Here is a 72,089-nt window from a genome sequence, read left to right as displayed (position 1 = left end):
CCAACTCTTTGCAATCCTACATAAAATAGAAGAAAACATCGGCCAATCTTATACCATCTGCTAGTTTTAAAGCCATTGCTATAGCTACTGAGCCCATTCAACTCATTGAGGGTCTTCTTCATTTCCCTGCCCCTTTATCAAGCATGATGTCCTTTTCCAGAGACTGACCTCTCAAGAACACATCCAATGTACCTGACAGGTAATACCACCATTCTCACGTCCAAGGAGCATGCGGGCTGTATCTGTTCTAAGATAGATTTATTTATTTTCCTGGATGTCCATACTACTTCCAGTATTGTTCACCCACACTGCTATTGAAATCCATCCATTCTTGTACAGTCTTCTTTGTTCAAAAACGATGACATGCTAAGACTGGACAACTTAAGACTAAACCAACGCAAATTCAAGCCTTATAGAAGCTAAGGAGTGAGTCAGTTTACTCTGTTTTAGGGGATTATGTTGAAATAGAATAAATGAAGGCAACAGATTTAATAAGAATTATATTCATAAATCATAATAATCAATTTTGTACAGAAAATTCATTGCTGTCTTATATATAGAAATTATTATATCCTATTTTGTACTCTGATAATTCTTCTAAAGTGTACTGGCAGGAAGTTGTTCTTGTTGTTAGTTGCCTGTGATCATTAAGTTTTTTGTCATCATTTCTGGGCCAGAATTCTCAGTGGTTTGGCAGTTAAGACCTGGACATAAGCCCTTCGTGTGACATAACACAACAAACTCGATTCCATAAAGGGATCTGTGTTGAGTAACCAATCAGCTATAAGAAGATTTGGGTAAAATAGCACCCATTTACTTCCATCACAGCCTGATGAAATTGGAATAAAGTTTGCTAGGGGTATAATCCACTTCCCATAGAAATGGATGCTGTGAAATAACTCTATCTTGCACTGGGTCAATTACCTTTGGTTTTTGGAATTGAGCCAAAGACTCACTATAGGACCTGCCGTCCCAGAAGCCCTCAGAAGCCAACCATCTGACCTGCTATGCAGTCTGCTTCCCCTGAACTCATCCACCTCTGCAGCCGCCACCAGCCTGCGCTCTCCCACACCTATATTGCGTTCATGAGGCTCAAAAGCTACTCAAGTCAGAAACTTCCAGGTAAATTTTAAGCACAACTTTTGTAGTTAGTAGCTGAATGCTTAACTTTCACACTACCAGGGCTCTTATTGACATAATAAATGTGAATTTTCTAGAGGATAATAGGTAGAGAAATAAGTACAACATCCTTAGATTTCATGTCAAACTCCAAAATTGTCTTTGTTTTCCTGTTGAAATTGAGCAAGGAGAACAAGAAATATTTCAGTTGAAGGTATAAAGTAGAATATCTATCAAGACTCTTAGGCACTGTATTCTCAGTAATCTTCCTAGATATAAGCCCAGAGTCACTATTTGATCTACAAAGTTTCATATGTGCTATTTCTGCATTAGCTTTGTGGATATGGTCCTAATGTTTCAAAAAATGTAGCAAAACAATCAATATACTTATTAGATCTTAATTGATATGAATCATACAATTATTGTTTCTGCATTGTTGATTCCTATTTATCTCAAAAGTTTTGTTTCTTTATGTTTCTTTCTTTATTTGTGTTAAGAGCATAGTAGAAATACTGCTTACATATTTTTATTAAACTGATATTTTACCTTTATCATTATTTGTAGACTTGAAAATGATTATTCAAATGTATAATGAAACTTGTCTTTGATAATGTTTTACAATGAAGAAAAAAATGTCAAGTGACAAAGATAGTTTATAATTTTAATCCAAACAATGCTTTTCTAGAATTGCATTCATTTAATTAGGCATTAAGAAATTTATGCAAACATACAGTTGAGAACAATTCCAAAGTTATTGGTTTCTATTTAAATTCAAATTTTTTACTTATAGTTTTTTTCTTTCTTTCTTTAGCAGACAAGGGATTAAAAGCGTGAAATTAATCATTTCTGAATTAAATTTCCTTCTCATTGAGTTTTCTCTAATCTTAATCCTATTAAATCGATGGACTTTTCTTTTGCAGCCATGACTGCTCTCACAATTGTTTGCTTATGTGCATTTTTTAGACTATGAATCAGGCAGATGCAGACTGATTGCTAAAGTTCCATAGAAATGGTTTTATGCTCTGCCTAGAAATCACATTAACATTGATGAGTTTACATGTTATTCAATAGTTTTAATTTGTGAATTCATTTGACCCTAAAGCTGTTTGTTTTCTTACTCATTTGTTTAATTTTCTACACTTTTATTTCTTCATTGTGCTTCTTCATTTGTTCATCATTGGCTTTTCCTTGCTTTTACAAGTCACATACTTATAAAAAGTATTGTTGTTCACAGAACATCTAATGTTAGAGAGATTCATTATGTTGGCATTTTATAGTCTTTCAAATTATACTTTCTTAACTGGCTGTCCTTGAGTATCTTATTTATCTTTGTAAGTACTTTCCTTAACTTTGCAGAAGAATTTCATCAGGAATGCAGTTTTAGGCTTTATTAAAATAAAACGTGTACAATACTTTCAATTTTTAAAGTGTTTTAGTAATGTCTTTATTGCTTATGGCTTATACCATTTAGTACAAATGAGAAAGGGAAAATGGCTTTGTTTAATATCTCTTTGCCAATAAGCTCTACTACTTTAATTTATTATAAATCTATCTTCGACTAGTTATTCCTCTATTTTCATACTCTGATCATGTTCTTTCCGCCTCATATGATTAGTTTGTAAAGATGAAAGTAATCTTTATACTACATGTTATTAAAAAAGACAGATGTTTGTTTATCGCTCTGAAACCAAACAAATACAAACTTATAGTTTTAAGTGAATTCCAACTCAATGACTCTAATGGGAGGATTTCTGAGATTAGGAATCTTTACAGGAACAGACAGCCTGCTCCTTCTCCCACTGAATGGCTGGTTGTTTAAACTGCTGAGTTTCCCATTAGCAAGCGAGAGCCTAACCCACAGCACCACCATGTCGCTCAGGATCTTCAAAAAGTTGTGAAAATAATACACAACAGTAACAAGTTGACCGCTCGATTTCATGCTTTTAAACTGCTAGACATTGAGCAGGAAAGTACCATGACTTGTGTGGTAGTTGTATAATTTCATGTCAATTTGAAGGTACACAGAAGTGTAGGAGAGGAATTTAACCTGTCAATCAGGGAACGGCCTGATGGTGACTCATTGTGGACATGGCCTTTTCATAAGGAGGGTCTTGGGAACCTCTCCCTCTCTCTTGGCCTTTCCTCCTAATGACTGCCCCTGATTGCTTCCAGAGTCACTGCCATTGGACCCACATGACGATGCACCCATCAACCTGTTGATAGTTCTTCATTCCGCATCATTGCTTGTGACTGTGAGTTTTAAAAGGGATGCAGGAACTAGTATCCGGCCTATGGACTAGAGTTCGACCGAGCTGGGACATTTTCAAGATATACATTTACTTCTTGTTATAATGCTATTTCTTATACATACAAGTGTGTACCTGGATGTGTTTCTCTGGTCAACCTGGCCTAACACACTGCTAAAAGCACAGAACAACCTGTATTGGAAGAAGTAAGGCCAGAGTGCTCCTTACAGGCAAAGGGGGCAAGAGTTTGTCTTGTATACGTGGAATTGTCAGAAAGAACCATTCCCTGGAGAAAGACAGGGAAATAAAGACAAGCCTCAGGGACATGGATTGATATAGTGACTGCTACACTGGACTCAAGCCTAAGAACCATTGTGGAGATGGTGCAGGACAGGCAGTGTTTTGATCACGTCTGCATGTGGTCACTTTGGGTCAGAATGAACTGTTTGGGACCTCACAACAACAATATTTTTTCTTAATACACACCTCAAAAACAGGCAGTGTTATCCTCCCAATCCCAGATGTTTCTGTGCAAAACTTTAGTGCAAAATTGCCTTCTTTAAAATCAAACATTTCCTGAATTATCTCTGGTATGATTTCTCCCAATATAAAAAGTAATGGGAAGAGTTCCCTTGGTATATCTAGCTCTTTTCAAGGGTATCAATCAGGCAGCTCACTCCCCAACAAGCAAAACTTTTCTGGACAGTTCCTTCCAACACCTAGCAGCTCTATATGAGAGAGGAGACCTACCCGTAGGGTTACCGAGGCTGAGATAATTACGGAAGCAGAATTGCACATTTCCTCCCTTGGAACAGTTGGTGGGTTAAAGCTGCAGATTTTTTAGTTAGCTGTTGAGTGTGTAACCACTGTGTGACCAGGACCCCTTTTCTTTTCTACTATCCAACCCAAACCAAACTCCTGACTGTCAAATTGATTCCAATTCTTAGTGACCCTATAAGATAGGGTACACCTGCCCCTTTGGGTTTCCAATGTATTAGATCTCAATGAGAGGAGAAAATCTTATCTTTCTCCTACAGAGTAACTGATGGCCTCAAACTGTTGACCTTCTAGTTAGCAGCCTAATCTTCTGGGAAGCATCAGGGTTCGATGGGCGAGAAAACAGATAAAGGACATTATAGCGTGAGACACACTATTCCTCAGCATGGAGGCCAAGCCAAAAAAAAAAAAAACACAACTTCCTTCAAGTCTGGTTGGTTCAGACTTATAATCGACCTTGTAGATTGTAGAAATATCCTACAGAGACCAGGGCTGAAAATCTCAGGAAGCAGATTGCCACATCTTCTTTCCTGGGAAGCAGCTGATGGGTTTGAGTTGTTGGCCATTTGCTTAGCAGCCTAGTGGATTAAACACTCAGCCACCAGACTCTATTGTGATAAATGAAAGGGCACAAAAACTATTCCTTTATGAACACGCCCCAATTGTTATCATCTTTGGAGAAAAGACTTTGGTTTAAGCCTATGGTTGAAAAGATGCATAATTACTCTGCGTAAGAGTGGATATGTTCAGTAGCAGAATAGATCAATATACATATTTGTAACATTAGCTTAAGCCACCTTCTTTAAAAATTTTGAGGTAGTCTAGATAGTCTCAGCTAAAAGTTTCTGAATTGTGGTCAAATTAATTCTAAAATTATTGCTGAATGAACACTAAACTTCTGCTTTCAAATATGCTTGTCCTTCTAAATGATGCCCTGTCCATGATAACATCAAATAAATTCTGCAATAACAATGGATATCAATCATTAGAAATTCTAAAAAGAAGATGTGAGAAATGAATCTAATGATGAAATTCTGGTAAATGCCTGGGCTACATTTAGATATATCAAATACTAGTATCAAATACAAGGGAAAATTAAATTCTAAATAGTAAATCCTCTTAAAAGAAAAATCCTAAATAAGTCCAAAATCGATTGTTCTTGCATCTGTGGTTTACCATTCCAAGAAAATATAAATCTATAATCTTCTCTCTCCTTTTTCATAGTTTTCTCAATCACAGGTCTAACTAGTTTTTATAGAGTTTATTTCAAATCCCGGAAACCTCATATGTCTTAGCATAGAAAGGTACTCCACAGAATTTCAACAGTTAATATTGGAAAGCAGATGACCTAAGACTTGGGTGGACTCCAACGTTAATTATTTGCACTGCCCAATGACTAATGTCTGTGTAGAATTTGGTTTTCTTAGCATCTCCCTTCAGTACTCTCTCTCACACAAAATATTAGGATTACCTATAGTTTCTCAGAAACTTTTTTCTTCTCATGTCCGTCTCCATCCAGCTCACTGTCCGCAGCATCCAAAAAGCTGTTAGGTCAAAAGGAATATTTGCAAACCTGGCTTTATAGTCCTTAGGTCACTGGGTGGTACAAAGTTCTTGCTGAAAGGTTTACAGTTCAAATACTGTATAGATGCAAAGGAGACAAGCATGGGAATCTGCTTTCACAAGGTCCCTGGGTGTGGAAACCCTGTGGAGCAGTTCTACTCTGCTCATAAGGGACTGGCATGAGTTGGAATCCATAAAATAATGACAGCAACAAGATATTATTCCGGACACAGAGCGAGTCACCTGTTACAGAGAATCTAATCTAATTTTCATAGACAGCTATGTTTTGAGAAGCTACCGCTTAACTTAACCTAAAGTTATAGGTGAAATGTGAAACGTGAAGCACACAAAACCTGAATCTCTTGATTTTAACCCACGCAGTGTTCCCTTGTTTTGCACACAACAGCCTTTGATCCATATACAAGTTCCAAATAAGCAAAATGACATGTTCTAGACTTCCCTTTCTTCTCCAGGTTAGCCACAGTTTATTATGTCCCACTCAGTCGAATTCCTTTTCACAGTCAAGGAAACACAAGTAAACATAGTTCTGGATCTTGCTTTGAGTCAACATCCATCTGACACTGTAATGTAATCCATTGTTTCAAGCCTTCTTTTGAATCTAGCCTAAATTTCTGACACGTCCCTGTCAACATGCTGCAGTCTCCATGGTTGGATGATCTTAATCGAAATTGTTCTTGTGTGCAATGTCAATATCGCTCTATAGACTGAGTATTCTCTTGGGTTGCATTTCTTTGGAGTGAGCCCAAATATGGGTTCCTTCCAGTCATTTGATCAGGTAACTCTCTTCCAAAATTTCTGGCACAGATGAGTACTTCCTCTGCTTCTTCAGCTTTCAGAAAATTTTCAATGGGTATTCCATCAATCCCGAAGTCTTCCTACGATTAAGATCATGTTTCAGAGGCTCTTTTGACATTCACTTTGAGAATGTCTTTCTTTCCTGTCTTTTTAATGACCTTCTGCTTTCCTCATGAAGGATGGTTTTGATGCCCTCCCAACGCTTATCGGTTCTCCTGTCATCAGTGTTTAATGTGTCAAATCTGCATTGAGATCTTTTGAAATTCAGATAGGAGAGACTTGTCTGTCAATGTGTCCTACCGTGGTGGCATGGGTGTTGTTTTGATGCCGGAAGCTATGTCACTGGTGTTTCCAACATAAACAGGTCACCCAAAGGGAACAGGTTCAGCCGAGCTTCTAGAGCAAGAAATGACAACAAAGGACTCCACCTCCCACTTCAACGGAAGTAGATGCTGAAACCCTTCTGGGGCGCAGAGAAGTATTGTCAAATACTGAAAAACATGACACATTTCATACCTAATGATTGTATTATCTAGTGAGGAAGATCAACAAGGCAAACACAAATATAATGACATTTGAAAGACAAATTGCATATGTTGCTGCTGGAAAAATAGTGAAAAATTATATGTAAGAACATATTCTGCATTATGTGAGAGAATTTTAATGCATTGTTTGGCTTAAAGAATATTTTGGGTAATTGTATAATTGCCTTTGTAGTATAGAAATAAATACAATATGAATCCAAAATGTGGGAAGAATTGTGGGAATAATTGGCAGGTGATCATAAACAGGCAAATTATCAAAGACTGACAAGAATATACTTATCCAATGAACATTGGAGAATCTAGTAATGCACTTTGCAAAGAAACACAAGTATAATATTGGAAATGAACAATATGAATTTATCTAAGAAATCTGAGATCACCAGTCAACAATACATTCAATTACTAACCTTTAAAAACAGACTACATATTGAGGTCAGAACTCTTCCTTTTCTCATTAGCTTACATATTATAACATATTTTTGGTCTTTTCCTAAGCAACAATACCGTAACAAAACAAAAGGTGCTTCTGTTGATTAATGATGAGTGATAGCAGCACTTTAGGACAGAGTTAAAAGGCCCCATAGACGCCCTAAGATTGTCAGTCTTTATGGAAGGAAACTGTTACAACTTTCTAGCATGGAACAAGTGGTAGATTCAAACTTTCAACCTTTAGGTTATTTATTGAGTGTTTTAACCACTAAAACACCAAGGATTTTACATTACCTTAAAATTAATGCAGGCTATTGGCAACTTGATATATTTTATTAGACAAATATAATCTCAATAAGTTACAAAATTATTATTTTCTCACATATGAAATAAATAAAGATGCAAAATAGCTGAAATAAAGTAAATTCTAGCAAGGGATAATAAATTCATCATAGAAACGAAGAGACTTAAACCAGAGTCTAGATCCTAGACAAAGCTGAAGAGGTAAGTTTCACGTTTTCTGACACAGTGAAGCTAGTCATGCTTTAAACAATTGTAATGGCTATATGTGGTCCAGTTGCATATAAGTTGGTGTGATAGTTTAAAAATCTGAGACACCAGGGTTTCAAGATGAGGCTCTATTTAATGATCTGCTCATTTGCTTGGATTTTTACTGCCGACCTAAATATTGGGCCAAAAACTGAAGTCATGTCCAGAACCTTGACATTTATCTGAGACACTTTGTGTTTCCAGCTACCAAACCCTTATGCAGAGATGGGCAGCTTAGACATGCAGCTCTGTACGACAGATGGTAGAATGGGACAGCCTAGGAAAAGTCTACAGATGACCTGAGGCAGTTGGGGTGTTGACAGAAGCAATATAATACCCTGCAAAGACTAAAGACAGTGAGGCATGTCCCAAGTGTAAGAAAAATGATCTCATAACTGGAAAGGAAAGAAAACTTCCTGAAGTCTTCCAAATAAATACATTATATAAGATAAAATGAAAAGGTCACAATATCATGTATATGTATTTAGAATAAAATATTACATCTTATTTTTTCTCTTTAATTCCTTTTTCCTCCTTTTCTTTCATTTAATTATGAATCATTTCATCATAAGGCAGTAAGTAGGAGAGAAAAAAGTAGGAATTCGAGCTTTGGGAAAGACCATCGGAGCAAGGCAATTAGAGAGGTGAACACATGGAAGGGTTTACCTGGAAAGGATTATCGCAGTGGTGTAAATGGAAAGCCTACCATAGGTGAGGCATATACTTCTCAGGAAATGTTAAAATGCTTTGAAACCTAATTGCCAAAACCAGAAAATCAAGATGTTACTTTTTAAAGGTGCTATATAGCCTGTTTTATCTTTCCTGTTTCTTTGACTCAAGTGTAGTGAACAATATTAGTAATTCCACACAAAGCATATATATATATATATATATAGAGAGAGAGAGAGATGTGATTATCTATCAGTACTTGTGCCAAAGACTTAAAAATGATGTGAATTCCACCCAGGGCAAAGGTCACATCATGAATAAGTTCCATCAAAGATAGTCATAAATGCCTGACAGTTTTCTCTGCATATGACTCCCATTAGGTTGACTTTTTTGTATTAAAAAAACAGAGAGGTCCTTATTTGTAGGGAACTGCATGTCCCTCAGCCCTGAATCAAAAACCATAGACAAGCTTCATGTATTTACTCTTGGTTTTCTATCATATAAATTGTGCCTAATGGTCTTCCTGCCCTTGTTCCTCCTGTGGCCATTAGTTATTTGACCTTTGCTAGGATTGGTGCTCAATTGCTAGCAGTTGTTACGCTCATTGGACAACACACACCTGGCGGCACTTCCACCAGGCACCCGGTATGCCTCATTAGCATGCAGACTAGTTTGAGCACTATTCCCCCCCCCCATGTATTCCTTATTTGGTAGCTGTATGACTATTGGCTACCCCAGCTATACCTTATTTCCATATGAAGTAATGGTGCCCACCCTTCGCTGGCTATTTAAGCCTCTGCTCTCAGTTCAATAAACGAGACTTGATCAGACCTCTGTCTTGTCTCCATTCTCTGCGTCTCTTGCCCATCTTCATTCCCAGTCCCTCTTTCAGGTACCCACACTGTTAATGACCTGTGAGACAGGTCACTTATTTACTCCAGATCACCAGGCCATCATTCTGAAGTATGTATCTGAGTTGGAATTTTTGTCCTCATTGACTTAGAAAATCAGGGTCTGTGTATACAAGCAAGACCTAAGATACTTTTTATGAATTGCATTACATGCTAGTCTAAAACAATTGAATCTCATACATTGGCCACAAAGAATTAATATCTGGTAGAGGCATATGAAAATCAAGCCAAAAAGTTGTTCATGACACAAATTCGGCATGAGGTCTTCGTACCTTAGAATTAAATCCTAAATCTATCATTAAATTGAATCTCTACACATATTAAATATTGTCTCTCTTGAGCTAGCATCTCTCTCCTAACCTGGGAAGCTGGGACGTAGTTCTGGTCACTCAGAGATTGGCAGACTCCACACAGTGTTGAGGTTCAGGGCCTATCACTGCTAACTCCCACTTAGGGTCTGGGGTCACTTCAGTGCCAAGCTAGGCAATACAGAGACAATTCTGCTCCAGGCTAGCAGCAACCAAGTTTGGGGCCCCAACAGCCCAGATTTCTCTTAAAGTCCAGGACTGCATAATGCCATTGCCACCTGAACTCAGTTTGTGGTCGATATCTGGAGTCATGAACAAGATGGCTGCAAAGAGCTCCTGCTTGCTATTGAGGAATGGGTCAATAGAGAGAAAGGGTGCCTCTTTGCCCTTCTCCATGCCCTGTCTCTGGGTTTGCAGTTCAATGAAAGAGACACAGGTTTTGTTTTCAACAATGGATTGTTACCTAAGTCAAGCATTCCTCACCCAGCAACTGCCTTTGTTTGGATGTTTTTTTGTGTTTTTTTCCCCTGATGGGAAACAATTATTACATTATGCCACAAAGTTGTTGAGTTCAAATTTAGAATTAATTAGTTTCTGTTCAATAAAATATGATAATTGTTTCTTTCTCTAGCAGAGGAAGCACCCAGAACAGGGACCTGGTCACCTACACCTGAAAAAGCAGCCAATAAACCTCTTATAGAGCCTAGTTCCATACTAACCCACATGGGGACACAATGAGTTGGAATTCACTCAATTGCAAGTGGTGTTTTGTTTGGTAAACTAAACCTCCAAAGACCTAGAAACCTCACTCAAACATCTCTGCCACTGAAGCAATTCCAGCTCATAGTGACCCTTAGAAAACCAGTTAGAAGCACCTCATGTACTTCTACTCACAGATAGTAAATCTTTAGGGGAATAAAAAGTCTCATCTTTCTTCCTTGAGAGAGTTTGTGGTTTCAAACTGCTAACCTTTGGTCCACTATGCCACTGAGGCTCCCAAGAAGTTTAGGAAACTAAGGGGAAATAGAGAGAAATGAGAGGAGAGAGAGAGAGAGAGAGAGAGAGAGAGAGAGAGAGAGAGAGAGAGAGAGAGAGAGAGAGAGAGAAACTAAAGGAGAAAAAAAAGTAGCACATAAATGTGAACTAGACTTTCAGATCATTGTGATTGACAGAGAGCTTCCATAGAATCTGGTTGTTTCTGGTTGTTGTACAGTTGGCTATATGGTGACTTTATATCTAACAGAAGAAAAGTTGCCCTTTCTCGAGCCCCTTGTTTCAATTATTATGTCAGTCCATCTTATTGAGGGTTTCCTTCCTTTATATTGGTAATCAATCCATCTCACTGAAAATGTTTCCCCTTTGTGGGTCTTCCATTTTGATGGCTTGCTTTAGCCATTTGTCTCTCCTGATGGCAAGCCCAAAGTAAGCCAGGGACTGACTGTCTCTTGGTTCTCACTTCCAAAGAAGATTCATTTCTACTATATGGCCAGATATCTTCTGAGACAAACTTGTTTTTTTGTTTGTTTTTCAGCAAGCTATGTTATATTCATTAGCCTTTGCAACATTGAAATTTGGATGTATAGATTCTTCCTTAGTTCTCATTATTTAATGTCCAGCTGTCATGTACTTATAAGGTGCTTAAAACCCAATGATTTAAGTGAATCAGCCCCAGTTCTCAAGTCATAGCTGCACTTTTAACATATTCAAAAGATGATTTTAATAGATTTCTCAAATCTCCATGGATGTACATTTTGTAGCCAAGTAAAATGAAATGCTAACATTATTTTCTCTTTTTCATGATGTTATCTTTTGGGTGGGCTATGGAGATTTGGGGTTTTTTATTGAGTTGAGGTGTAACACATACTGAAGGAAAACATTTTTTGCTTTGTTCATTTTCCTGAATTTTAATATTATTCAGTATTAAGACTGGAAACACCTCATCTTTACACAATACACTCACAACAACTCAAGGAGTTAGGGGATGATCTCTGGAACATATTATCTTCTTCGAAATAAAAAGCCAATAAAGTGAAAAGCACAAAATATAGACAAATGTAAATTTAGGCAAAGGTAATATAAATGCTCATAGAAAGAGATTTGTAACTTTTTGAAGTTTTTTAATATTAAAAATATAATTAAAATATGACCATCCAGAAAATAGAAATGGATTGCAATTTCCTACTTATAACAGCAATTTAAGAGAAAATTTAATAAGAAATGTTCAGAGTCTATGTAGCAATGGCTAAAAAAGACTTTACTGGGAGAAATAACAGTCTGAAAAAGGAATAGAAAGTATGAAGATACAGTACTAACCACAAAAATATGAAAATAAAAATGGGACTGTATTTTTTTCCCACCAATTTGGAAACTAATTTGAAAAATAATACAAGTATTAAAGGTTTGTGGAGGAACAGGCTCTCTTATACACTACTTACAACATTTTATATTTGGGTTTAATATTCGTTTGATCAATTCTATAAGATGGAATGCTTAATATTAAAATCTTTCAGGTTTTCATATCCTTTGAGTGATTGGAAGTCATTCACTTATTTTCTTGTAAATGTATTCTCTGTTATTTGCTCCCTTTACTGAGGGTAGGTTGAACCAGTGAGAAACTATTATGGGAAATTACAGCTAAGCAAGGAGATTGTTCCAGATCTCAAGATGCCCTGTTTTGTACTTTAACGACAAGTGGGAATACTGGTTTCAAATTGTTGTTAATTTGTGAATTGGTCCAGTCTCTGTCCCATTTACCTTTCAATTGAGTTTTATAATAATAGATTTGCACTGCTTTCTCATTTTAAATACCATCTGTTTAATCATCAAGGTATTGGTAGTTGTTATTGGTCTGGGTTGACTAAAGAAACAAATCCACAGATATGCATATATGTATAAGAAAGAGCTCTATATTAAGAGGTAATTCTATATCAAGAGAATATTCCAGCCAAGTCCAACTCAAGTCCATAAAACCAATACAAGGTTATAAGTCCTTCTGGAGACTCACACAGTCACATACAATGATGCAGAATGTAGGAAAATCACAGGCCGGTGGGTGCTAAGTCTTGTGGATCCAATGGCAGTGGATACATCTCATGGGCTCTGGTACCAAACAGGGTCAGCCAGCAGAAAAGCAGAGTGAGGAGAGAGAAAGGGAAATTCTCAGGGTTCTCCTTATGAGAAGGCCACACCCACAAGGAGCCACCATCGGGGTGTGAACTGATTGACAAGCTAATCTCCACCTCTCTATATATCTTCAAATTGACATGAAATAATGTAAGTGCCACAGGAGTTCAGTAGTAATATTATTCCCCTGTGGGAAGACTTGTTATTATTTTTTTCCCTAGTGGCAATGTTTCTGTGTACAGGAGTCTTGGTGACAGAGTGGTTACTCATTGGGCTGCACTACACAAGGTTCACAGAGTTACAGTCTCAGAAACATACAAGGGTAGTCCTATCCTGTCCTGCAGGGTCATTACGAGTTGACATTGACTTCATGGCAAGCTTTTTTGCCTTGTCAGTGGAGTCTTGTCTCAAAATTACATGTGCAACTAGAACTGAATACAACTGGAATCGGAACCATTTCAGATCGGGAAAGAAGAAAATATATTATGAGCACAATTTGGAATATTTCCTGAAGTTTAGAGATGCTACCAAGCCTCGCTGGGTAGGGACAGGTGAGTGTTTGACTGGGGCTGAATTTTATTCAATAGAATAGGTTTAATTTGAAAACTTAAAGGAAATACAGCTTATGGATAAATATCCACCAAGGAATTATGTAAAATGTATTTGCCCCACTGCTCCAGCTCCGCCAAAGAGAAGGGAATGGCATTCGTGTTGTGAATTCTCCTAAGCCTGTTTCCTGTAACAATGCTATATGTAGTGTGGTATAAATGTGCATCACCGGACCTCTCCTTGCAGCAAAAGAAGTACCTGATGATATTATAAATAGGCCTAGTGCTGAAATGACCTTAATAATAAGTAAAAAAAAATTCATTCTAAAATATGTCTCTAGAGGAACCTTTACCAGCTCTGCGTTTCTTTCTCTTTACTACCAGCATAATTCACAAAGTGATTTTAGAGGAGTCTTGGTGGCATAGTTGGTTAGAAATCCAACTGCTAAACCCGTCAGCACTTGAAATGACCAGTTGCTCCACAGAAGAAAGAAGAGGTTTTCTTCCCTCATAAAGACTTACAGAATCAGAAACCCACAGAGGCAGTTTAACCCGGTTCTAGGGGAAAAGTATGAGTTAAAATCAAACTAATATGGCCGTTAGAGTCATAAATCCTTATAAGATATAATTCTAAGCTCTACACCTGTGGCTATGGTCCCATTTTGTAGGGCATTTTCTACTTATTAAACTAGTGGACAGGATTAGGGTGGCATTAAGACCTGACCTTTTTGTTGTTGTTAGGGGCCATGAAGTCAGTTCTGACCCAGAGAGCCCCTATGCACAACAGAATGAAACAGTGCCCTGTCTTTTTTCCATCCTCACAATTGTTTTTATGCCTGTGCCCATAGTTGCAGCCACTGTGTCCATCCATCTCACTGAGGACCTTCCTCTCTTTTGGTGAGTGCCCCTCCACTTTACCAGGCATGATGTCCTTCTCCATTGGTAACATATAATGGTATATAAGATGAAGTCTCACCATCCCTCCCAATAAGGAGCACTCTAGCCGTACTTCTTCCAAGACAGGTGAGTTTGTCATTTTACATTCCAGGGTACTTTGAAGGTTAAAGCTGAAGAAAATTAAAATAAGTCCATAAGAGCCCACATGCTACCTAAGTCTATTCCACCAGAGCTTATTAGAAGGCGTGAAGACATAGCTTTTGTTTCCTTGGGGACAGCATTGGCCAATCCTTAGCATAAGGTATGACTTCCTTTGTTTCCCTTTCAAAATCAAATTAACTGACATTAAGTTGAGTCCAACTCATAGTAACCTTATAGGACAGAACAGAATTGCCCTTGTGGGTTTCCAAGAATATAACTTCACCGGAACAGAAAGCGTCACCACTCTCCTGCAGAGGGGCTTGTGGCTTTGAATGGCTAATCTTGCACTTAGCAGCCCAACACTTAACCACTGTGCTACCAAGACTCTTTGGAAGTGATATAGGTGCTGTTGTTGGGTGCCATGGAATTGGTTCAGATCCATAGAAATCCTATGTATAACAGAAGGAAACACTGCCCAGTCTGGTGCCATCCTGACAGCCATTCATATGTTACAGCCCATGTTGCAGCCACCATGTCAATCCATCTTGTCAAAGGTCTTCCTCTTTGTCACTGCTCCTTATTTTGCTAAGCATGATGTCAGTCTCCAAGGATCGGTCTTTCTGGAAAACATGTTCAAAGTACTTGAGACAAAATCTCACCATTCTCGCTTCTAAGGAGCCTTCTATCTATACTTCTACGACAGATTTGATGGTCCTTTTAGCGTCCATGGTACTTTCAGTATTCTTCTCCAGCATCACTGTTCAAAGGCATTGATTCTTCCTGTCTTTCTTATTCATTGTGCTACTTTCACACACATATGAGACCATCAGTCCTCAGAGTGCCCTTCCTTTTTCAACATTTTAAAGAGGTCCTTATGCAACAGATTCCCCATTAAAGGAGCCTTTTGATCTCCAAACTGCCCCTTCTGTAAACTTTGCTTGTATGTACATTCAAGCAAGACGAAATCAATGACAACACATCATTTATTTGTTTAGCATGATGCTGTCTACTAGTCTGGGAGGAACTATGAAGCTGGATGTAAATGTACATGGCCAAGTTCTCTGCACTAATAATCATGGGGAGGCTCCTACATTTGGGAGATAATGATGACGCCCAGTACACATTCTCCAGACGGAGAATTGTCTCCACGATAGCCCGTTACAGAGTGCGACTTTCAACATGTCTCCGACCTGCTGCCTGGCTGGGCACTTCCAGAGGCTGTCTGTCTCAAAGACAGATCAGATTCTGTAGTCCATCCCACGCAAGCATTTCTGATACTGATCACAGATTGTTTCCCGGCAGAAAGCTCAGATTGACTATTGACTCACCCTAGTACCTGCCCACCCTCTTTCCTATATCCCTGCTGGATACTTGCAAGCCTCATGATTATATAAACCCTTTGGGAAACACATTTGCCCTCTCATTCGTGACATTGGGAAAGGTGTCTAACTGTTCTGTCTCCTTATTTTCTACAATTACACAAGTTACTCCTCAGGACCTGTTCGGTTGTGAGGCTGGTTCTCACACTAGTCCAGTTGTGAGGATTTGAGTCCCCTTTACATTGATTTGTAATAAAATATAAGGCTGCCCTCTTCAATCTTCATTAGCCAGTGCTTTAAATCCTCACTTTCATCAAACAAAATTGTTTCCTGTGCTTTTTGCAGGTTGTTGATAGTTTCACTCCAGTTCTGATGCTGTATTCTCCTGCACATAATCTAGCTTATTTAGATTTATCTGGATTATTTCCTGGGGTATATATATTGGTAGTTTTGTCTCATATCACCTCACCTGTAAAGCCAGACTCATATTTCTTGTCTTATCTTTTATAGAAACAAGAAGATCTGTTATGACTTTTGGACATTTTTATCTTCTGGCTCTGGACCTTGCCTTTGGCTCGCCTCTGCCTAACCTTCAGGTTTGGGCCTGAGAAGCACCCACCACCATTTTGGATATTTCCTCAAAGTTACATGGATTAATGTGTGTGTTCGTCTGGGTTGACTAGAGAAACAAATCCATAGACACTCATGTGTGTACAAAAGAGCATAATCTCAAGGAGGAATTGTCAATTTAGAAAACATCCCAACCACATCAAATCCATAAGTCTGATATTCGCCCAATTGTTAGATGCCAATCTAAAAATTCCTCTTCAGACGCATGCAACAGTTGAAATGATATAGAATACAGGAAGATCACAGGACAGTGGGTGAAAAGCCTTGTGGATCCAGTGGCAGTAGAAGCATCTCAGCACTGCCCTGGGTCCTCATGTGGTTCCTCCAGCTCTAGGGCTCTGGCTCCATCAGTGTAGCCTCATGTGGCTTGTCAACAGGATTGTCTTCCAGGAAGTGTGTGTGTCCTGTCTCCAGGGAGTAAGACAGGAGTTCCCAGAAACCTCAAGAGAATGAATGCCATGCCCACACAGAGGCCCTCATTTGGTATGACCTGATTGACAAGCTATACTCCATCCCTTTGCTCAAATTAACAATAGGTTAGGTAACTGACACAGTATGGGATGTCCCTGTGAATCACAGACCCCAGGAATGTGGGAGAATATATTCAAGGGAGTGTTTGAGGGAAAAGAAGGGGGATAATATCTTAGAAGAGTTGGACATTTGGAACATATTTAATCTCCAAATTCTTGAGAGTAGTCTGGTATTCATCGTTCTAAAACATTATGACCACAAGGTATAGCCCTAAAATATCTCTATCCAGAAGGGACACAGGCAACCAATACTACACATTGGCGAAGCTTTGCATAAGTTAGTGTGATACTAATAGAAAACTCATGTTGCTGTCAAATTGGAAGGATTTTAGATAGTAAACAATTTGACACATGTGAAAGCAATTTTCAATTTTTCAGGTATAATTAAAGATTTTGAAACTTATTATTATGTGTCCAGGACCCATAAAATAAATTCATTGGGTGAATAATATGAACACACAGACAGACACTTTTTCCTATGCTACACTGCATGCTCAGTCAACTATTAGGTAGTTAGATGTGTAGAACAACATTACTGGGTATCTTCCTGGCTACCAAAACTTTTGTCAATAATCCAGGACAAAGTATTTGCCATTTCCCTGGATTGTTGCAGTAATCCAAGGATTGGGTCTTGCCTACTTTGGGAAACATTGGTTTAGAGGAAAGTAGTCTGGAAAGGGGACCCAATAATTGAAATGAAAAATAGACCAGCAAAATAACCCCAAAGAAACTGACTCTGCTCCAGCTGAAGGGGCTGAGGGATGGAAAAATGTCTGTCAAGGGAATACCCAGGAGGCTGGGGGACCCATGGACTTCTCTATTAAACTGCTCAGCTGAACCTCTCTGAAGTGCACTGAAGCATTGCTGTACTTCACTGAAGCTCTTTAATTCACTTTAAGTAATTATTTCCATGCTTTTTTGCATGGCGTGTGTGTGTGTGTGTGTGTGTGTGTGTGTGTGTGTGTGTGTGTGTGTTAGTGCGGGTAGAGTAGAGAAACAAATCCATGCTGACTCATATGTGTATAAGAAAAAGATTTATATCCAAGAACAAATGAATATTGAGAAAACAGCCCAGCCCAGTCCAGATCAAGTCCACAAGTCTGACACTAGTCCATATATCCAATACCAATCTAAAAATTCCTCTTCAGGCTCAAACAACACATCCAATGATGCCAAATGCAGGAAGAGCACAGGCCAGGGAGGTTAGGGGAGGGATGTGTCCTGTGGATCCAGGGGCATTGGAAGCATTTCAGCACTGGCAGGGTACTTCACGGGGCTCCTTCAGTTCCAGGGCTCTAGCCTAGCTCCATGTGTCTTCTCAGAAGGAATGTCTCGTAGGCAGTGAGTTCATACCTCACGTCCAGTGAGCTATTTATCTCTGTAGAACCTCTAAATGAGGTCGTCATACTGCATCCTCATTGACAGATTAAACTCCACCCCTTCACTTTTAAATCTAAAATTAACAAAATTATGTAACTACCACTCTCTGTGTGTTGGCTAAATTATTTCTGCCAAGAAGCCAAGAACTGAGGATTAGAGCCAGCCTGGATCCTATATACAACAAAACATTTGGCTTAAATGCTACTTTTTCATAATGTACTTAAATTGTCTGACAAATGGGTCATAGTTTTGAAATTATCAACACATTTTGAATTTCTTTTCCTATTGGAAGCTAAGTGAGAAAGCACATAAATCTCCAATTCTTAAAAGAACTGATCAGAGCAAAATAGAAGATACAATATTAAGATTATGCCCAAATATGGAGATTGGAAAACCATAACAGAAACAATAAACAAAAGTAAAACCACTGCTGTTGAATTGCTACCAACCATTCAGACCTTCCATGGTGCAGCAGAACTTCTCCATAGCCTTTCAGAAGCTACACATATCTCCCCCTCAATGGGTTGATGGATTTGAACCACCAACCTGAGGATAGCAGGGCAATGCTGACCTAACCAGGGCTCATTAAATAGTAAGATAGGAAACCCATGAGATGACTATTGATTTAAATCCGATCATAGATTTTAATCTGTTTGAAAGTGTTTAAATTCAAATTACTGGTCATATTTCTTTATCTTTTATTTTTATTCATTTATTTATTTTATTAGGGACTCATAAAACTCCTATCACAATCCATACATATATCAATTGTGCAAAGCACATTTGTACATTCGTTGCCGTCATCATTCTCAAAACTTTTGCTCTTCACTCAAGTCCCTGGCATCAGGTCCTCATTTTTCCCCTCCCTTCCCCCTTCACCCCTACCTTATGAACCTTTGATAATTTATGAATTATTATTTTGTCATATCTTGCTCTGCCTCACATCTCCCTTCACCCACTTTTCTGTTGTATGTCCTCCAGGGAGGAGGTCACATGTAGATCTTTGAAATCAGTTCCCCCTTTCCAACCCACCCTTCTTATTCCCTCCCAGTATCTCCACTCACACCACTAGTCCTGAAGGGATCATACTCCCTGGATTCCCTGTGTTTACTGTTCCCATCTGTAGCAGTGTTTTTAGTCTCACTAAATTTTGTAAAGTCCAGGACTTTATTTCCCTAATTCATGCCACAAATGAGAGAACAAGGGACTTACAGTCATTAGACTATTTACGCGAGTTCTAGAAAACAGGCATGTGAGTTTTGCAATGAGAATAACTCCCGGAATTCCTGTGCTAAAAAAGGGGGTGGGGGTGTCTGCGGAGATGATGGCGTCATAGAGGAGCAGGTTTCATTGAGAATGTACAGACTGATTGGTGCTTAAATGCAATATTAGGGGGATGGCTCAAGAGGAGTGATTTGTGTCTGATACTGAAATTTAAAGATCTCTTGTGTCTGAATGGACACCGGCTTTCGGATATTCAGCAGCCACATAAGTAAGATAAAGAAAGACGAGAAAGTGGAGCCTTGTGGAGCTTTGGCCCTAAAATGCCATCATTGAGACACTGTTTGAGAGGGACGTTGCATTTCAAATGAAGGGGCCTTATGTGGCGGTGCTGCTCTCTTCTCTACATGGTTCCCGGAAAGTGAGGATTTAAGGAAATGGGATTTTTATACCCTTTTTCTCCCCTTGGCTACTGACGGACTGATAATTTGGCAGTCCCGATCAGATCACAGAGCTTTACTGCAATGTGCTTTATTTTTAGAAAACTCCTGTAGTTCCATCCACTTCTGTCCAGTTCCACAGAGATATCATATCGCGCATGCCCGAAGATGCACGCGTGTGCGCATGCACACACACAGGCACACACACAGAAGAAAGAAGGGGAAAGAATACACCTCTTTTTCAGGTGCACTCTGAAGGAGTTATGATTATATTTGATATGTACCCTGAAGATGTTATCATTTCCCCCCTCATACTTAGCAAACTGTCCAAAGTTTCTGACAAATAAATTTCATTATCATTACAATGATCATTATATTACAATTTCATTTTCTACAGTCAAAAACTTAAAATAATAATCCCTCAAATGAACTAACTAGTAATAAAAATAATTAATATTTTCATATGATTTTGTCTGTCAGGATCTTATGCTATCTTTTAAAAATAATTTTGTTTCTTACAGTTATAATCTTATAATTGTCATAACTGAATCTCATCAGAGAAAAGGGATCCGAGTGAAGGGAGTCTGATTTTTATGCCTGTTACTTTATATTTCAAACTATTTTTTATTAGTCTGACAACGTTTAATTAAAATAAAGATCTCTTAGAAAGTGGTTCAGAACTGTACCCTAAAGCACTGTTGTACTGTCCCAAGGAAAGGAAAACAGAAGCCAAGGAGCAGGAAGATTTAACAATGCAACAAATGGGGAAGGGAGCCCTGTGTTCCCACCACTTCTCAGATAACAAGAATGCAGGTCAGACACATAGACAGTGCTCTAACATGATTTGTTAGATCAATAAAAAGTGAAGTAATGAATATATCATGCATAAGGAGGATTTAAAAAGAATAATTCACTGCTCCATCAAACTGTATCCCTAACTTTAATTTTTATTTTTTCTCTCCACTTGAGGCAACTCTTCCTTTAATGAAAGCTAGTTGCCAGTCTCTGTTCATGTTAGCACAACACATGCCTCTCTGGCAAAAACCACAAAATTTTTATTAATTATTTATATATTCCAAATCATAGAAAACTAAAAGAGAAACAAAATCAGGAAGCAGACAAAGAAACCAAAAAAGTCCCCAGGACTTTCACAGGGTTCCCCTCAGATTTTTTAATCTTAAGAGGCAACGTCCTCATAAAAACTTAAAGAAGCATGTGCTATTAAATGCACTTTTATTAAATGTACATTTAAATATTACTTTGAGGCTTAGGGGTATTAGTAGATTCTCTTGAAAAACTGGATCAAAGTACAAAGTTAAGCAAATGTGCTATGTTTAACACTATTTTAAAAATAATATACCTTGTAAGTCATTTTTATTTTATTTGACCGGGGCCGTTGGAATTTAGTCACATTAAGAAGTAAAATATACACATTTCCTTATGCTAATGTTAAGATTTTTATCACCTAAATTACTACTATTGGAAAGATTTCTCAATGTCTGTTAAATACAAGAAATAATGGAGCAACACAAAGTATTGTCTTTAATAGCAAAAATTTGATTTAGATGGTGAACCAAATGGACATTTGGTAGTTGAAAATTCCTTTGGGATGACTGTAAGGACAGGTTCAAGTGTGAGCATTCAGAATCAACAACCCCAAACTACAGGAAGGGCCATCTGAAATGGAATCGCCATCACCTCTGTGGCCATTCCAGATCTCTAGTGTACATAATTTCCAGAATTTTGACTTGCTGGTAAATTGTAAGACCACCAGCATACTTCCCATTGCAGTGACAGGTATCCAAACAGGCAATGAAGCAAGTGAAGCCACTTCAGAACCCCAGCTTCTATAATGGCAATGTTCTAAATGATTCACATGAAGTGTTATTGAACCTTCATTTGAGTGAATCTTACTAGTGATGCCTAGACCACACCTCTGTGACCAGTGTGCCAAGATGCCAGCGATGATCATTTTGAAAATCAACCTAGAGGAAACCTTGAGTGGTTCAAGTTCTTCTCTACTAGCAAAATAGTTGGTGGCTCACATAGGCACTGAGACATCACAGAAAACAGGCAGGTGAGCTTCCAAAAGGACAGTTTTTAAAACCTATAGAATAGTTCTACATACACGGTGTACCCATGAATCAGAATCAACTGACAGCCACAACCACGAAGGGAACATAGCTGTGTTCAAGTATGCTGAACATAGGTGTTCAGCAACAACCATGGAGGGAAAGTACTAAAGAGATGACCATTCCTGAACGCAATGTTATTGTTCAATAGGCTCAGGTTGGTTCAGACTCATGACAACTTGATGTCCAACAGAATGAAAAACTGCTGAGTCCTGTGAAACCGTCATAACTTTTGAAATATTGGAGCGCATTGTTTTGGTCACTGGGTTAGTCTATCACTTTGAAGTCATTGCTCTTATTCTGTATTTGTGTGTGTGTGTGTGTGTGTGTGTGTGTGCCTGTATGTGTGTTCGTTAACTAGTATTCTCTGCTTTATCTTTAGGTTCTAATCTGTATTTATATGACTCCACAGATCTCACAGACAAAATTAATGATTAAAGGGTTTATTAAGGAAGTAAACAGGTTTTAATACAAGTGCTATATGCTCCGGATAGAGTTGTTCATCAGGATGCAATACAAAGTTCTTTCAGGTTACTAAGAGATACCCAAAAGGGCATATCACTTCACTGAAAGCCTTAACCAAAAGGGATTCAGTTCAAGTTCAGTGGTCCAAGAAACTCAGCTCTCTGAATTAAGTGTCCACAGGCAAGTCTCTCTGAATTGAGTCCACGATACAACTTCATGTCCTAAATGCCCTAAAGTTAGTTGCTCCGTGGCCTGCATTTCATGCTCCGGCTCCTGTTATGTGGTGCTCCTCTGAAGTTAAAGCTGTTAATGTGTCAAGGAGGTTCACTTCAAAGGGGTGTCAGGTCAAGAGCATATGGTCCGTTCCTGGCACTTGCTGCTCGTGACATGCCTCTCTCCTGCTTCTCAGAAGGCTCATTTTATACACAGCAGAACGGAATACCAGTGAATCTTGTTCGTAATAGCTCAGAGGTGAATCCTATCAGTAACGTCCCGTGTTAGACCAGGTTGACTAGTGAAACAAACCCAGTGACCCTCAGTTATGTGTAACAAAGAGCTTTATATATGAAGAAACCACCCCATTCTAGTCCAACTCAAGTCCAAGTGTCTGACGTTTGTCCTTAAGTCCCTCCTCAGACTCACGCAATCACAGACAATAATGAAGAACACAAAAAGATCACAGGCCAGTGTGTGCAAAGTTAAGGGGATCCAAGGTTGGGGGGGGGTGTGGCAGGGCTCTGGCATCTCCTCAGGTTAGCAAGCAGTAGGATCCAGGCAGAGGGCGAGGGGGCGTTCCCTGAGCTCTCCTTATAAGAAGGCCACGCCCACAAGGGACACCCCCAGGCTGTGACCTGACTGACAGGATGGCTACCACCCTACATTTTTATGTATCTCCAGTTCCTCTCCCTTCTTACCAGACCCAGACAGGGGAAGGTCATTTGTCAGGAGTAACAGACTGGCTACAACTGCTAAATTCAACAAACCACTACCCCCCGCCCTTTGTGTCCTTCTTTATGGAGTGGGTAACTCTCCGAATAACACGTCTAGATTTCATGAAAGGAAGTCTTATTTTGCTCAAGGAACAAACTGGTTCAATCAGTTTCCAAAATTGATTGGTTCTACCTTACGGAATTTCAACAATTATCACAACTTTTATTAACGTTTGGTTTTTCAAATATATCTTCAGTGTTATGTCATGGAAATGTATTTCTTATTTACTTCACAAGAGTAATTTTGTAATGGAACCGTTAACAGCCTGCAAATTGTTAATTCTTTGTTAGTATGAAACCATCTGGTGTCAAGTTCTGTACACTAGGGTGGGATTTCAAACAGAAGTGCTCCCCACACCATATTCAGTGTTAATCACCAGTGAAACCTCGTGAAAATAGTCTGCTGTTGTCAGGGTGCAGCCACTGTTCTGAATATTTCTTTCTGTACGCTTTTCATTTTGTCTTTTGTGTTAGTCTGGGTATACAAGAGAAACAAATCCACTAGCTGAGAAGCAACATAACCCACATGGAAGAAGCACACCAGCCTGTGCGATCACGAGGTATAAGGCATCATCAGAAAAAAAAATCTTACCATCGTGAATGAAGGGGGAAGTGCAGAGTGGAGACCCAAGGCCCATTTGTCGGCCACTGGAGATCTCCTTTCAGTGGGGTCTAGGGGTGGAGATAAGCCAGTCAGGGTGCAATGTAGCACCGATGAATAATACAGCTTTCCTCCAGTTCCTAAATGCTTCCTGCCCCCCAACTATCATGACACGAATTCTACCTCGCAAGTCTGGATAGAGCAGAGGATATACAATGGTGCAGATAGGAGCTGGAGGCACAGGGAATCCAGGGCAGATGACACCTTCAGGACCAGGCGTGTGAGGGGTGATACTGGGAGGGTAGAGGGAGAGTGGGTTGGAAAGAGGGAACCGATTACAAGGTTCTACATGTGACCTCCTCCCTGGGTGACAGACAACAGAAAAAGGGGTGAAGGGAGACGTCGGACAGGACAAGATATAACAAAAAATAATTTTAAAATTAACAAGGGCTCATGAGGGAGGAGGAAGCGGGGAGGGAGGGGTAAAAAAAAGGAGGACCTGATGCAAAGGGCTTAAGTGGAGAGCAAATTCTTTGAAAATGATGAGGGCAAAGAATGTACAGATGCGCTTTACACAATTGATGTATGTATGGATTATGATAAGAGTTGTATGAGCCCTTAATAAAATGTTTTTTTTAAAAAGAAAGATATTTATATACAAGAATAATTGAACATTGAGGCAACATCCCAGACATTCCAGATCAAGTCTATAAATCCGATATTTGCCCATATTTCCAATACCAATCTATAAAGTCCTCTTCATATTCATGAAACACATGCAATGACACTGAATGCAGGCCGATCACAAGCCAGTGGGTAGAAAGTCTTTGGATCCAGTGCCATTGGAAACATCTCAGTGCTGGCAGGGGGCTCTCTGTGGCTTCCCGGCTTCTGAGATCTAGTTTCATCCATGTGGCTTGCTTTTTGTAATGTCTCTCAGGGAGTTGCAGGGAGAGAGAGGTGTCTTTTCCTCCAAGGAGGAAGTACCAGATTTCCCAGAATTCTCAAGAGAAGGCCAAGTCTACCGAAATCTCATTGGCTGTCTTCAGATTGACAGCCTAGACTCCACCCCTACACTCTTAATCCTTAAATTGACATCAGATTAGGTGACTACCACATCTTTCTTTTTGTACAATATTGATTTTCCTTGACATATGCTTGGATTTTACTAAATGTTTCTTATCAAGTCAACAAAAACATTTGTTTCAGAAACATTGCCAGGTACAGAACATAAGACTCTTAACCTTGATATAGAAGCACAGGAAGCGGGGTTTAATGTGCATAAATGGCAATGTTTAACCAAATGTTTAGAGGGGCTTTAATTGTTTTTACCCAAAGAATTCTTTCAAAATGTACTTACCTCCATGGTAAGTACTTCCAAACTATATTTAAAAGTCAGAACCTTCAAAATACTAAAAAAGTAGTTATGTTTATGTGAGTAGGTATGCACAGGAAATGAAAAGAATCGTGATTAGCCTTTCAAAGCATCATCCAGAGATGCAGCGTGTCCATCCTTCCGTCATTCTTCTCATTGTATTCCTGCCCTTCCATTTTTTGTTCACCCAGGCTGTCATGTTGACCCACTTACTTTATAATCTCCAAATATCCATTGGTCCAGATATAGTTTGGCCTTTCAGTCTTGGAAATGATGGAAGGTTTGGATATGTTTGACAAATCATGACTGTCAGTCTAAAATGAGTTACTTTTCCTATTATTGGCACAGTTTGACATTTCCTTAAATATGGGGAAAAGGGTGCTTTACTAAATCATTTTTTTCAATATTCACCTGCCTACAAGCCACTAAAAACAAGAACCCAAAGTGAAGAAAAATCATTTTAAATGAAGTGCAGCTATTTATATTTTTAATACTAAAGAACATCTGTTTTGAAGTACACTATAAGAAAAAAATATTCTTTTTATATTAATTTATTCTATTAAAAACCATGATGCAATGCTATAGGATATGTTGCAGAAATTTCAATAAATTTCCAACACCCTGTGTTGGTCCATGGTATAATAGCTAGAGGTCAGCCTATGTTATAGCTTGTGTGGGGAGACACTTTAATTTTATCAGCAGTTATACAAGAAGAATAGACATAATGCTTTCAAAATATATAAGTACAGCTTCAGTGGTGTCTTGAAAAAGGCAAATTGCTTATTCTTGCAAACATTTATTATTATTGTATCATTGCTAATTTTGTGAAATGACTTGATTTGGGGGAGAAAGGTGTTCCCTCCACCCATTTTCCATGATGTTACCTGATGGTCCAGTTTTGAGGATTTGAGCCTTTCTTACTTTGAATTGCAATCCATACTGAGGGCTGAAATCCTGGATTTCTATCAGCATGTGCTTCAAGTCCTCCTCCCTTTAAGTAAGCATCTTTCTGCGATTATCTTCTTCCAGCCAAGATCCATCTGCTCCTTCTGAAAGTTCCCTGTCGACGTGTCGCTGCAACCATTGTTGGGCGATCTTCAGTAAAAGTTTACTTGCATGTGCTACCAATATCCTTCTATAGTTTGAGCATTCTGTTGGATCACCTTTCTTGGAATGGGCAAAAATATGGATTTCTTCTTATCAGTTGTCAAGGTAGCTATTTTCCAAATTTCCTGGCATACATGGGTGTGAACTCACTTGACTTCTTCTGCTTTCTGAAACATTTCAATGAGAATTTTCTCAATTCTTGGACCCTTCTTTTTGGCTAAGATGTTCAGTGCAGTTTGAACTTCCTCCTGCACTCCATTGATTCTTGTTCATATACTACCTCTTGAAATAGAGTTTTTTTTTCTGGTACAGAGACTCTGTGTATTGGTTCCATCTTCTCTTGGTACTGACTAGATTATTCAATATTTTGTGTATAACATCTTTTAAAATTGCAATGTAAGGATGGAATTTTTTCTTGAGTGCCTTCAGTTTCAGATTTGCTTCACCTGTTCTTCCCTTTTGATTTTTTATGTCTTTGTACACTTCATTATAATAGTTGGCTTTCCTCTGGAACTACTTTGACATTTTCTATCCAGCTCCTTGACTCCATCCTTTCTTCCACTTGCTTTAGCTATACAATGATTTATAACAACATTCAGAGTCTCTTCTGACACTCATTTTTATCTTGTCTTTCTTTCCTGTCTTTTTAATGACTTTTTTCTTTCTTCATGAATGATGTTCTTGATGTCCTGTCACATGTCCTCAAGTCTTCCATCAGTAGTGTTCAGTGTGTCACATCTGTTCTCGAAGTGTTCTTGAAATTCCGGTGAGATAGACTTAAGGTTGTACTTTGGCTCCTGAGGACTTGTTTTTATTGTCTTCAGCATTAGCCTTAACTTACATATGAGCAAATGATGTTCTGTTCCACAGTGGGCACCTCGTATGGTGTTAACTGCTGATATTGAGCTTCTCCATTGTGCCTTCTCACAGAGGCAATCAATTCGATGTCTGTGCATTCCATCTGGGGATATCCATGTGCATAGTTGCCTTTTGTGTTGATGAAAAAAGGTATTTGTTATGAACAGGTCATGGGTTTTGCCAAATTCTCTCATGCGATCCTATCACCAAGTCTATATTTTCCAACGACTGCTCCTTCCATTTTAAGTAACTTTACTTGAAAGAAGATGTCTCCTCCTTTGAGGTGCATGTCTAGTTAGGGAGACTACAGTTGGCCAAGCATGCTCTCAATCCATATCACCTCAGACCGAGGAAACCAAAAAGGAAGAATATCTGTCTAAGATAATGAAGAACATATTTAAATGATATCTGAGAGCTGTATGTTTTAACATACTATAATAAAAAGGAAATCAATACTATGACTGATATTCAACTGCTCCAATATCTTAAAATGTATGCTCTTTTGGGAAGAAGAAAAGGATTTCTTATAATCTTGTGAATGTTCACCTCATGTCTAAAAGGTAATTTATGAATTTCTTCTCAATGACACAGGTCATAATAGAAAATAACTTCTGTGAAAAACATTCTAATAATGGGTAGCAGGAGCAAAGGAATTCCACATTTGAACACTGTTCACTGGAAGTCCAGATTTAAGAAAATAGAGAAATTATGCGATTTCTCTATATGTTACTTTTCTGTTTTTTCTCTCAATTTTCCCTGCTACCCATAAATTCAAGGCATCTCAGATACTAAGGATAATGTTCCCAGATTACATTGCTGTGGTCATATCACTGATCCAAGAAAGAAGAAGAAGAATTAGACGACCTTCAATCAGATGGATTGACCAGTGGCTGCAAAATTGACTCCTAGCAGAACCTTGGCTGTGAGGACCGCAGAGGACCTGGTAGTGCTTTGTCCTGTTGTGAAAACTGTCACCAGGAGTTTGAACCATTGGATAATCCCTGAAGAACAGCTTTTGTGGGAGAGGATACTTGCATTTTCTAGTGGAGATAAAAACCGCGTGCATATAAATAGGTGGAAAATAAAAGCACTGATATTTTTTCCTTATTTTAATTGTCAAGTACTGGTACAAAGTCCAACAAAAGACAAGCACAGAAAAAATCTTAAACTATATGTAGAAAGTACTAAATTACTGATTAGAGAATATATGTTATTGCTAAAAAGTCAAAAATGACCAAACAATTTATTATAAGCAGATAGCATATATGAAAAATACTCAATGCATAAAACATGCAAAATAAAAGCACATCTTGCAATGTATCTAAAAAAAACTTTTTCAAAGAGAAAAAAGAGGCACTTTGAAAGAACAAAGAGATTTGACTGAGTAGGTCACTTCAAAATATAAGAAAATTGGTTAAAACTAGGAAAAATTACCAACATAATTTAGACAAATTAAAGCCTTAAAAATAAGATAGTGCCACAGTTATGTCCTAAAATGTGTATTCCAGTTAAAAGTCAAAAGCAAATATGGACTTTCCTCAGCACCGTTTCTGGAAAACGCTCCATTGCAGTAAAAAGGGCGACTCGTAACGCAATCGCACACGTGCATGTAAAGCTGTGCTGGAATTCACGGAGGCAGTGATAAGAATCTGGCGTGAGGCATTTGCGAGCCAACTGCTGAGTGTATTTCAAAAGAATAAAAATAATTAAATATAAAAACTTGTCAAGAATAAATAACTAATTTTATGTATCCATTAGCTTCATTTATCTTACAAACATAATTTGCCTCTATTTTCACCTCTCCGGGGATTTATATGTGTGTGTGTATATTTGATTTTAATATATTAAAGTTCAATATGTTTATATATATGACATTTTCAGAGATCTCAGATTTTGATCAAAATTATATGAATGCTATTTTTAAGATCTTTATCTTCCTATCTCTAGAATTGTATTCTTTTGATTTTACTGTTTTTCTTCCTATCCTGTTTTATTTATTAATTTGTCTTTATAGTTCCATTCAGAAAGCGTGGCCACAGAACTGACAAGCCTAGAGAAAGCGAAGTGTACAAATAAGTGGTGTGAAAACATTGCCTTCCTCATCAATGCTAGTCCCATAACTCTGCTATCCCGTTTAAATTAGGATGTCACCTCAAGAACTCAAAACCAAACGCACTGCCCCTAGGATCGATGCCTGTGGGTTCCCTAGACAGTAAGTGCTTTGGAGAGGACAACGCCCGTCTCTCTCCCGCAGAGTGGCTTGTGGTACCTCACTCATAACCAGTCACCACCAGGGCTCCTCAGAATGTCCCCTGAGACACAGAAACATTCGTTGAATGAATGAGTGGATGGACATACTAATGTGTGGATTAGTGTGTGGTGTGTGTTCGTCTTTTTGACAGAAGTAAATCGTTCATAAGCTTTAATTTTCTAAGTGACACACTCTCCGGATTTAGACTGTGAAGTTGGACAAGGCTGGGGTTTACTGGGACCCCTGCCGTCTCGTGCTGGAAGCAATACTAGCTGTGGTTATTTGTGCGATTTTGTCGACCAAGTTGCACCTGTGGTTTATTGAGAGAGGAGTTCATTTCGAAACATTCAACAGACCTCCATAGGAGGAGGCAGATTAGAGACTGTTTATTCTGGCTTCTGGCAACAATTCTCAATCAGCCAGAGGATGTTCATTTCTATTTCGGTGTGCATTCATTTTCTGCAGGGTTCTGAAGATGTCCTGGTGAGTGAGTCTTCTTCATCTCTGTTCATGGTTATAAAGAAAAAGGAGAAGTTTCCTACTGTTAGAAATCATGCATATATATATATTGATTACATAGATCTATTGATATGACTACCATAAAATTTTAATAAAATGGATTTTGAACAGAAAAAATCCAAATTTTTAACATAAAATAACTGGGCACCCATTTTCTATCTGAGAATTGTGTATCTAGGAGACGAATTTTGTTAGAAGGTTTTAATTCTATCTGAATTCTCAGGCCCTCTGGCTATCTCACAACTGACTTGGAGAAAAGTAATTGAGAAATCCAAACTTTTCAGGCTTACTTCATAATGTTTATTGTCCTTATTTCATGGGAGTTTGTCCCAATTAAATTCTTGCTTTTAAAATTGTGAGACCCTGGTGAGTAGGTACTTTCTCTTCTTGAAAAGAGCTAATTGAAACTTACTGTGCTGTGTTGTTAGACAGAGCATCCATTCACAGTGCCAAAATGGTTGTCTTCATAACCTTGTCTCTCTTGCCATACCTCTTCCTGCTAAGTAAAGGTTAAATCACATCCAGAAATCCAAAGAGATACTTGGTGTTTATGTATTTAATTTGCCTAAATAGAATATATCTATCTGTCTAGGGGTGGGGGGGAGACTGAGAGAAATGGCAGAGATAATCTGAGCTAACTACAAAGCAACCTCCCTGCCCTGCAGTCAATTCAGATTCAGAGTGATCCTACAGGACAGAGAAGAGTGGTCTTTTGGATTTTGGAGATGTACCTCTTCACAGGAGTAGAGAGTTTTATATTTCTCCCACACCATGACCAGAGGTTTTGAACTTCTGACCTTGTGATTAACAGCCCAGTGGATAACCCACATGCCACTAGTGCTCTGTTGACTACAATAAAGCTTTTAAAAATACTTCCCAAATCTTAATTATTCACCACTATTGCTAGAAATCCATTGTTTAAATATAGAGAAACTTTAAACTTGAAAATCTTAGTGAACTGAATTTCCTTATGGTACAAACTTCATTGATATATTTTTCTAAAGGTATATATTCAATATTTTAGACTTTATGGACCAGATGTGTTACTTGTCAACTGCTCAAGTTTGCTCTTATGGCATAAAGTTACCAGAGAAAATAAGTAAAAGCATTGACATAGGTCTGCTCCGATAAACTCTGTCTATGAACACTTAAATTTGAATTTCATATACTATTCAGATCCTATCAACTATTTAAATATGAAAACCCCTTATACAACTCAAATGTCATACAAAATAGCAGCAGGTTAGATTTGGTTTGCAAGCTTTTGTTTGTCGACCACTGCTATTACATCTAAGCTTCAAAATACTTTTTAATATAAAATTCATAATCAAGTATTTGATCCTTTATGTTCCCAGTCTGGCCGTAAGCGAAAGCACTGATGAGAAGAAGTGGGAGCTGGCCACTCAGATTCTTCAACCCACAGGCTAGAAAAGCACAATGCTCTTTGGCACATACTTTAAAAATCTGTCCCAGTTCTAATTCAGGTCCCTGACAAGCTGGAAGCGATTTGCCTTAGTACTTTTACCCTCCTGTCATGGCAATGACTCTCTGCGTGGTTTCTTGCCACGTTCTGAGAATCTACTCATGTTCATTTATTCCAATGTGAGGATAATTAAGACACAGAATAGGCAGGCAGTGTGACAGGTTCTTAGTGGGAACCACTGAAGAATGGAAGGACTTCGCTTTAAGTCAATTATGAAGGAGAAAGAACGTGATTTTAAATGTGGCTTAATGTTGTTTGTACAACAAGGTATGCTTCATGTGTATAAAGACCAAAAGTCACTTAAGTATTTTCTGTAAATAACTTTAAACCTTCTTCCTCCACCTACTTACAAGTCCGGATTTTGAATACTATTTATTGTGTATGGCATGTATTTCCAGTATATAATGGTGATTATTGTCCTGCTACTTTTCTTTAATTTTTCTTTAATTTTATGAAACACAATGTCTTGATTGATTATAATGACTAATAGGGATTCAGCTCACATATATTGTTGTGCCCCAATTTATTATATATTTCTTGGTTACATAGCTATGTGCTGCAATATTAGAAACATGCAAATCTTATTTTAGTTCATTAATACTTCATTCTACAACTTTTCATTGATCCTAGAATCAGTTTTGTTTATCATAGCAAGCTATAGATATAGATATAACAGACCATGGATAGCCTTGAAAAGAGTGAATTCCAGAACACTTTATTGTGCTCATATGAAACCTGTACACTGCAAAAGAGGCACTTATATGGACAGAGCAAGGGCATGCTACATGAATCGGGAAAAGTGTACCTCCTGGTTGGATCATCACACCACACCTATCCAATCTGTAGGTTAAACACATAATCAGAGAAGCTGTCTTAAATAGAGAAGCATGCGTCATCGAGACTGAAGGAAGGCTTATGAATGACCTGCTATATGTAAATGACACAACCTTGCTTGCTGAAGGTGTGATTAATTGGAGAAGTTTCTGATAAAAATCAAGAACTTTAGCCCTCTATATTAATTCAATATAAAGAAAACCAAAATTCCTACAACTGGACCAACGGGGAGCATCATAATAAATGGGGAGGGTGAAGTCATCACAAATTTCATCTTACTTAGATCCACACTCAATGTTCATGGAAGTAGAAGTCAAGAGATGAAATGATGCATCGCATTGGGCACATCTGCTGCTGCACAAGACCTTTTCATATTATTGAACAAGAAGTATGTTATTTTGAGAACTAAGGTGTACCTAATGCAAGTCATGGTATTCTCAATCCTCTCATATGCACATGAAAAGTGGACGTTGAATAAGAAATACGGATGAAGAATGGATAGATTTGTAGTATGGTGCTGACAAAAAGAGAAGTAGTCTTATTATTTAGGTCATGTTGTCAGGAGAGACCAGTCCTTGAAGAAGCGCAGTATGCTTGGTACAGTAGAGGGGCAGCAACAAAGCAGACCCTCAATAAGATGGAATGTCACAGGGCTGCAACAATGGGCTCAAATCTGAGAACTATTGTGGAGATGGCCCAGGACCAGGCAGTGTTTGGTTTGTATACATAGTATGGCTCTGAGTCAGAACCACGTGGACAGCTCCTACCAACCCCCCAAATCAGTTCACTCTTGTTTATGTGATTATGCATAATTATTGCCAATCGTCACTGACCAATAAGATTACAAAGCCTTTATATTCTGAACTTAGCATCCCCTCGGCTACATGCACATCTTCTTCTTCTTTTTCATGTTCACTTCCCCCTGGTCCCTGGTAAACATTAGTAAATTTTAGTCTCTGATATTTTGCCTATTCTAAGTATTTCATGAGTGAGGTTATATAATATTTGCCTTTCAATGCTTCACAAAATATGGAGGCTACAAAACCACCCATGAGTTTTTTGTTACTTAGCCTAACTTTCCAATTGAGGAATCTACACATTAATTTTATTTAATTTATAATAGACAGTGAGGAAGGATATGGTTTGGTTCTTATAACTATTACCACGCAATGAAAACTTTCTTAGTGGTATGGTGAGTATGCACGTGGAGGCATAGTCATTTTACCTTCTCTTAAAAGTAGAAATACATTCCTTGAACTTGGTAAAAATCCGCTGTGCCCGTGCAGAAACATCCATTGACAGGTTTGATGAAACCGCACATCCTGCCTCTCTTTTCAGACAGCAAAAACTGCTTCCTGGAACAAGTGTTTTAGATGAAAATGAATAGGTAGGAAATAAAAATCTAATGTAAATGTAGGCCCATACTTGGAGAGATAGCAGCTGCATGTCGGAGAAAGAAAATCGTCACTAGTTTTTTTTTTTTTTGTGTGTGTGTGTGTGTGTGTGTGTGTGTGTGTGATGGTGGTGATAGATTGGAATAGTATTAGAATACAGCTGGATTTCATCGGATATTTCTCAACAGTCCATATTTCCCTTAAACTTAAAAGAGCTCTCTCGGTGAACTTTAAGTATTAGGTTTTTTATCTATCATATATTCTCTTGCGTTTTTTCTTGAGCATATATTTTGGTAATTTTAATGGATCTCTGATGACATATTAGAAATTGGAAATATATTACTAAATACTGTTGGTAATAAGTGTAAGGTTGTGCACATATGGCAATGTCATTATTATTCCTCTGAGATGCAACGAAAAGAATATGTGAAATTCATAAAAGCTCTCACAAGATAGAGAAAGATGTGCCCAGGCCCTGGTGACATTATAAACCTTGATTCTGAAATATGCTGCTGTGACTCAGAAATGTTCCTCCATAATTCATAATTGTGCCTAATTATGGACTTAATTTGTCTGAAATACTACTGAAGAGAAATAGAACCTCATATTTGTATAAACTCCATAAAACTGTTAGCCACACTTCCATTAGCTAAGTCTCGCTTATTAAATAAAGCATATGTCTAAATATTTATCTAGTTTTATGTTTTACGTTTAGAATTTTATGGTCATTTTACTTGTATTTTTATGCATGATAATAAAGTTCCCCTTCAGTAGAACAGAACCATGATTTATATACGGGAAGGATTCATTCTTAATTATCTGATAGCAAAAGAAACTTGTCCTGTCAGTTTATAAATGTTGTAAAATATATTGGTAGAGTCTGAGAGCCCATTGATTTTAGGGTAACTAATAAAATTTAATCTCAACCTCAGAAGCCACAGGTCATGCAGTTATCAATCTCACCGTTTTCATTTAGCATTGTGTTCTTGTCTTAATCTCCATATTTCAGGTCATCTCACAGCATTGTCTTTTCCATCTTTAAACATCACATGCTGTTTGGCTGTCTGTGCTTCTCTCCCATTGCTCACCACTGCTTTCAAGATTTCATGCTCATGTTCTTTCTTGCTATCTAGTTGTCGTATTTATCTTCATCTAGTGGAAACTTCATGCTTTTCCCAATTGTAGATCCATAGGAAAGCTTACACTAACTTTTCTTCCTAAATATTTTTATTTTAACATATGCTTTGTTAGCATCCTTCCCCTCTCATTTATACATCTTATCTAATTTGTAAATGCCTGTGTGACTGTTAAATATTCCTTTCCTGTTAAGCTATATGAATGATGTCATGATTGATCACCTGCACATTTACTTCACTTAATAAAACATTGCTCAGAGTAAAAAGTGAATAAATATCAATTAAGTGAAGGATGGAATAAATGAAAAATAAGTACTAATTTTATTCATAACTGGATTCAACTTCTTGCTATACGTATATCAGAAAATAAGGAAGCTACATCTAAGTTGCTGTTGACTGTGTTTAAATTTTTCTTAGGGTAACATATATATATACATATATATCAAATACACTTTGAGCATAGAGAGATTTGTCCTATCCAATCTCTTTTAAATTTCAATAATAAAGTGAACTTGGAAATGACACCCCTTCAAAAACATAAACAAAACAAAACACACATACACAATTTAAGTTGGTTACTTAAAAATATAGTTTGAGTATTGTTGCTGTTAGCTGCCATCGAGTCAGTCTGACCTACAGTACCGCTATGCATCACAGAACAAAACACTGCATGGTCTTTGCCATCTGCACAATTGTTCCTATCCCTGAGACCCCTGATGCAGCCACTGTGTCAATCCATCACTTCAAGGGCCTTTCTCTTTTCCAACTCTCCTCCTCTTTACCAAAAATAATATCCGCATTCAGGACATGTTGATCTCTCCTGACAATTTGTCCAAAGTATGTAAGATGAAGTCTTGCCATTCATGCCTCTAAAGGACAGTCTGGCCTTACTTCTTCCAATACAGATTGCTTTGTCCTGTTAGCAGTCCATGGTACTTTCAAACTTGTTCTTCAGTGTCACAATTCAAAAGCAACCTTCTACTGTCCTCGTGGTTCAATGTTCAACTCTCACATGCATAGGATGCAAATCAGAAAGGCATGCTTGGGTCAGGTGCACCTTAGTCCTCAAAGTGACACCCTTGCTCTTCAATACTGTGAACAGATCTTGTGCAGCAGATTTATCTAATGGAATACTTCTCTTGATCTCATGGCTGCTACTCCCATGAGCATTGATTGTGGAATCAAGCAGGACAAAATCCTTGACAATTTCAAACTTTTATCAATTTTCATGATATTGCCTATTGGTCCAGTTATGAATATTTTGGCCTACCTTACTTTGAATTTTATCCCATACTGAAGACTACAATCCTTGATCTTTATCAGCAAATGCATCAACTCCTACTCATTTTCAGCAAGCAAGATTGTCTCAATGGCATAGTACAGATTGCTAATAAGCCTTCTTCCAATTCTGATGCCTCGTTCTTCATCATATAATCCAGCTTCTCTGATGATGTGCTCATCATCCAGATTGAACAAGTGTGGTCATAAGATACAACCCTAATGCACACCTTTCCTGATATATAATCATGCAGTATTTCCTTGTTCTGTTTTTCACAATTGCCTCTTGATTCACATCCATGTTCCCAATGAGCATAATAAAGTATTCTGAAATTCCAATTCTTCTCAAACTTATCATCAGTTTATTATTGTTCACACAGCCAAATGTCTTTGCATAGTCAATGAAACACAAGTAAGGTTTTTCTGGTATTCTCTGCTTTGAGCCAAGAGCCGTCTAACATCAGCAATTATATTCCTTATTCCACGTCTGTCCTCTTCTGAATCCAGCCTGAGCTTCTGACAGTTGTATCATGAGTGTAAAACTCTAACAGAATTGTGAATGAGGCTTGAAACTAAGATTTTTCTCTTACATTATTGAGTCTTCTTGCTGTCTGGACACATCATTATAAAAGTGCTTATTTTTCACTTGCTCTTTTTTAGGAGAATATAGTTTACCTAACAGAAATATTGCCATTCTAGACTTCTTAGTTTACAATTTGCATGAAAAATATTGGAAGTTTTTTTCCCTTTAACCTTTTTTTTAAGCTTACAGTTCATTATATTTTAATAATATTTATTTGGGGCTGATCTTTATAGTATTCTTATAATCTCTGACTTTTAATTGGATGTTTTAGTTCACTAATATTGGATAAAATTGTTATTTTCTGAAATATATTTGTCATTCAGTTATTTTCAAATAGGTTGTATTTTAGGGGATGTTCTTTTGCTGCTTTACATTTAAATCAGTCTTTTTAATAATAATGTAAACTTTTTTAAAAGCTTAACTCACTGCATTATTTTTTTGAGAATGTGGCAGGCAACACTATTATCAACTTCAACTCTACAAAGTATATTGGGAATACAAATTGTGATATTTTACTTAAAAGATAACAGCCTTCAATAATGTAGGTGCCTAACTCTACTCCTCATTTTTGAGATACAGTAGTTAGATATATTTTATTCATATATGATATATAATATATTTTTATGGCCCTTATACTTTGTGAAAATGTTAGTTGCCATTTCCAATCTTTTCATTTTTGTCTAAAGATCTTTCATTAGAATTTTTATAATGTTGATATGATGCCAATATATATTTTTTAATTTTTATATATGTTACTAATTTATGATTACTCAAATATATACCTACAGGATTAAAATTTTTAAAAATGATATTGTTTGAGCCAGTGTATCGGTGGATACATTTTCCCACAAGTTGTACTGGGCCATATAGTTAATGACGATGGTGAGAGGTTACTGGGGACCTAGTTTCCCAGAATATCCTGCGAGGACTTATTCTGCTGCTTTCAGATTTCCTCATTCCCTTTAATTTTCAACTGTTGGACCATGACGACATTTTCATTTTTTCCATTATATTAATCATTTTCATTTAACTGAGATTCTCAAATGTTTCAATGTATGTCTTTCACCATATTTGGGAAAATTTTGATCATTATTTTGTGTATTCCTGCCTCATTTATTTTCTTTCTTTATGAGATTTTTCATGCCGGTATTATTGGCTTTTACTTTTTTCTCTTTGAGATGTTTTCCTTTTTCTGTGTTTCATACATATATATTATCTCATGGATTTACAAAATTCATTTATTCTCAACATCACTGAACCTTTTTGTATTTCCACTTAGCTGTTAAAATTATTGTATAAATTTTCTATTATTTCCATAATAAATTATCATGCTTATGTTGACGAAAAGCAATACAGATTCATTATTTCGTAGTTCTGTAGTCCTGCTTGTGTAGTGGTTAAGCTTTAGGCTGCTAATTTTAAGATCAGCAGTTTGAAGCCCCCTGTACCTTTATGAGAAAGAGAAGAACTCTTTCCATGAATGTAAAGATTTAGAAACCCAGAGGGGCAGTCCGGCTCTGTCCTATAAGGTTACTATGAATCAGAATCAACTTGGTGGTAATAATTAAGTTAGAAGTGCAATTTGGGTCTTATTTGAGTAAACTGAAGATATCAGTAGGTCTACTTTATTATTTTTTTTCTTTTTCTAAATATTCTGTGGGAGAATGAAGTTTCTACCCTTTCTTAATTTCCAGAAACTGCCTGCCTCACTTATTCCATGAGCCTCTCCCTCCAACATTAAAATACGAGCTATTATGGCTCACTGTATCCATGTAGCTCTTTTCATAATGTCATTTCTATGTATTTCTCTGACTTTTTTTCAGCCTCCCTCTTCCACTTTTAAATAGCCTTGTGATTAGGTCACTAAAGGTCCTATCGCAAGATGAGCTCTCCATCTCAAAGCATGTAACCTTTTCTTTTCTTTATTTTCTCCAAAATATCCCTTTTGTGGATGAAAATATTCCCTTCAGTAGTCCCGGTGATTAGGATGTGAAGATGTGTATTTGAGGGAGTTGGACATGGCATTGTTCTGTTTATGACTATGTTCAGGAAAATGTCATTTGTGAAACTTATTATTTTGTTTCCATATTTTCTCTCTGGATCTTTTTTTTTGAATTTCGTTTGATTGGGTGATCTTGTCACAATCCATACATATATCCATTGTTTCAAACTCATTGATACGTATGTTGCCATAATCTTTTCCAAAACATTTTCTTTCTACTTGAGCCCCTGGCATCAACTCCTCGACTTTCCCTCCCTCCCCCTTGTCTGCTTAATAATTTATAAATTTTTTGTGTGTCTTGCACTGACCACTGTCTCATTTCACCCACTTTTCTGCTGCCCTTCCCCCTGGGAAGGGGGCCAAACATCAATCATTGTGATCTGTTCCCCCTTACTCCCCCCTGTATCCTTACCCTCATAGTATCACTGCTTCCCTAATTGGTCCTGAGGGGTTTAACTGCTCTGGATTACCTGTGATTCTTTATCATAGCTCCTATCTTTTTTACTCTAGTTTTTTTAAAATTTGTTAATTCTATGTGAATACATTTTGCTTCTTTACACAAATAGTCAGAATTAAAATAACTGCTTTAAAATTATTATCTGTTCATCCTAGGCACCCTGGTTTCTCTGGGTATATTTATTTAATTCTGTAGATCTGATTGGAACTTTTAAATTTTTTTCATATGGTGAATTTTTTCACTTTGTAGACATCACAATTTCAATGCTTCCTTGTGGAGGTTCTTGATTCTAGTATATCCTCCAATTAAGCAGGTGTATATTTCTATATTCAACAGATACTTAGTTCATGTGCATTTAAGCTGTAGTCAATATATTTTGAATTTAAATACAAAGTTTAGTACAGTGAGCGTGGTCTTTGTTTTCCTGTTTGCAGTCTGCTGCATGCATGCAATTCATATGTCGGGAGATCCCAGCCCCTGGAGAAGGCCGTTCGGTTTGGTATAGTGGAAAGGCAGTGAAAAAGAGAAAGACACTCGATGAGCTGGATGGACACCGTGGCTGTGTCAATGGGCTCAGGCAAAGGAACAACTGTGTGGATGGCAAGGGGTCTGTATGGGTTGCAACCAACTCAATTGCATGTAACAATATCAACAAGTGACACAAAAGAACATTATTTTATAAATAAAACATGCGATTGGAGTAACTGTTAAAACTAAAGTTTCAAGATTGACCACCTAAATAAGACAACATACATGTGTACACGCTTGTCTCCAGCAGATAGAAACCTGCTGATACTTTGGTGCCATCTGGGCAGCTGTGATTGGCAGTGACCCATACACAACAGAAGGAAACGCAGTGCCTGTGCTATCATACACTGTTGGCTACATTTGAGCCCATTGTTGCAGCCACTGGGTCAACCCACTTGTTGAATGCTTTCTCTTTTTTTTTTCACTTACCTTCTAGCTTACCTAGCATGATGTCCTTCCATTTCCTGGTAACATATCTAAAGCATTATAAGAGTCTCCTCATTCATAATCACTTCTAAAAAGCATGATGGCTATACTTATTTAAAAACAGATTTGTTCATTCTAAAGCATTATAAGAGAGTCTCCTCATTCATATTCACTTCTAAGCAGCATGATGGCTATAGTTATTTAAAAACAGATTTGTTCATTCTAAAGCATTATAAGAGAGTCTCCTCATTCAGATTCACTTCTAAACAGCATGATGGCTATGCTTATTTAAAAACAGATAGGTTCATTCTTCTGGCAGCTCATGGAACTTTAATATTCCAAGTCAACACTAAAACTCAAATCCATCCATCCTTATTTGACCTTCCTTTCTCAGTGTCCACACCTTTATCGCCCGTGTACACACAGTGGCACAGGTTGAGTCAGGCACACATTAGTCTTCACTGTGGCATCTTTGATTTTTAAAACTTTGAAGAGGTCATTTGTAGAATATAGGAGTTTTGACGTTACAAGCTGGCGTACTAATAACCGTAAGGTAAGCCATTCCAACCTCTGAGCCACTACTCAGGAGGAGAATTAGACTCTTTACTCCCATAGAATTGTACAGTCTCAGAAATACACAGGAGTATTCTACTCTGTCCAATCGCACAGCTAAGAGAATCGGCTTGGTGGCAGTGTGTTTCTTTGTACAAAATAATGTTATCAAATGGAATGTGCATTTGGATTCTTGCCTGCAGCTTTAATGAATGTTTATTAAGGACCCAAGTAGAATGATAATTTTTTAAAATATTATTTAATAAATCTTTTTAATGGGGATCATACAACTCTTATCACAATCCATACATACATCAATTGAGTAAAGCACCCTCATACATTTGTTGCCCTTGACATTCGCAAAATTCGCCTTCTACTTGGGCTCCTGGAATCAGCTTGTTTTCCTTTTTTCCCCTCCCCCTCCTTCCCCGCTCCCCTCTTCACCCTGGACCCTTAATAATTTATAAATTATTATTTTATCTTATCTTACACTGCACGGCGTCTCCTCTCACCCACCTTCCCATTGCCCATCCCCCAGAGAGGAGGTTACACATAGATCCCCGAGATCGGTTCTCCCTTTCTAAACCCCTTCCCTCCCGGTGTCACCACTCTCACTGCTGGTCCTAAGGGGTTCATCCGTCCTAGAGTCCCTGTGTTTCCAGATCGCTACTGCACCAGATCAGCAAGGTAGAATTGGGGTCATGATAAGTTGGAGGGGAGGAAGCGTTCAAGCTTCCTCACATAAATGCTGAAGACGAATGTGTGCATAAGCAAGTGTGGTGAAGAAGGCTAATGGTGCCTGGCTATTGAGAGCTATAGCATCCGGGGACTTAAGGGCTTGAAAGTAAACAAGTGGCCATCTAGCCCAGAAGCAACAAAGCCCACATGGAAGCAGCACACCAACATGTATGATCATGAAGGGCAGAGGGGGCCAGGTTTCAAACAACAAAGGCGGGGGTGGGGGGGTGGAAATCACATCACCGTGAATGAGGGGAGTGTATGATGGGGACCCAATGCCCATCTGTAGACAGCTGGACATCCCTTGCAGAGGGGTAGTGGGGAGGAGATGAGTCACTCAGGGTTCTGTATAGGAACAATAGAATGAGAATTGTAACCAATTGAGTATCCATTTCATTATGAAGATGCTTGTGGGTTCAACTGGAAAGATTGTTTGGTTCTGTTAAGATATAATCTATACTTAAAGCATAGTCTTTGCTCTTTATCATTAAGTGCTACAATGTAGTATATTTTCAACAAGCATATTTTTCATACTTGCATTTTGAAAGTTATTGAGTGTCCCTCTAATCCTGAAACTTTGTTATTCATATAGCTCAGTTTTTGTATTATATCTTCTCAGTATAAACATTGCATTAGTATGATTAAAGATTATAATACACATGTTCTTAAACCCAAGGTATACCTTTTGTTTTTTTTCAATCTGAGTAACCGCATTAATCTATGTACAGAATTTGTATGAATTCAGATTATACATGTAACATTCACATTTTTGAAATTTTACCCATAATTTTTGTAATTAATCTAGTGATTATGCTTTTGAATAATCAGTAGAACATAGGTAACATTAATTTTTGTATTCTCTGCTATCAGTCAACACTCCTTGTCTCAAATTGTCAGACTATGTCTTGAATTTTCAGAAGTTCCTTGCTTATTTAGAGTTGCAACTGTTTTTCAATTATCTTGAAAACATTTACTTGGGTTGATATTGATATTTTTCATCAAATGGTCATTCTCTTCACTTTTTTTGGAATAGACACAAATATAACTTTACTCAAGGCCCTTGGCCAGGTTTCTTTTTCCAAAATTCCGTGGCATAGATGAGTGACCACTTTCCGTGTTGCATCATGAAAGAGTCCATTGAGATTCTATCACTTCCTAAATCCTGGCTGTTCGGGTGTACCTTCAGTGTAATTTGAATATCTCCAGACAACAACATGAGTCCTTTATCATATACTTTCTTCTGAAATGGTCGGATATTGGCCAATTGTATTTACTACAATTTTTCTATTTCTTCCATTGCTGCATTATATATCATTCATAATTTTATCCATAAAAATCTTTCAATATTGAAACTTATAGTTTGCTTTTGTCTTCAGATCTTTCAAATTGAGAAATGTATTATTTATGCTAGGGTTAGTTAATTTCTTTTCCAGTGGACAACTTAAAAATTCTCAACTTAGTTTTCATTATATATTTAAAAAAGAAACCCTAACTATTCTCCCCTAGCTCTTGTCATTTTCTTAAACACTAAATAGTTTCTGTCTTCTTCCTATTTAAGAATAATGGAATCTCTCATAAATTTTATAGAACAACAACTGTACCATTTCTTGATTCTGGGAATACAAAGTCTGACAATTAAGATAATGCCATTTTACAAAGTTTTTATCCTTTCTGGCAGGGAAGAAAAACAAAGATGGGCCACTGCCAACCTATGTAGCTTTCAAGAAAACAATGTCCCTGTTAAAATTCTAGTACCTAGGTGATAAAATTATTTCTGTTCCTAACTGAAAGGGCGTATCCAGAAAGATATAATGTTCAAATGTTACCCAGAGATGTCTTGGAATACAAGAATAGTAATCTGCTTCCAAAGACTTATAGATTTGGCAATTCTTTGGAAAAATCCTACTCTGCTTATGTGCCTTTAAAATTTATTAAAATCAACTTGGGGCAGAAAATAACAATAACAACAATATGTTTAAATATCTGCAGATGGCTCAGATTATGTATTGGATAGAAAACAAATTATTGTTTCAGCAGACATATTTATGGAATGATAATTTAAAATATCCTGATAGATTAAATCTAATCTAAAATACATAAAGTAAATTTATGAAACGTGTCACTGAAGCCCCTACAAAATTGACAAGTATATACTGAATGGTATTACCCTTAACAACAGACACTCTCAAAAGTCAGGACCCTTTAGTCAAATTCCTTTAGTTAAAATGTGAGTTACATGTATATTAAGTGTGCCATAGACACATGCAGGAGAAGATTGTTCAGATCCTGCTATAGAAAATTTTGCTAAAGTCATGTCAATCCAATGGACACTCCCACCAGAATAATAAGGGAAACATAGTGGAAATTAAAGTCAAGATGGGGAAAGAGGGGTCATGAACATCTAAGAGAAAACTATTACAACTCTGTTGGTAAGAAACCTGGAAGTGTAACCTCCCAACAGGAAAAGAACAAAAAAAGAAAAACATGACAATACAGATGTGGAACCCATGAGGAGAATATACCTAGTACTAGGTTCCTAGCTGGACACTTTCAACCTAGTTTCCATGTTGCCCTGGGTGACTCAATTAGTACCTTATAGACTAGGAGGAGATTAGTCTCTGCTACTTCAATATCACATCTTTCATAGGCTCAACCAGAAGGTATCAAAGTAGAAACCTCACTAAGTGAGCTGGACTTAATCTCAAACACAACTGTAGCCATTGAATTTAAGGCTGAAACGCCTTAGTGCAGTGGTTCTCAACCTGTGGGTCGTGACCCCTCTGGGGAGTTGAATGATCTTTTCTCAGGGTCTCCTAAGATCATCAGAAAAGACATAAATGTTTCACAATATAAAAGTATGTATTATTTTGTAATTATTTACTATGTTTTTGTGATTAATCACTATACTTTATAACAATGAATATACATACTGAATATCAGATATTTATATGATGATTCATAATAGTAGCAACATTACAGTTATGAAGTAGCAATGAAAATAGTTTTATGGTTGGGGTTCTCCACAGCATGAGGAGCTATATTAAAGGGTCCTGGTCTTAGGAAGGTTGAAAACCACTGCTTTACTGAGAGAAGAAGTAGATGGTCCTTGCTGAAGAAAACAGAGCAGATGAAGTTGAACTTTGGTTTGAATCTCTTGATTGAAAGGTGCCCAATGAATGGTGGCTCAGAACTCTCATATACTTTACTATTTTAATATATGCTTTATTATGATCTGCATTAACCAAGAACCCATGGCTCTGCTCCTGCAATTGAATATTTTTAGAAGATTTTCCCTATCACCAACATCAGTTGTTTGTATAAATAATGTCCAGTCACTCAATAGTTTAATCTGTACAAGTCAACAGTTCATAGCTGGCCTACATTTGTATAATTTCCTTTTCTCAAAGTGTTTTAAATTCTGTAGCATTGGCTAAACTAATAGTAGTATCAATGCATAATACTTATGCACTGGCCTGATAACCGCAGAGTTGGCAATTTGAAACCACCAGCCAGTTCTGCACCTGGAGACTTTCTGCTCCTATGGATATTACAGGTTTGGAGACTCACAGGTCCAGTTCTACCCAGCCATATAGGGTCACGACGTGTCAGTGTTGAATGGATAACAATGGAAGTCATACCCCAGCGGGAGGATTGATAATATTCTCCAACAAAAAATGAAAATGATGTGTCTAACATGAACCAGATGCATACATATAAAGCCTAGATGCATGAGGGAATTTTAGGATTTCACTTAATTCTAGACCCAATCTATGACATGGCCCTGTTTGATGCTCATCCTCATGAAAAGAACACTGAAGATACGGTGCTATAGAAAAGTGTAGTGAAGGAACTAACTGGTGCCCAGCTGTCAGAAACAATATCATCTAGAGTCTTAAAGGCTTGTTTTCCAACAAAGAGCCATCTAAATAAGACATCAATTAGGTCCACGTGGGAGAAGCACAGCAGCCTGTGTGATTCAAGAATTGTAAACAATACAATCAAAATCTAAAAGAGGGAATGGTATCAGAGTTTAAATTGTGATCACCTGGTCTGCACAAAGCTGTGGATGACAGTGGAAGGCCAACTCCATTTGCAGTGTCCACACGTGGATTAAGCCTCCTGTGAGTTCCCTCTAATCATAACTGAGGGGGTGGGAATTATCAGACAGAGAGCACTGTAAAGTTGATTATGGCAGATGTAGTTAGGTCAGCATTTACTATTGATCATTTGATATCCCTTTTGACCCATTTTCAAGATGTTTCATTAAAATAAAAAAGGAAAGAAAGAAAGAGATAAAGAGATAAAGGGAAGGGAATAATGTGATTAAGCCCCTGTGATGATGGACCAGGCTTGTGAATAACCTTGCTCACATTCATTACAGACTGGATGATGTGAGCTGCAATCAGGTTAAAATTTAGCACCCTATCATTTGATCTCCCTTATGATCCCTTTAATTTGTTCTAGCTTTCAATATATTCTGCTTTCTTTTCAATTGAGGTGTTTACTTGCTTTATTTTGTTATTCTTGTTAGTTTTTGTTTGTTTCTTTTTGAATGTTACTCCTGTATATGAAATCCAAGATAGGTAAATCAATAGAGACAGTGCCTGGATTAGGAAACAGGAGGAGGGTGCAGGCAGGGGAGCTTAGAGACGAATGGCGAGCTAGTAATGATGAGCACACGACTAAAGGAAATGTTCTAATTCTGATTGTGGCAATTATTATCCATCTCTTCTTCATGTGACTGAACTGTTGAGTTGTATGATATATAAATGATGTACCAATAAATCTGTTTGGGGAAGAACTATCCCAAACAAAGCAAATAAAAAGTAGATAACAGCATAAAGGCAATTCATATTTGGATTTATTAATAGAGGAATATATCACTCAGCAAAATTCATAACTTTCATTTCTCAGACAAGACACAGGTTTTATTTTTTAACGCTGTTACATAAAAATGATCAAGGTAGCAAATAATTAAATGATTTAACTAGGAAATCTGAGAAAAATTCAGAATGTTTACCTAATATTTGAGGGGCTGGATGGTTAAAGAAAATTGGAATTGCTTTGGCTATGCTTGAAAGTTAGATCTATCACATACGGCAGCAAAACAGTTTTCACTGCACTAAAGAAAAAATAAAGAACATGATAACGCAAAGTTTGTGATTAAGTAAGTCTTTGTTCATTGCACTATTTAATCATTTACTGTAGACTCTATATTCAAGAATTTGTTTCTGGGACTCTTATGGCATCCACAGTGTTTTCTTGCTTTTCCAAATTTGTAATTATTGTTTAGTTTATTTGGGTATGGTGTTTTTTATGTTATTCAATATTTTTCTGGCCATTGGAGATCAGTGTCTCAAATATGTTCTTGAAATAGTTTTAAAATTGGAGTAATATATTCCATGATCTCATTTTGGTTCTAGTGGACTGGTATAAATTGTATTCAATTTAAATTTGGTTTTGTTAGGTCCTGACTCAATCAGAGTGACCTTACGTACAACAGAACAAAGCATTGCTTGGTTCAGTGTCATTCACCAATTTTGTTTTTGTGTTGGAGCCCATTGGTGTAGCCATTTTTCCATTCATCTTGTTGCAGGCCTTCTTCTTTTCCACGCCCCTCTGCTTTACAAGCAGGAATTGGTCTCCTCTGAAAACATGGCCAAAATATGTGTCTAACCCTCCTCACTTCTAAGGAAATTCTGGATATACTTCTACCAAGACCGATCTGTTTGTCTTTTGGGTGTGGAAGTTCATGAGACTTTAATATTCCTCACCAGTACCTCAATTCAAATGCATTAATCTTCCATCATTCTCCTTTACAGTGTTCATATTTCACATGCATATGAGGTGATTGACAAATACCATGGGTTGGGTGCGTCACACCTTAGGGCTTGGAATAATCTCCTGACTTCAACACTTTACAGAGGTTTTGTGCAGCATGTTTGCTGAAATGAATGTAAGGAAAAGTGCTGGACAACGTCCATCGTTTCTCCATTTATCGTTATGCGACCTGTTAATCCAGGCGTGAAGATTTTGGTTTTATTTACATTGAGTTATAATCCATACTGAAGGCTGCAATCCTTGCTTTTCCTCAGCAAGTAATCCACGTCTTCCTCACTTTCAGTAGGTAAGGTTGCATCATATGCATTCCACAGGAGGGTACAAAGCCCTCCTGCAATCCTGATGCCACATCTTCTTTTTAAACAAGCCAGCTTCTCTGAGTGGTTCCTCCAGGGACTGATTGAAGAGCTATGAGACCAGGATACAACTCTGATTTTAAATCATTCAGTATTCGCTCGTACTATTCACACAACAGTCTCATGATCCATGTTCAGGTTCCACGTGGGCACAATGCCATGTTCTGGAAGTCTCATTCTTATAAAATCTATCCATAGTTTGCTATGATCCACACAGTCAAGTGCCTTTGTATGGTCACACGCACACGCACACACACACACACACACACACACACACACTCACTCACAAGAAAACATCTTTCGGTATTCTGTGATTTCAGACAAAATCCATTTAACATCAGGAAAGTTACTCCTTCTTCCAACACCTAATATGAATCCAACTTGAACCCTGTCAATGTACTGCTGTAACGGTTGTAGGATGGTCTTCAGCAAAAGTTAACTTATATGCAATACAAGTAATCTTGTTATATGACACACCTTCTTGCTTTTTCACTTTTGTTTTGCAAGATGTCTTCCCATCAGGTGGACAGTAGTCTTCCTAATTTCCTGCCAAAGATGAGTGATTACTTGCACTGCTTTATTAGCTTATTGAAACATCTCATTGATTCCCATATTTTCCTGGCACCTTCGTTTTGGCTAATACTTTCAGTGCACTTTGAACTTCTTTAAATATTCCATACTATTGCTTCTTAGTTATTTCCCCATCTTATTTGCTTCCTGCATCATTCAATCTTTTGCCTAGAGAATCGTTCAATATTGCCACTGGAGGCCTAATTTTTTCAAGTGTTTTCAGTTAAAGATATGTTGAGCACATTCTTCCCTTATGGTTTTCTAATTCTAGGTCTTTGCACATTTCATTGTAATATTTTATATTCTCTTCTTGAGTTGACCTTTGAAATTTTCTGTTCAGCTCTTTGACTTCATTGTCCTTTCCATTTGCTTCAACTCCTCTGAGATTAAGAGCAAGGTAAAGTCGCTTCTTATATGCTCTTTGATCTTTTCTTTCTTTCCTAACTTTTTAATGAATTTTTGGTTTTGTTGTGTTTTTTCTTCTTTTGCATATGATATTCATGATATCTTCCCACATATCATCAGGTCTTCTGGTTCAATGCATCAAATCTGTTGTTGTGATGTTCTTGAAATTCAGGTGGGATAGTATCAAGATGGCATTTTGCCTCTTGTGTACTTAAATATGAGCAATTAATATTTACTTTTATAGAAGGCTTTTGGCCTTGTTTCACATGGTAATATTGGTCTTTTCCCTAGTTGTTTTCTCAGAGGTAGTGACTTTGATTGCGCTATATCCCATCTGTTGAGGGTAACATATATAATTACAAATTATGATTTTGATAAAAGGTATTTGCAAAAAAGGCATCATTGATCTTTTCAAATGCTTTCATAATATCTTTAGCTACATTTATATACCAATGTCCAATTTTCCAGTCTCTGATTCTTCCTTTATTTCCAACTTTTGCATTCTGGCCAACAGTACTTATTACAATAATTATTAATTTATCTTTATTGCCAGCTTGATCTGTTTAAGACTAAAGATGTTAGTAGATTTCTTCAATTTATTTTTCACTGACGTTACTGTTTCCTGTACTGATATTTACATTAAGCAATTTTCCTTATTGACATAAAGATATTACCTTGTCACAGAGAGCAGGATTCTTTGCTGATTTTTATGTATGTTTTAAGAATATGTTGTATCTCATAAAAACAGGCAGTTTTGAATTCACAAAATAGAAAATTAAAATAAAATAATTATTGAAGTATATGGATTTAATGATAAGTCTAAATTTGTAAAGGAGTTGTTTAACATTGCTTATACTTCTTTTGTGCAGAGAAAATGAGATATATAAAGCTGAAAATTTTATTTTTGCCAATTAAAAATATCATTTATAGTCCTATTTATTATCTCACTCAATTTCCCTAAGTTGTATAACTGAATTTCTGGGTCTTTTAGTCCTGTCAGATGTTTAATTTAACTGCAATCACATAATGATTTAGCCACAAATAACCATGGCTGACAATTCATACAGAAATTCATTTTGAAATATTGAGAGGAACCCTCCAGAGCCTACATGGCAGATGAAAGGTCATGTGTCCAGTAGGAGTTGGCCTTGTCTAAATTACTACTGGATTCTCAGGAGTTTTCACTACTGATTTAATTGTGATTTTTGTAAACCATGCCATGTTTTAGAATTTTTTTAGCTCACTTAATTTGTTGACAATATGAATAAAAATGCCCCCCAAATGTGTATTTTACACAGTGCTTATCAAGAGCAACTAGAAATACCTAAAGAAGATAATTTTCTTTAATGAAAGTATAATAAGTGTCATAAATCTGGAACATATTGCTAAATTAAAGGGCACTCTGAGTATGTGCATAACGGCCACTGTCACGTATTTGGTAACAGATAAATATTAAAACTATGGGAAAAAATTTTAAAAAGCAGTCATCTTTGGAGAGCTTCTTTCTGCCACAGTGCAGTTCATCTAACTCGCTCACTGCTGTCTAGTTATCCTCATGCAGAGAGATCCTATGGAACAGGTCGGGGAGTTTCCAATACTGTAAATTGCATGAGAGTAGGATGACTCAAAAGGCACCCTGGTAACTTCAAGGTCAAGAGTTAAAAAAGACAAGTCTCTCCTCGGGAGAAAAACAAGACTTTCTCCTCCCCTTAATGTTCTTCTTTGTCTGATAGGGCTGCATCAATTCGATGCCAGTGAATTTGACTTTGGTGAGAACATTTCATACTTCTCCCTTGGAATGGTGAGTGGTTTCACATGCTGACCTTGAAGTTGCCAACCCAACATGTGCACCATGACCTCACTGACGCTTCTTATCCTAGCATATCATCATAACCAAAAGCCTAGCCTGCCCTAACAAAGGCCATAGTAAAGATTTCCCTGACATTATGCCAAGTAATATTTCCAACCTTCTTTTCCCCCTATTCCTTTACAAATTTCAGTGCAAATATTAGACATTCCACTCTTAATATTTTAATAAACTGTTGCTATATTGTGATTTATGACCCATCTCTGGATTTTTGTTCTCAATCACTTCCTCATAACCTAATGATTCCACAAAGACATGCAATTTTCCCCATCATAAGCAGCTCATTTCATAGCTGTTTTTTTTCCTTAAATATTTTATAAGGCTAGAAAGAGTTGTTTTTTCTTTAGTAGTTTGTATCAAATATTTTATTCTCCTATTTTTAACATCATCTTTTGTTTACAGTTTCACACTTTGCTACCTTATATTGTGCTTATTCAGTATTTTGTTCTGAGTTGTCTTACTTGTCCAGTGCTGCTAGACTAGAAATACACACAATAATTTTTTTTTCCATCACATGCTTAGGGAGTTCGGAGGCCAGAAGTCCTGATGCATAAAATTGACGTGAGGAAAAACAGTGTCTTTTCCGGTACGCTGTGGAGCAAGGAATGAGTCTCTACCCTTCTCTCCCGCTTTCCTTCGAGATCGCCACTTGGCGTGGCATGGACATTATCCCATCGCTGGTGACTGCTTTGTGTTTAATCCTGTCTGTATCTCGTAAGAGATTGATTCGATGCATTCTTTTTCTTACATTTTCCCCTTAACATTTCCCCAAAGCCTTAGAAATAGGGCTTAGCATTTACAACATTTATTTTTGAGGGATGCAATTTAATCTATAACGATAGTCGTACCTGTGAGATCATTATGGACAAGGAGCCTTTCTTCTTGGAAAGAACATTTTCTATGTGTAACATATTTAAATAATAATAAAGACATACCCGTTTTATTGTGTATTAGAAACCTTGGTCAAAGCACTTGGTTGCTAATTAAAAGGTCAGCAATTTTAAGCCACTAGCCGCTCGACAAGTACAACAAGGGGCAACCTTGAAAAACCTATTCGGCAGTTCTATTGTTTTGTCACTATGAATCAGAAGTTACTCGATGATAGCAGCTTTGCTCTGGTTTTATTCTACATGTATGCCCTCAAATATGTCATATATTTTTCTGCATATTGTCTCAAAACAGCACTCTCATATAGATGCAACAGTCCAATATGGCTACAGTCCTTACTCAAGCTCCATCCCATTGACAGTTATAACACTAGGATTCCAACCCCTAATTTTAAAGACTAACGTACTCTTATAACATTGCTTTGCAAAAGAAGCATGCCAGAAATGAATGAAACCATGATTAGAGACTCTAATTTGTCTTTTACTCCAGGTAACAAATTTAAGAAACGCATGTGCAATCTGTGGGAAACCCATTTTTATACTTGTGACCCTATATCAAATACTTTGTATGAATGCTATTCTTATTCAAAATGACTGCTTTTGTGGTTGCTAATTAGCGTTGCATTGGCCTCAATGTACAGAGGGCAAGGGAACAAACTTCTCTGCACCAGCTACTTGCTTGGCTATTGCGAATGTGGAGCACTTTCCCACGTGGGCAGGAGGTGAGGTAGGGTGTGAGAGGTCTTTCAGCTCCAATCTGCTTTGATCCTCAGGTTTTACTGACTGTTATTCCAAAGTCAATTGTGATGCTATTTTTTCCAGGTCGTCTTTATTTGGGAGCTCTGCTGAAACTTGTCCATGATGGATAATCCAATGATATTTGAAATAGTGAGAGTGTAACTTCTAGTATCAAACAAACATGCAAGCCACCACAGTACAATAAAATGCAAGACAGTAAATTCAAAACTTTTATATATCTAAATGTTATGGATAATAAAATCTATCGACTAAATTCTTAATCCCATCCTTATTCTCAACTTCTATGAGCGATCCCAATAGTTTTTCAAGACAGTGTTAAGTAATTAGCATGTAATACAATTTAAAAATCTACATTTCATCTGTTCCATTAATAAGAATCATCATAATTCTGAGGAGGTAAGCTACAAGGTCTTTCTGATCCATGGTTAACTGTCATTACCACAACCAAATCCATCCTGTGTGATGGATCTTTGCAGAAAAACACTCAGAAAAGAAAGATAGCAATTGCATGCTTTAGGTTGTACTCTTGTCAGTGAGAAATTTACCTTTTCCATTTTCATAGGTGGGAAAAACCAGCTCTATATCACTTGAAAAAGTATGTATTCTTAAGACAGACTCCCATCACTTATTCTCTATGGAGAAATTTTAACAACAGTGGTGAGTGAGTTTCTCTGGCCAGCCACCGGCAATCATGTTGTCAGCAGCAGAAGTACAAACCCTTGGTTTAAATATGTGGTATGGCCGTCGTAATATTTGAGTCCATCAAATTCCGAAGACTGAGTAAAAGGCAAAGATTGTAGCTTTCACTGCCAAGGAGAGTGTGAATCATTTCTCTCAAGATTTTAAATATCCTTTTTTAGCTTGGCAGCATACAGCAACCAACCTGAATGAAAAGAGATCTAGACTATAAGAAGAAGACAAAATTTCACCAGCATGTTCTACAGTGCCTTACTGAAACAGAACAAAAACGGTATGCATAATTGTTACTTGTTAAATTCGCAACTATTTGATCGCGCTGTGTTCACTGAACTTCTCAAGAAGCATAAAGAACTATTACAAGGAGGGTGATTATTCACAAGATCTCTTGCTCTATATTGTTCAATGCATTTTTTTAGTGAAACTATTTACCTGCCTCTAATCTTAATGAGATGAATTGATACAGTGGCTGCAACAATCAGTTCAAATATATGAACCATCTTGAGGGGATGGCTGTGTTTCACTCTGTTGTGTATAGAATCACTATGGTTAGGCCTGACTCATGAGTGCGATAGTGCAATGTAGTTCATTGCTCTCCTTTTTCACTCTATTTACAGTTTCTAACTAATTGGTTATTGCTAAGTGTCATGAGTTCACTTCACCTTATTAAAACCATGGCACTGCCTTTCCTGTGCAATTACAATAATCACCGCGGTAGGGTTCATCGTGGCAGTAGTTGTGCCAGTTCATATGTTTGTCGAGAATCTTCCTCTTCTTGGCTGACCCTCAGATTTACCAAACATGGTGACAAGCATAGGTAAGATAAAAATCTCACCATCTTCATTGCTAAGACGCATCCTGCTGGAAATTCCACCAAGAAAGTTTGGTCATTCTCTGGTAGTCAATGCTACAATCAGTAATCTTCATCAATGCCGTTATTTAAAGATATATGTAAATATATCTTTGTTCTTACCCATTCAATGTCCAGTTGTTGTATGCCTGTGAGGCAATTAAATATAGCAAAGCTTGGGTCAGGAACATCCTGAATGTAACATCCTGAATGTAACACTTTTGCTTTAATAATACAAAAGATTTTGTGTAGATTTGTCCAATTCAAAGCATCATTTGATTTCTGAACTGCTGGGTCCATGGGCAATGACTGTGAATTCAAGTAAAATGAAGTATTTGACAACTTCAGACATTGCTCCATTGCTCACGTTGCTGTTCAGAGGTCAGTTGTGATGATTTTGTTTCTCGAGATGTTGATGTATAACTCAAACTGTAGTCTGATCTTCATCAATGAGTCTCACTTTCAGCAAACAAGGTTGGATCAACTGTACATTGCAGATTGTTTATAAACATTCCACCAATTCTGATGCCATGTTCTTCTTCATACAATTCAGTTTATTGGATTATTTGTTGACATAGTATTACATAAGTCTGATGAAAAGGTTAACCCTTGCCCAAATCTCTCCTGATTTTAAACCACACAGTACGTTGTCTTAACCATTGTCTCGGTCTGAGTACAGATTCCATATGAACTCGATTCAGTGTTTTAGAATTTCCATTTTTACATATTAGAAGCAGAGGGAGAATTCCTGAACCAACAAGAATGAAAAACAACCACAGAACCTTTTTGAGATCCGTGCCCAAAGTGACAGAGAGCAGAGGCATCAGAGGCCACAGCCCAGAGCCTGTGAGACAAGGCAAGGAGCCAAGGTAAGGCAGAGCACAGAGGCTGTGCCTCTGAGACTGGAGATCAGAAGAATGGGAACAGCAGGAAGGCTTCCTAACACATGGAGGGAGGCAGGGGTTGCTTGTGCTTGATCAGAGAGACAGATTTGGCTGCTTGCTAAGAAAAGATGCTGATGTGAACCAATGATTACATGCTTACTATTGAAAGAGCTCGACTTTTGATAACTTACTAAATTCCCTAATGCTGTCCTTTGTTGTTAGGTGCCATCCAGATGGGTCCAACCCGTGGTGAACTTGGATCCCACAGAAGAAAACACTGCCGGCTGCTGTACAAGTCTCACAATTATTCCTAGGCTTGAGCCCATGCTGCAGCCACAGTGTCAACCTGTCTCTTTGAGGACCTTCCTCACCCTTGCTGCCCCTCTATCTAGTCTACCAAACACGACGTCCTTCTCCAGGGACTGGTCTCCCCTGACAAGATGTCCAAATTATGTAAAACAAAGCCTTGTTATCCTTGCCTCCAAGAAACATCCTGGCCACACTTCTTCCCAGACAGATCAGTTTCTCCTTTTGGCAATCAGTGATATTTTCAGCATTTGCCAGCACCACAATTCAAATTCATTCGTTTGGTTTTGGTCATCTTTGGTCAATGCCCAATTTCACATGCATTTGATGCAATGGAGAAATCCATGGATAGTGACAGGCACACCTTAATCACAAAAGTAATATCTTTGCTCTCAAATACTGTAACGAGTACTTGTGCAGCATATCTACCTGGTGCCAGGTAAATTACCCGATCTCCTGACTGCTCCTTCCTGCGTGTTGCTTGTGGATCCAATCCACACCCTTCAACCTTTTCTCCATTTAGCATGATGGAGATTTTGGTCCAGCTGTGAGGATTTTGGTCTTCCATATATTGAATTGTAATCCACACTGAAGGCAACAATACTTGATCTTCATCAGCAAGTGCTTCAAGTCCTCCTCACTTTTAGCAAGCAAGGTTGAGTCCTCGGCATATTTCAGGCTATTAATAGGCCTTCCTCCAACAGGATGCGGCATTCTTCATCACATCATCCAGTGTCTCTGAACAGCTGCTCATCATGCAGATTACATAAGCATGGTGAAAGGATAAAACTCGGAGAAACACATTTCTGGATTTTAAACTGTGCGGTCTCCTCTTGCTCGATTCAAATAACCACCTCTTTATCCATGTGCAAGTTCCACATGCTCACACTGAAGTGTTCAGAGTAACAATTCTTATCAATCTTATCCAGAGTTTGTTGTGATGTACAGAGACAAATGTCTTGGAATGGTCAATTAAACAAAATTAAGTATCTTTAGAGTATTTTCTGCTCTAAGTCAAGATTGTTCCATGTTCTCTTCTGAATCCTGTCTGAATGTTTTTAGCAAAAATTTTGCTTGCATTTGATATCAGTAATAATTTTTTATAGTTTGAGCATTTGGTTGGTCACTTTTTGGGGGGGGGGGGTGGGGAATATATAAAAATATGGATATCTCCCGGTTGGCGAAGCACATTACATGTCTTCTCAATTTTCTGAGAGAGATGAGCAAGTATTTACAATGCATCTTCAGCATGTTTAAGCATTTCAATTAATATTCCATCAATTCGGATGGTCTTCTTTTAGCCAATGCTTTCAGTGCCGCGTAAACTTCCATCAGCACCATAGATTCAGGCTCATATGTTACTTCCTGAAATGGTAGAATGGCAACTAGTTATTTTTGGTACAGTGACATCCCTAATAAACCCTATAATTTTGAGTTTTGTCTTTGTGTTCTGTGTGGTCTTTGAAATGAATAATGAAGCCTAGCAGAAAAGTAGAATGTCATTAGGAAAACAATAGACATCAGAATAAAGTAAAGAAAGATTGAGAGCAAAGGCATGACTGACCTCTGCCTATGGCAATCGGTCTCGGGGCAGGACAAAACCCTTCTGTGTTGTGTAGCCAGAGTAATTCAGTTGTGACCCCCATGGTGTTTACAAATAGAATAATGCTCTTCAAGATTTCTACACATTTGATGTTTTATTATCTCCTCTCACACATTAATTTAGTGATGTCATTCAAGTTCATGTCAACAAGTGAAACGTATGTTAACATGATGTACCAATTTGCATTTCTAAATCTACTCTTTAACTTGAAACCCATACTTGCAGAACCATCTGCCATCCAAAATTTAGTAGTTACCAACTAGTTTTAGGGAAGAACAACTATTCTAGATATTTTAAGCAGATATTGTTTCTGTGCAGTGGTCTGTAGTGTGGAAACTGAAAGCCCTCCCCCGGAAGTCAGGAGATGAAATCTTAGTTCAAGAACGCACACAGCTGTAACTGCAGTCCACGTGTCAGGATCTGCCAGAGAAACCTCAGGACTGAAAACTGCGCTTGCTTGGAGAAACAGCTAATGATTGAAAAGATGGTCTCCATTCATCTCACATCTGCTTTCTAAATGAAATATGAGTGCTTCCAATTGGAGGCACCTTTTTGTATAAAACCTGAGAAATGAAGATATTTAGAAGGGCTGTTTTAGTTTGTAACACTTTGATTGGAAGTAGGTTTTTCACAAGAAGGTAAGTCCCAACTCTGAGTTCAAAACAGTATTCGTGACAACTACCTCAACTTCACTGTCAGGTTACTCAATAAGTAACTCAACATCAACCCCCCTCCCCAAAATAGCTATTGCTCATCAAAACTGCTTAGGATCAACGCTATGTCATTGTGTCTACGGATAGATGTAGGAATGTTTGTTGTTGCCATGGGACCTCCAGTTGGTTGGGACTCAAAGCAATACGAGGCACGACCGAAAGAATCACTGCCAAACCATGTGCGATTCTCATGGTTGGTGCTATGTCTGAACCGGTTGTTGCAGCTACTCTAACAAGCCATTTTACTGAGTGTCAGTCTCCTTTTCATTGACCTTCCAAGTTACCAAGCATAATGTTCTTGTTCAGAAACTGGCCTCTCCCGATAGCATGCCTAGGGTGCAGACAATGTCTCTGCATCTTGCTTCTGAGGATCATCCGGACTTTGCTTCTAAAGAATAGTCTGACTGTCTATGTACACAGATTTGTTTGTTTGTCTAGTATCCAATGGTAAATTCGGTATTCTTTTCTGGTTTCATAGTTCAACCCATTGATCATTTTCCTGTATTCCTTATTAATTTGCCAACTTTCACATGTATAATGCAGTTGAAATTACCATGGCTTGAAACAAGCATACAGTGGCCCTCAAAGTGACATCTTTGTCCCATCACACTTTAAAGAAAGGTTGTACAGATTTTCCCAGTGCATGCATCCTTTGATTTTTTGATTGCTCTCTTCTTGAGCATTTGTTGTGGAGCCAACTAAAATAAAATTCTTAACAAATTCACACTTTCCTCAATTTATCTTTGTGTTGTTTATTAGTTCAGTTGTTTGGATTTTTGTTTTCCTTACATTTAGTTGTAATTCATACTCTAGGCTGCAGTCTCTGATTCCTCCTTCCTTTCAGAATGCAAGATTTTTTTTCATCTTCTTAGCAAAGATTTTCATGTCTTCCAGTCCTGATACCTGACTTGGTATGATGAAACACACTTTCCTCTAGTCCTTAAATGCTTCATCCCCCACTATCATGATGGCAATTCTACCTTACAAATCTGGCTAGAGCAGAGGATGTACATTGGTACAGAGAGAAACTGGAAACACAGGGACTCCAGGACAGATGACCCCTTCAGGACCAGTGGTGAGAGTGGGGATACCTGTAAGGTGGAGGAAAGATGGGGTAGAAAGGGGGAAATGATTACAAGGATCTACATATAGCCTCCTCCCTGGGGCATAGACAACAGAAAAGTGGGTGAAGGGAGATGTCGGACAGTGTAAGATATGGCAAAATAATAATATATGAATTATGAAGGGTTCATGAGGGAGGGGGAAAATGAGGAGCTGATATTAAGGGCTCAAGTAGAAAGCAAATGTTTTGAGAATGATGATGACAACAAATGTACAAATGTGCTTGACACAATTGGTGTATGTATAGATTGTGATAAGAATTATATGAGCCCCCAATAAAATGATTTGAATAAATAAATAATTGGAACTGAGGGGAAAAAAGAAACAAGCAACCCAAACTCACTGCCACTGAGTACATTGGGATAATAGAGACCCTGTAGAACAAGGTAGCACTGCCCAGTGGGTTTTTGAGACAGTAACTCTTTATGGGAGTAGAAAAGCTCATCTTTCTTCCATGGCTCAGAATGTGATCTTGAACTGCTAAACTTGCTTTTAGAAAAACTCATAACCCAATACACAACCTGGGCTACTTTCATTCGTCTAACATCTTGAATTATTTGAAAGCATATGGATTGAATAAATATGATAAAAGGATACACCCTAATACCTTTCTTGATTGCAAATCATGTGGTATGTCCCTTTTAGTTAAAAAAAAATGTCTCTTGGTTTATGTACGGGTTTTCAGTGAGCACATTTAAGTGTTCTGGAATTCCCATTCATAGTTATGTCATCTGCAGTTTTGTTTTGTTTTTTAATGATCCACACAGTTGAATGCCATGCATTTATAAAATAAGTAAGCATTTTCCTTGTTTTCTCCTAGGAACTCTCCTACACCAGCAAAATTATCCTTTATCTCAGAATCTGTTCTGAATCAACCTTGCATTTTTGGCTGCTCTCTACCAATGTAGCACTGCCGTTATTTAAAAAAAAGGTACGTATCTTCTGAAAAAATTAACTGTATATTATAATACATACAAATTTCAATAATGCATGCATTCTGTTGTGTTACTATTCTTTGGAAAGGGCACAGACATAGCTTGCTTCTAATCATTTATCCAGGTAGATGCCTTTCAAATATGTGGGTATATCCTAGTGTGTGTACTCAATGCAGCACCAACGTTTTTAAACATTTTAGTTGATAAGCACTCAATTCTGAATCCTTGCTTTTCACTAGACCCTTCAATAAGCTCAAACCTTTTTGTTCATGCCATCAGTACTTGATTATATGCACTCCCTTGAGATGATTGAATGTAATGTCATTATTTTTAGCACAATGACTTGATGTATTCCTTGCACAATCTTTTGGTGCTTTGTATACTGTTCAAAATGTTGCTGATGGGATCCTACAACATTACAACTCAAGGCTTGGATTTTTTCCAGTTACTTAGTTCGGAATATCCTGGGCATGTTCTCCCTTCATGCTTTCAAACTCCAGGTCTTTGTACTTTCATTACAGTTTGACTTTGACTTCTCATGCTGTGTTTTGCAATTTTTTTGTTCAACAGGTTTTAGTTTACTGCATTTCAACCATTTTTATTTCTTTTTGTCCTACTTCGAATTGCATTGGATAAATGTATTTTATCAAATGTGACATTTAACTATTAATCAAGTTTCTTTTTATGTCTATTTATGACATTCTAATACCTATTTTGGAGCAGCTTTAGGGCTCACCGGTAATTTTTTTATAGCTAAAATGAAAAAAAAACAAAAATTGTTCCCAATTAAGATGAGCATAAACAAATTACATTATTTAAATAGCTCTTTTGTGTTAGGTCTTTCTTTCATCTGCAGTTGTAATATAGACCCATTTAATACACATCCTCATTCTCCAAGTTCTTTTTTATGAATATTTAATTTTTATTAAAATATCAAATTAATAATCTTGTAGCTCATAAGAAGAGGAGCCCTGGTGGCACAGTTGTTAGGCATTGGATTGTGATCAACAAAGTTAGCAGTTCAAAATACCAGATGCCCCTGAGAAAAATATGGGGCTTTCTACTCTCATAAAGATTTAGTCTCAGAAACTCACAGGAGCAGGGGCCCTATAGGATCACTGTGAGTCAGCATGACTCAGTGGCAGTGAGGTTTTTGGTTTTAGTTTTACTATAGGGTATCTTTATAGCAATTTGTGAGATATGTGTTTGTAAATATGAATATATATATATATATATATCCACCGTATAAATACTAAGAATAATTCAAAATTACAGAAATGAAAAGACTAATGTTTATTTTATATCTGGCTCAAGTTGTGAATGTTTCCGTCTTAGTTTTATTCCAGTCTACACATTTAAAACATCAAATTTAAATATAAATATTAAAAAAAAATCTCTTGTACAGATAGGAACTGGAAACACAGGGAATCCATGACAGATGATTCCTTCAGGACCTTTGGTGAGAGTGGCGATAGGAGGAAGAGGAGGGTAGAGGGAAGGTGAGGGAGAAATGAGGAACCAATTACAAGCATCTACATGGACAGAGTAGAAGTGGGAGAAGGGAGACATTGGATAGTGTAAGATATGACAAAATAATAATCATTTATAAATTATCAAGAGTTCATGAGGGTCAGGGGAGCAGGAAGGAACGGAAAAATGAGAAGTGAGGAGCAAGGGCTCAAGTAGGAGGAAGATACTTTGATCATGATGAGAGAACCAAATGTGCAAAAGTGCTTGACACAATGGATGCGTGTGTGGATTGTGATGAGTTGTACATGCCCCCAATAAAATTATTTAATTAAAAAAAAAGAAATCTCTTTCAAACGTACCTTACAACAAGAATTTCATATCCACAGTGTGGTAGACTACAAAGAGCTACCCAAAGATGTTTGAAACCTAATTCCTAAAGCCTGTGTATGTTACTATATTTGGCAAAAGCAATTCTGTGGTTAATTGAAGGATATGAAGACATTAACCTGCATTATATGGATATATATTTTTAAAAAAGCTCAGTTGCACAAAGGTTGACTGTTAACTGAAAGATTAACTCTTCCAAATCCACAGCCATTCCATGGAAAAAGCACGTGGCAATCTAGATTCTTATATATCACAAGTTTAAAACCCCTATGAGGGAGTTCAACTTATCATTTAAGATTGTCATGAGTCAGAGCCAACTAGACAGAATGATTGTTGCATTGCTGTTGTTGTTGTTTGGTATTTGGAGTGTTATCATGATGGACCTAAGGGGTTATTAGGGGTGGAGTTAATTTTGATCAAGGGGATGAAAAGATATGTGTTCATGGAACCCAAGCTGATATGAAGCACTTTGAAGATGGTGGAATGGACCGTAGCCTACAAGGCTAGGAGCTGAAAAAAAAGGAAGGAAATAGATGATCCTATGGAGGTTCTAGTTTATTTCAGTATTATTCTCAATAATGAAAAAGATATAAACAACCTACATTTTCACGAATGGAGTAACGAATAAACAAACAATAGTCCCTTCACGCAACGGAATAGTGCACAACTTTGACAAGTATTGAAGAATGTGTGAAGCATATAACATGGATGAACCTGAAGGACATCATGCTAAGGAAAATGCCCATTACAAAAGGACTGTCAACTTCACGCTGTGTGAGTCTACTAGTCCCACTAGTCAAGAAAAAATTAAATACAGAAAGAAATATTGTATGGCAACTACAGAAGGAAGTTAAATTAATAACTAGAGAGAAAATGTTAATGTGGGCAATGCATGAAGGGAAAAGTAAATTGAAGTAAGGGAAAGGGCATCACATGACCAAGAGAATAAAACCCACTAGGAGGCAGAGATTATATGAGAGGGAAAAAGCAACAAAGACAAACACTGTTATGAATGTGCTTCTGGAATAATAGCAATAACCAACGGTTATCTTTGAGTAGCTCTATAGTAATAAATACAAGCTGGACAAACATGGGAACACGAAGAGAAGTACAAATGTGATGGAATACAGGTATACCTATAGAGGTATATAAAAGACATTTCAAATATGTATATATTGCCTATATATCCAAGCATATAATAGAGTATTGCCTTACCACTGCCACTGAGTCACTTCTGATCCTAGTGACTTTCTGACTGTTTCCATGGCAGTAAATATTTAAGGGAGCAAATAACTTCAATGTCCTTCCTTCTAAAGACTTATAATTTGGGTTTCTGGCTCTTTTTTTTCCAGAAGTTTCACTGGCATATAATTTGCATACCATACAATTCAATAGGTCAATCATATTTTAAAAGTTATATAGACATCACCATAATAAAATTTTAAACATTTACTTCTATATTATACTCATTGTTATTAGCTGGTCAATACCTACTCAATAACACAACCTTACATTAGAGCATACAAGTAGAGAGTACTCGCGGTCATGGAGACAATTCTGACTCATAGTGGCCCTCCAGGACAGAGTAGAGCTTCCCCTGTGGGCTTAAACGACTGTAAATCATTATGGGAGCAGAAAGTCTCATCTTTTTCCCACTGAGGGACTGGAAGTTTCAACTGCTGGCGCGTAGCCCCACATGCAATCCATTACGCCACCAAGGCGTCCAGGATATGAATCACTTATGAACAGATATCCTGGATGCAACCTTCTTCCAATCCACATCCAATATCAAAGACTCAAGCAAGCAATTGGTGGAGAAAACTAAGGAAACTCTCAAATCACAATCTCCATTACTTTGAGACTTAAGAACTAAATGTGTCCTTTCTGAGCAGGATCACAATTACAAGGTCCTCAGGAAATTGAGAAAAACTCAAAATCATTTAAAAATTGAATCTAGTAATCTGATAGAGATTAGTAGAACCTATGAACCATGGTCCTTACGTTACCCCCAGCATAGAATTATACACTCACTCAGGAATTAGCTCTCTACCAAACTACAGTGTAGAAAGGGAACAATAACTTCAGGGAAAACCGTACTCTTCAGTACTATCAACCATGTGAGATCATCAGGGCAGACTCAGGATAACAGAGCTCCGACCTCAGAGAGTGATAGGAAAGAAAGAGAAGCAACAACGAGAAGGGAGTGGGGAAAGTGAAGCTGCTTTCAGGGACTGCAACCTGTAGATTGAAGCTTAAGTCAGTGATGGGACACCAAACTGTTCTGTAAACTTTCATCAGAACTACCATGAAGAGTTTTCCTAAATAGAACGAGAGAAAGCTGAATGTAAATAGACAGAAACAAAGTTAATTGTAGACCTTAAATTAATGATATAATAAAACAGAAAGATTGGGTTATTTCAAATAGCTGCTCTGACTGGACATCTTGAGTAGCATCCACTGTGCGATTACTAGGACTCCAAAGAATATCGGCAGTGTCCATCTGAAACAACTGGACCTTGTTTGCCATTTTATACATATAAGGTCATGATGAGTCAGAGCTGACTCAAAACAATTCTGAAAAGGATTTTTGTGTAAACTATGGAATGAAGCAAATATGTAATTATGTTAAATATAAGGTAGCAATATTTCCATTGTAAGAAAAAGGAGAGCCAAATAAAATAGAAAAAATATTAAAATGCCCAAGATGTAAAAGGTTAATTTGTAAATATAAGCATTAGCTCATCATTATAAAAATAAAGAAAGCCCAACTGAGAAATGTCAGGATTGTCCCCCATGCTGTGTGCTTTTCAGGGGAAACAATAGTATTAATCCAACCAGAAAAATGTTAGGAACCCTATTCAATATGAATCACATGTTGATGAGACCTATGCAGAAAAAAGATGTGCAAAAACAAGTGTCTTTAAGGGGGTGACAATTGATGTGGGTGTTTATTTGTTTGCCTTATTTTCTTTCTGGAAATAGTAGTTTCTTGAACATGAGGTAGCATATTTATGTTATTATGCTTGCTTTAAATATTCTAAATTGACTGTGTACTATTTCTGCAATTAGGACATAAATCGATCAAATTAGGTGATGCAGATATTGGTAACAAAGCTAAGTAGCAAATGGGGACAAAATGGAAGGAAAAAAATGTCAAATTTTCCTCTGTCTAGTTTGGTTTAAAATTCTCCTCTAAGAGATCAAATGAAGCTCTATAATAAGATTCAATTAATTTAATTCATCAAAGCTCACCTCAAAAGAACTAGAATCTATGCATAAATCAAGTGTTAAAGAAATGATAGTTTATAATAAGACATTTTTGATGTTGACATTATTCAAGTGGCAGATAGAATAAACACAAAAGCAGTACACAATTTCATTTCTATTATTCTGAAAACACAGGACTTTATCCATAGGCCAGTTGTCTTTTAAGGTTGATAGATAAAGTCTCAGACCCTCTAGTTCCCATTGCACACACCTGGTTTCAAGGGATCTTCAGAGAATTTCTTCAGAAAATAAGATTTAGGGGAGTCCGGGAAGATGGCCGACAGGGACACCCGCATACTCTGAGAGCTCCTCCAAACAAAGCGGGATTGGCGACCAGGTAGCTGAATAGTAAGAGTCTGGTGAGTGAAATATCCCCCAGGGACAGCACCCCAGTCCCACCCCACGTATTTGTCCTGAGCAGGGGTCTAGGTGAAAGAGGACCGGACTCCTGGGACATCTCTGGTCACTAAGCTGCCGTGAGCTCACTGGCGACCGGCCTAGGCTCCATCCCCAAACCGGACCGCAGCCCAGAGCCGCTTGCCTGCCCTGCCTAGACAGGCGCAGCAGGTCACGCTCCCCTACTCCAGAGGCACACTCCCCACTCGCGGATCCCCACTGGGAGAGAAGCTTTCCTCTCCCGCGGTTCCCCGCTCCCCGCAGGGCAGCGATCTGCCCTCGGGCCCATGTCCCTCCCTCCATTCATCCAAGCTCAGGGGAGCGGACCCGCGGGTTGTCTGGCGACCCCCACGGGGGACCATCCACCCGCACCGCTGCCGCGGACCTCTCCACGTGCCCTCCGTGCGCCGGTCTCCCACCCCCGCCCGCCCCCGCCCGCCCCTGGCAGCCTAGCGCCAGCTCCACTCCTGGCCGGGACCCTGCGCTGAGCACTTCCCGCCGACAGGAGCCAGAGCCCAACCCGCGCCTGTCCCGGACCCTGAGCTTCCGCGGAGCGCCACAGCCCGCGCTGCTGAGTCTGCCCGCCAAGGGCCCCTCCCTGCGCAAGGCACAAGAGTAGGTGCCCTCCGCAGGGTGCTGCGGGGACCCCGGCGGCCGCGACTCGGAGCCTGAGCGGAGGAAGGGCGCCATTGCCCCCTGCGGTTTCGCGCCAAGCCTCCTTTGCCGGCGCCATTACCCCCTGCGGTTTCGCGCCAAGCCACTACGGTCCGCGGGGTTCTGAGCTCAGAGCAGGGCGGAGAGCGAACACCATTGTCCCCTGCAGTGTCGCGCCACTGTCTGCGCAGCTGTCCGAGGGGCCTCCCCGCGCCCGCTCACAGCCCGGGCAGATCAAACATTCCACCTGCAGTGGAGCCTGGGACTCGGCTTTGCAGTCCCTGAGGAGCCGTCAGTGAGCTCCAGCCAGCTCTCACCACCTGGGGCCTTGTTGGGTCCCCAGTGCCTGCTCTAAGCCTGCCGCAGCCCGCCCCAGCCACCCCAGGAGACGGCACAGTGGCCTGAGCCTCCACACAATAAGGTTACTCCTGTCTCCCAGAAGCATGGGGCCTATGAAAGGATCAAGGAAAAATCAACAGACCACATCACTCCCAACAAAGAAATCAGAGAAACGAGGCACTTTAACAGACCTAACGTCACTCATAGAAGAAACAGATATAGATCAGCCACAAAAGGAAATCTTCAGAACTCTGCTTGCAGTAATACAGGAGCTTAGAGAAGCAAACCAAAATAAGGATGTAACGATAGAGGGGATGAAATGCACAATAGAGGGGATGAAGTCCACAATAGAGGGGATGAATACTATCCACCAAAAGGAACTGCAGAAACTAACAGAGGAGGTAGCAGAGGCCACACAAAAGGTCACAGAAGCTATATCTAGGCTTGAGGAGGCTGAGAACCGTATCAGTGAACTCGAGGACACTCAAACCAAACGAAGCAAGCGAGAAAAACAATCAGATAGGAAAATTAAAGAAAGAGAAGACAGCCTGAAATCAATGACAGATGCTATGAAGAGGAATAATATTCGAATAATCGGTCTACCGGAACACAACATAACACACAAATCGACTGCCAAGATAGCAAAGGAATTTCTGGAAGAAAATTTCCCCAACCTAACAAAGGAGAATCCGACTCTCATACAGGAAGCAGAGAGGATGCCGGCTAAGCTAAACACCAAGAAGAACACTCCAAGACATATAATTGTAAAATTATCCAACTTAGAGGAAAAAGAGAAAATTTTACGAGCATCAAGAGAAAGGAAGACAGTCACATACAAAGAGGCGCAGGTAAGAATATGCTCAGACTTATCAGCAGAAACCATGAAGAGGAGGAGAGAATGGACCAACATCTTCCAAAAACTGAAAGATAAAAATGCCTCCCCCAGAATCCTATACCCTGCCAAGTTATCCATTAAGATAGAGGGTAAGATAAGGGTCTTCCAGGACAAGGAAGAACTCAAAAAATATACTGCAAGTCACCCGACCCTGCAGAACATACTGGCTGACTCACTATGGCCAGAAGATCAAGCTCCAACTAGAACCACCAGGAGACCACCATATAGCCCATCTCCATCTAGAAGCCAACATGCCAGCAACACGTACCAGGACAACACGGTCTCAGATGGAAAAGAGGACAGGATAGAAAACCTTCGCTCAAACGCAGTACACTGATATGAAGGAAGATAGGCAAAGACCCAAAACACAAAACAGAATATGGCAACCATGAAGCCAGAGATTATAATAATCACTCAGAATACAAATGGGCTCAATTCATATGTTAAAAGAAAGAGGCTGGAGGATTGGATTAGAAAACATAACCCATCAATCTGCTGCCTGCAAGAGACACACCTCAAGCGAGCAGACAAGCATATGCTGAGAATAAAGGGCTGGCAGAAAGTTTACCAAGCAAATGGTAACTCCAAGAAGGCAGGAGTGGCTATCTTAATCTCCGACAAAATGGATCTCAAGATCCAAAACATAAAAAGAGACAAAGAGGGACATTACATAATGCTCAAAGGCTCAGTAAACCAGGAAGCACTTAGTATACTGAATATTTACGCACCTAATAATGGCGCGGCAAATTTCGTCAAACAAATTATTTAAAAAATGACAGAAGAAATCACGGAAACAACAATAATATTGGGGGACTTCAACACTCCACTATCAGAGAAAGACAGGTCACAGGGAAAGAAGCTCAGCAAAGAGGCCAGAGAGCTAAACAATGTAATTAGGCAACAGGGCCTGATAGACATCTATAGAGCCTTTCATCCAAAAGCAAAAGGTTTCATATTCTTCTCCAATCCACACGGATCTTTCTCAAGAATAGATCACATGCTGGGACACAAGGCCAGCCTGAGTAAATTCAAACACATAGATATTATCCAGACGTCTTTCTCAGACCACCATGCCATAAAGCTGGAGATTAATAGGAGGGCACCCAGAAAAGCAAGGGCCACCAATTGGAGAATAAACAACGATCTCCTGCGACATGAATGGGTTAAGGTCCAGATCAGAGAGGATATCAGGAAGTTTCTAGAAACTAATGAGAACGAGCATACAACATATCAAAACTTATGGGACACTGCAAAGGCAGTTATCAGAGGTAGCTTGATATCACTGAATGCATATATGAAAAAAGAAGAAAGGCGTATGACAGATATGTTAACACAAAACCTCCAACAACTAGAACAGAGTCAACAGAATTACCCCTCCAATAGCAAGAGAAAAGAAATAATAAAAATCAGGGCGGAGTTAAACCAGTGGGAAGACAAAAGAACAATGCAAAGGATTAACGCAACTAGAAGCTGGTTTTATGAACGAATTAATAAAATTGACACTCCCCTGGCAAAGCTTACCAAAGATAGAAAGGAGCAATCATCAATAGCCAGGATGAGGGATGAATCGGGGGCAATAACAACAGACCCCAATGAGATAAAAAGGATAATCACAAAGTACTATGAAGGTTTGTATTCTAATGAATTCAGAAACCTGGAAGACATGGATAAATATTTAGAAAAACAATCTATCCCTAGATTATCTGAGACAGAGATCAAGAACCTCAACAAACCCATAGCGAAGGAAAAAATAGAGAGTGTCATCAAAAACCTACCAAAGAAAAAGGCCCCAGGGCCAGATGGCTACACAGCAGAATTTTACCAAACATTCAGGGAAGAGCTGACACCGATCCTCCACAAAGTATTCCATAACATAGAAAAGAACGGTAAGCTCCCAAACTCATTTTACGAAGCCAGCATTACTTTGATACCCAAACAGGGAAAAGACCCCACAGGTGTAGAGAATTATAGACCAATATCTCTAATGAACATAGATGCAAAAATCCTTAACAAAATATTGGCCAATAGAATACAAAGGAACATCAAACATATCATTCACCACGACCAAGTAGGATTCATCCCAGCGATGCAGGGATGGTTTAACACCCGAAAATCCATCAATATCATACACCACATCGAGAAGAAAAAGGATAAAAACCATATAATAATATCCATAGATGCAGAAAAAGCATTTGACAACATCCAGCACCCATTCCTAATCAAAACACTCATGAAGATAGGATTGGAAGGTAAGTTCCTCAAGCTCATACAAGCTATCTATGAAAGACCAACAGCCAACATCATAGTCAATGGAGAAAAGACAAGAACAATACCACTGAAAAAGGGTACAAGACAAGGATGCCCCCTGTCCCCTCTTCTATTCAATATCGTTTTGGAGGTTCTGGCTAACAACATAAGACAGCGGAAGGATATCAAAGGGATCCAGTTGGGAGAGGAGGAGGTGAAACTATCGTTATTTGCAGATGACATGATCCTATACATTGAAGACCCCCAAAACTCCACAGTTGGAATACTTACAGCAATAGAGGAATACGGAAGAGTAGCAGGATACAAGATCAATAAACAGAAGTCGGTAGGGTTTCTATACACATCAGACAGGGCCAGGGAAGAGACGATTAAGAGGGAAGTACCCTTCACAGTAGCCAAGAACAAACTGAAATACCTAGGAATATACTTAACAAAAAATACTACAGACCTTTATAAGCATAATTATAAAACCCTATTACAGGAAACCAAAAGTGACCTTCACAAATGGATGACCCTCCCCTGCTCATGGTTAGGTAGGCTGAACATAGTAAAGATGACAGTTCTTCCTAAAGCACTCTACAAGTTCAATGCTATACCAATCCAATTACCATCAACCTTCTTCAAAGAATTGGAAAAACTGACCACCAACTTCATATGGAGAGGGAAGAAACCCAGAATTAGCAAAGAACTCCTCAAGAAGAAGGACACAATTGGAGGACTCGCCCTACCTGATTTTAATGCCTACTACACAGCTACAGTGGTCAAAACAGCATGGTACTGGCACAATGATAGACACTCAGACCAGTGGAAAAGAATAGAAAGCCCAGGAGTAAAATCATCAGCATATAGACAACTGATCTTCGACAAGGGTCCCAAAAACGTCAAGTGGGAAGCAGATGCCCTCTTTAATAAGTGGTGCTGGAAACAATGGATATCCACATGTAGAAAGTTGAAACAAGACGTCTACCTCACCCCATGCACAAGAATACACTCAAGGTGGATCACAGATCTAGAAGTCAAACCCCAAACCATCAGGACCATTAAGGAGGGAATCGGGACTAATCTCAGAGCACTAGCCCAGGGAGCACATAGGCTCACTGCAACAGGGAAGGGGACACACACAGGTGATCTGGAAATCGACAAATGGGATCTAATAAGAATAAAACACCTGTGCACCTCGAAAGACTTTGCCAAGAGGGTGACAAGGCAACCCACAGACTGGGAGAAGATTTTTAGTAATGACACGTCAGACAAAGGGCTCATTACTAAAATCTACAACACCATCATGACCTGCAAAAAGAGGAAAACAGTTAACCCCCTAAGGAAGTGGGCAAAAGAAATGAGAAGAACTTTCACTAGAGAGGAGATCAATATGGCCAATAAATATATGAGAAAGTGCTCGAAGTCCCTTGCCATAAGAGAAATGCAAATCAAAACAACCATGAGATACCACCTAACACCCCTGAGGCTAGCCCAGATCAGTAAATCAGAGAGCAACAAGTGTTGGAGGGGCTGTGGTGAAGTAGGAACCCTCCTCCACTGCTGGTGGTCATGCAGATTTGTACAGACACTGTGGAAAGCAATCTGGCGATACCTAAAGAAAATGGAAATTGATCTACCTTACGACCCAGCCATCCCTCTACTGGGCATATACCCGGTTGAAGCAGCAAATAAAACACGACCAGTCATATGCGCTCCAATGTTTATTGCGGCACAATTCACAATAGCAAAGACTTGGAAACAGCCTAAGTTTCCATCGATAGACGAGTGGATTAGCAAACTTTGGCACATACACACAATGGAGTATTATGCAGCACTGAAAAGCACCGATGAGCACATGAAACACGTTATTTCATGGGAAGAGCTGGAAGGAATTATGTTAAGCGAGGTAAGCCAGACCCAAAGGGACAGGTACAACATGAGTCCCCTGAGGTAAGTATGATCAGCATGACAGAAATAGAAGAAGAAACATCCATCCCACAATAAATGGGAGGAAGCACAGATAGTTGGAGGGAGGACAGGCTACACCTAGGGAGGTACATGAGAGCCCAGCATAAAGAATGAGTAGTGGAGTAGAGAGAGGGAGAACCGGGAGGGGAAGAATCTGAATGGATGGTATGGGGGGGGGGGCAGGGTACTAACCCACCCGGGGGAGAGTATCGGTTGTGTCCCCACAGATCTGGAACATGCATACGGACCCCAACACGACACACCAAACAAGGAGGGCAACGCAAAGTACAGAGGTCTACACAAAGAGGCTGGACGACAAGCCGGCCCAAACCAGAATTAGGCCGACCCCCACACTCGAAGGGAATACCACAGAAAACAAAAATAGATCGTCGGGCGTGGGAAAGGAACTGACCCACCACACCACATCCAGAAGGAAGCTGAAACAAAAGAAGGAGAAAGGACGTAGGGGAGTACACCTGGGTCCACCAAGCCCAAAGTCGATAGACCAGCTAGAAGGGCCCGTCATACAGAGAGGACCATTCAGCTGACCACACTACGAGATACGACATCCTGCACCAACACATGGCCCTACATGGGACAGCACCTGAGACACAATGGGGGATGGGAGACTGAGCTGACCCTGCCACACTGAGGCAAACACTGGGGGCGTGCAATGGAGCAGCGGAGGAAGCAGAGCAGAGGGAGCCCGAGGGAGTATAAAGGATGGTCTACAGGCCAACGAATGGACCTTGAACTACTAGCAATTTTTCTTTTAATATTTGCTATCTTTTTGCTTAGTC

Source organism: Tenrec ecaudatus, chromosome 2, assembly GCF_050624435.1.
Source record: "Tenrec ecaudatus isolate mTenEca1 chromosome 2, mTenEca1.hap1, whole genome shotgun sequence".
Classification (NCBI taxonomy): Eukaryota; Metazoa; Chordata; class Mammalia; order Afrosoricida; family Tenrecidae; genus Tenrec; species Tenrec ecaudatus.
The sequence above is the reverse complement of the archived record's forward strand: the minus strand, read 5'-3'. Positions refer to the sequence as shown.